General features: G+C 39.9%; 4 protein-coding genes across 9 annotated transcripts in view; 1 reads left to right on the top strand and 3 right to left on the bottom strand.

The window, feature by feature from the left end:
* Window positions 1–2,250: 2,250 nt before the first annotated feature.
* Window positions 2,251–28,220, bottom strand: LMNB1 (lamin B1). Of its 2 annotated transcripts, XM_067315542.1 has the most exons (11): window positions 27,851–28,220; window positions 16,415–16,571; window positions 15,452–15,577; window positions 14,173–14,343; window positions 12,494–12,619; window positions 9,373–9,593; window positions 8,192–8,417; window positions 5,890–5,994; window positions 5,314–5,433; window positions 4,371–4,487; window positions 2,251–3,004 (listed from the first exon to the last, which is right to left on the bottom strand). In XM_067315542.1, the coding sequence occupies exons 1-11, from the start codon at window positions 28,201–28,203 to the stop codon at window positions 2,963–2,965; spliced, it is 1,764 nt and encodes a 587-aa protein (XP_067171643.1). In that variant the 5' UTR covers window positions 28,204–28,220; the 3' UTR covers window positions 2,251–2,962. The 2 variants fall into 2 exon arrangements, with proteins under 2 accessions (XP_067171643.1, XP_067171644.1); XM_067315543.1 differs by lacking the exon at window positions 4,371–4,487.
* Window positions 28,221–46,054: 17,834 nt separating this feature from the next.
* Window positions 46,055–53,487, bottom strand: SPMIP10 (sperm microtubule inner protein 10). The gene is made up of 3 exons (XM_067316599.1): window positions 52,427–53,487; window positions 51,447–51,555; window positions 46,055–47,827 (listed from the first exon to the last, which is right to left on the bottom strand). Exons 1-3 carry the CDS (start codon window positions 52,459–52,461, stop codon window positions 47,621–47,623), a joined length of 351 nt encoding a protein of 116 aa, XP_067172700.1. The 5' UTR covers window positions 52,462–53,487; the 3' UTR covers window positions 46,055–47,620.
* A 1,126-nt stretch (window positions 53,488–54,613) lies between these two features.
* On the bottom strand, window positions 54,614–63,532 carry PHAX (phosphorylated adaptor for RNA export). 3 transcript variants are annotated; one of them, XM_067316596.1, is made up of 5 exons: window positions 63,370–63,530; window positions 60,423–61,042; window positions 58,709–58,829; window positions 56,677–56,760; window positions 54,614–54,944 (listed from the first exon to the last, which is right to left on the bottom strand). In XM_067316596.1, the coding sequence occupies exons 1-5, from the start codon at window positions 63,472–63,474 to the stop codon at window positions 54,675–54,677; spliced, it is 1,200 nt and encodes a 399-aa protein (XP_067172697.1). In that variant the 5' UTR covers window positions 63,475–63,530; the 3' UTR covers window positions 54,614–54,674. The 3 variants fall into 3 exon arrangements, with proteins under 3 accessions (XP_067172697.1, XP_067172698.1, XP_067172699.1); XM_067316598.1 differs by having other exon boundaries at window positions 54,831–54,963; window positions 63,370–63,532; XM_067316597.1 differs by lacking the exon at window positions 56,677–56,760 and having other exon boundaries at window positions 63,370–63,532.
* A 7,209-nt stretch (window positions 63,533–70,741) lies between these two features.
* ALDH7A1 (aldehyde dehydrogenase 7 family member A1) overlaps window positions 70,742–71,476 on the top strand; it is a 16,403-nt gene continuing 15,668 nt past the window's right edge. The window contains exons 1-2 of one of the 3 annotated variants that reach the window (XM_067315815.1): window positions 70,742–70,945; window positions 71,323–71,376. In XM_067315815.1, coding sequence (XP_067171916.1) covers window positions 70,766–70,945; window positions 71,323–71,376 — 234 coding nt within the window. In that variant the 5' untranslated portion in view covers window positions 70,742–70,765. The remainder of the gene's footprint in view (window positions 70,946–71,322; window positions 71,377–71,476) is intronic. The other 2 variants (XM_067315816.1, XM_067315818.1) reach the window with 2 other exon arrangements.

Consider the following 71,476-nt stretch of genomic DNA (forward strand, 5'->3'; position numbering starts at 1 on the left):
GAATCAATGTATTTTAGCAGACAAATATTTGGCAAAGGGTTTTACTTGCTGTATGCAGTAAGTCACTAAACAGTTTTCATCTGCCGGGATAATTTGTATCTGTTGAGAAGTGTCAACTCTGGAAAGGTCTGAATTTACCTAAAAATACTCTTCACATATTACAATAAGTAATAAGAAGCCCCACCAAAACTTTCATCACAAGTTGAACATGCTTACAGAGCTAATTAGGGTACTGTTTGCTTCTTCCCTGGCTCATTACCTGAATAATGATCTCCAGAAAACAGCAAAGAAACACATTTGACAAAACATTGAGTATAGCTAATTAGCTCATTTTTCAGTGGTCAGATCCCTTTACCAGATCCATCAGTCTGCATTCTCTCTCACCCAGACCGGTATATACATTAAGGCAGTAGCTGCAACACCCAAGGTGGTGTATTTTGAATGTAGTTCCAAACCAGCAGAAAGAAGAGTTCTTATAGATGTTCTCTGTGACCTGGGGGGGGGGGGGGGGGGGGGGGGATTAGTATTCCCACAAAATCAAGTTTGCATTTGCTGCATACAGTGGCAATGCATGTCCCTCAAAACTTTCACTTGGTGTCAAAATTCTGTTTTTCAATACAGCAATTAAAGGCCCAGACTACCTTGCAGTAATCAAAATGCACTTCTGGACTTCGGTATGGGGAAGGGAGGAGGAAGAGGAGAATAGAAATTCATTATTCCATTTGATGAAGCAGAAACTTTCAAAAGTTATTACAGAACTTGCGGGAAAATGTAGGACATTCTTTAAAGAAACACTTTAACAGCAAGACCTCCATCTTGTGGTAGGATGTTTCACTCTAAAGATCAGCAGCACACAAAACAGAAGGGTCAATTATATTTCCTAACACTTTATGCTAGTTTACAGAAATACTTAAAACAGCAGAATCATCCTTCTAAAATAAACATTTTTCCCATCAGCATCCATCACAAGAACGCTGATTTACCAGAATATTCACATGACTCATCTAAAAGCTCTCACGTAGCAGCTCCTAGCTACGTGTTCAGAGAGACAGTTACAGCACTTTTCATAATCCTCTGGTGACAAAACACAGCCTGTACAAAATCTAGACCTGAGAACATTGATTACATGGGGGTTTTCCTATTATGAATTAAGATGGTAACTAATGGCTACATGCAAAATAGTCCCTTCAATCAGTGATGAATAACAGTCTTAATGGGCTCAATCAAGCCTTTACTGGAATATGTTGCTAGTTTCTGCCAGTAATTTTAAAAACAACAAACAAGGAATGGAATTAACAGTTTCCTACAACAACTTAGAAGGAAAAGTGTTCCATTTTGATGGGTATGCTATAGATACCTGAGACCACAATGAACAGAAAGTTGTTATTTCTAGAGATCAAATTTAGAAGTATCCACAGCATAGCATACAGAAGTGATACTTAAAGATGTTTACACTACACAAATAATGTAAGAAATTGAATTAAGTTTTACACTCTGGTTCAATGCAGTTATTTAAGCCAGCATTACTGCCAGAAGAAGCAATCCCACTAATCCTCGCCCCATCCACATAACCCTAAGCCAACCTCCTCACCTTGTGCTGGCACAAGTCAATGCCACCATGTAGATAACCAAAATGGCAAATTGCCTAAGGTGAAAGACATGTACAAAAAAAGCCTAACATTGTTATGTAAGAAATACTTCCTAACTAAGAGGAAGATAACTATGTACAGTATTTCTAGAATTCCACTGGGCAGTGCTTAAACAGCCGAGCTGGGTACTTGTATTGGATAATGGGAGCCAGTCCAGTAAGAACTAACATACAAGCAAAAGCAAGGCAGAAACAGTTATGCAACAGAGAGAATTCAAAAAATGCTGTAAAGAACTCAGTTTCCAAATGTCAGGGTAAGTCACCCATAATCTTAAGAGAAATCTTTACGTGCCAAGTGTCACCAATTCATTTACACAGATGCCTCTCCAGCTTCAAAGCCTATCAGTTCTAAATAATCAGCACACTCATTCAATTTTCAGCTCAGTTCTATTGAAAAACAAATTCCAAAAACTTCATGTTTGAAATGTCTATATAGAGACTTACTTTTTTATTCAAAAGCTTTTTCAGAGATTAGATGAATGCAGAAAGGACAGAAATTTTCCACACTGCTGAAAATTATAATTATATTGCATACAAATTTAGACTAGGTTCCTAAAAGATGTATTTTTGAGCTCTTACAAATTGTAAACAAACAAGACAACCCATATTAAAACAGCCTTTTATTTGTTAATATCACATAAGAAAATTTAAGCTGGTTACACTATCTTAAAAACACAACTAACGCGTTTAACATGAGCCCCCTTCCTGAATAAGAAATCTAAGTAAAGAAGAAAGTACCAATAAAAACAAGTTTTGCTGTATCCTTCATCCTCTGAGTGCTTACATGATCAACTGGGCTACATTCTGTTCTTTTTTTGAACAAAGCTGTTCTTTTCTATAAAAAAATTTTGCAACCTTGATCGCATCGTAGAAAAAAAAAAAGTCTTCAGTACAAAAAAGTTCATAGTATCGAAAATGCCTTCCCCTGCCCCAACAGCACCTAAATATAAAGAGGTCAACAGCAGATGGCTAGTCTAAGTGGTGTAATCTAAAAAAACAAACCCCAAAACACAGTGGCACATTCCCCTTCTAACAAGGTTTAAAAAAAGACTGGCATAAAAATTTCATGTGTGGGGATGTCATTTTTCAAACAGTACATAGTTCAGTGTCAATAATTCACATCTTGCAAGAAAGTTACAGATATGGTTTCTTTTATAAAACTTCCTTTTCAGTGACAAAGGAAATTAAGGCCATCAGACTCGCAGCTTAAAAATTCACATAAAGGAAATACAAAAATATGTTGTGCTTCTGAGAAGGCTCTGTTCTGTAGGCAAGGATTACCATAATTTGAGGAAGTTGGCTGACTGGAGGAGTTTACATGATCGCACAGCTTCTGTTAGATGCCCTTGCGTCTCCCTGTTATGAATAGAAAGAGGGAGGGGGGGTTAGCAGCTCCAAATAACATACTGAACATTTTTAATATAGGCAGTCATATGCCTGGCATAGTCTTATCAAGAGCCAGCCTGCACCAAAGCTGTAATACAACCTGCAATCCCTAGTAAGTAAAGGAAAGTTAGATATCCTCTTCTGTGAGAGGTAATGGGAGATGGGTACCAGATAAACACAAGTTAAATAATTCTTATTGGAATCCCAAGCTAGAAATATCATTTAGTTCAGATAGTTGGTAAGTATTGTGAGGAACACATCCACAATGATTTTTTAAAATCAAAACAAACTCACTCTTGCTGTGACATTTTCTCAAGCAAAAATACTAAGACATGCCCATTAGTTGAACTACACAATCCCAGAAACCAGAAGAGTAGCTAGAAGCACTTCAGTACTTTTGCGTAACTGCAATAAAAATCTGACTATATTAAATTCCACAAAGTTACGACTCAGTTAAAGCCTCAAAAATTTGGCTAGCAAAACCAGTCATTTCCAAAGCAGCCCCAACTCCCTCCATTTTTTGCTTGTTTATATATGCACGCTTAATTAGTGGTCTATATTATTTTGCATAACTGACTTGTTAAGATATATACTAACTGAAATGTAGCAAAGTTTTAGCCAAAGTAAGAAACCTGAACTTTGCATTACAGGAGCTTCTTAATGTTTATTACTTTTAGTATCTTTTTAGAAATGCTAACTTCATAGTCAAAATCATAACGCAATGGGTAAAGCTCAAAATGCACACAACCAAATATGTTATGTTTCAGTATTTTCTCTTATGTTTCAAAACATTTTATGTTGTTATATCAAGTTCATATTTCCACTGTCTTTAGAGCTGCATTTCCTCAGCATGCCTGAGGCAATTTTTTCTGATAGTGTACTAACAGCATGAGATATGAGGTTTAAGTTCTCAAAGCAAGCGACTATAAATTTATGTGAATTGGCTTAAGCCAAATTTCACCACAAGCAATGGGCCCAGGGAAAACCTTACCTGAAAAACAGTATAAGAGAAAAATCTCACAACGTTTCAGCTTCAAACCCTTGTTTTAAGACAGTCCAATTCTCAGCCTCAAGGGAATATGTGAAGGAATATTTTTTTCTACTAATTTTAATAACAAAGCTTCATGCTTTCATTAAATTACTGGTTAAAAACAACCAAAATCCCAAAGAAATTAAAAAAACAAACAACAAAACACTAACAAGCAAACCGCAAAGGTGAACCCCATACACTGCCCAATTTGTTCAGTTTACAAGGACAGTACTTTCCCCAAATTCATTACTTATATATTTGGGTTTTCATCCTAGATAAAAATTAAAACAGCATTTAACACGACACCTGCTGGTGAAAAAGGTCTTCCTCCTCCACAGCTTCAACTGCTTCTTCTTCCTCGACTTCCTCCTCTTCACCTTCACGTAAAGTTGTTTTAAAGACAGTGCTTCTCTGAGCAACCTCCTACAACAGAGTTAAATTTAAGACCTGACTCCTCTAGTGATCTGGTATTCATCCCCTTACATTTTGAGAGAAGGGAGTTCTAACTGTTGGGAAAGCTACCCAAACAGATTTTGCCTATGTACAACCATACGTGAAAAGTAAAAGTATACAACTAGGATTCATAATGCTTTAGTTTTAAATCTCTTTTAATGATTAAAAGAAGTCCTTCTAACATGGACTTCTCAAACTTATCCAAAATAAATTTTGGATGTTATACATTTAAATATTTTGTATCAATTGCTAGATGTCATAGCAACTGATCTACCTGGCCAAAGTCAGAACTTCCACTTTACCAGAATTAATGCCTTTTTGTTAAAACCAAATTTCACTGTAACTTTCCCCATTCCCCACAAACACAAAGAGTTTAAGTGAAAACCAATTTCAGAGAGAGAAGAATCACCGAAAAGCATATAAACACCTTTAATCCTCAAAGCATACTTTAAGACACAGCCCAATTCATGGCATCGAGGGAATATCTGAACAAATCATCCTTCTACTACTTATAATCAATACAGCAGGAGAGGGAAAAATTCACAAGCTTCAAAATATTGCAGTTCTAAGTCACAGTTAAATTTTTGAAGACAGGATAGAGTATGCTGAGCTGGAAAGCAAAAAGAAAAAACCTTACTAAACAATGTAAGACTACTGTTCCTGGGAAGTCATCTTAACCATATTCAAAGCCCTGACAATGGTTCTGCCTTCACCTTCACTGGGGGAAGACACTGAGATGGCAACACAGTCAGCGAAAACAGATTTAAATGTATCTGAGATATCTGAGGTATTTTACCTCTCCCTGAGAATTTTTCAGTACAACTTTCACATCTTCACCAGTGCCCCAAGAATTCTGGTTCTTCCAGATGAGGTCAGTGGGAGGGCTAGCAGTTACTCCAGCATTTGCAGCCCAAATCTGGTAAGAGAAGTTACATGTAAATGTTACTTGCTAGTCTTATACAATGTATTTTCATGTTGTCTATTGAGTTAACACATTCCATTTAACTGAATGGTGAATTTTCTCCAGTTAGGAAAAAAACCGTAGTCTCTGCCTAGCCACTTCCAGTTAAAAAAACCCCACCACATTAAAACAGCCCCACATTTTTTAGTGCAAGCAGAAGAATTTTTGAATATCTATGGATCTATCTGCAGTCAAAACTATTGCTCCATACAGAAAGAAAGTTTCTGAAAAATGTTGCTCTGTCTACCAAGAAATTAGTCTTTCCAGCAACTGATAGAACTAACTTCAATACAAATATAAGAGCTTATTTTCAAAACACTTACATGAAAAGGACAAAACTAAAAACCACGTATCTTACTAACCTACATAAATTATTCTAAAGCCTGTTTCACACAAACAACTGAAACTTACTGTAACTGTCTGGCCTGCTTTTAGTACATATCTTGAGGTATATTTGTAAGTAGCAGAAGTGTCTCCTATTTTTCTGATCATCTCCCAACCTCCCATAGGTTGATCCTAATAAAAAGGAGGAAAAAAAGAATCAATTTCCACCAGCAGTCATCTTCTGTTACATTCATGAGGTATTTTTCATGTAAAACCATATGTGATATACAAAGCTTTCAGTAACAACATTTACTACCACTTCATCTTCAGCATGTAAATATCTATTGTTTTAGTTAAATTGGTCTTACCTTTCATTCCAAATTAAATTGGTTTTAACTAATGTTTATCATTTACATCAGAATTTTGTTATAGCTTGGTCCATCAGATATGCAGATATATATTGCAAATAGTCTTTATGTATATATATTTTCATACATAGCATTGCAAAGAGTCTTGATATATATTTTTACATATATATCTAGATAACTATATTTCTATATCTAGCTATCTTTTTTAGATACCCCTCCCCCCTCACGCCCCCCATTTTCCAAACATCAGATACGTTGCCTCTGGAATCTGAAAAAAGACAGTTAATATCTTAAATAAATTGTTATTTATCTTAATAAATGCTGACATTCCACTGGGCGTTGCAACAAAATATACCATACTTGCATTAAAAGATGAGTTTATGTATTTTATATCTGTATATATTGCTCTGTTAAACACTTTAAGTGTTCCTAGGCACAACCTACTACACTGCGCTACAGACAGTTGCTCAACTCTGGACACCTTCCCAAGCATTCTAACCAAGATCCACCAGGGCTGCTGACAGTAACAGAACTGCTGGTACGCTCACCATAGCTCGGAGACTGAAAGGGAATGAACCCCCTGTGGCACATGAAAGGGAAAACCACTGAAAAACTCAAAAGGGATAAACTGACAGGTCCTGACTCACTAGAAGTAGGCTTTAATTTGTGAGCCTTCAGCTACCTAAAAATTAGCTGTCTAGACCAGGACAGTTTGCCAAGGCTTCTTCCATTCAGTGAACAAAGACTCCTAGAGGACAAGTCTCACCCTGGATTAGGTGATTAAGACGCCTGTGATGATGTATCACCATCTGCAGGAGTTTGTCTCTCCTTTCATGAAAGGGAACATTTAGAACTAGACTAATTTTTGTCATTTAAAACATCAAGAGGAGCTCCCTTTTAGCAAAGCTGATGGATCTGTCTACATTAAACAAAGTTTATATGTCACTGAAAACAAAGAATGCAACTTATGTGTTTCTAAATACAGTTTTCTGCAGACAGCACAGGTCAAGACCAGAATTATTCAGACATTTTCTAGAACTGAGGCTGTAAGAATTTAGGTCTTACAATTCTGATGCCCTACTGAGAAAAATGCTCAGTTTCCTCTTCTCCCAGACAAAGATATTTAAGAAATTTTAGTGCTCAGTCTCCAGCCTCACCCTGTGATGATTTGTAGAACTGTCTGTATACAGCACAGAAATGTCGTGCAGAAACTACAAGTAACATCTTGAGGGGAAAAAATATTGAATGCAACAGCTAACATCCTTCTGAGGAAAAACAGGAAAAAGTTTTGACTACTACTCAAATGAAGTACCCTCTGACCAGCAAAAATACAGCCCACCCTTCCCCTGCTCAGTACAAACTCCAAGCTATCCAGGAGCAGTCTGTTCAAGGAGTTACCTAACAAAGGAACTAGATGTTACCTAGAAAGAAATAATCTAATTAGCCAGTAGAGAGGTGGCATGGGCTCTGAAGGCTCTTTCTTTTTTTTTTTTTTTAAAAAACAAAAAAACTATGGATGCAACTAAGGAAGAAGAAAAACTATGATTTAGAGAAGCTATATGCAAGTAGAAGGAACCTGGCAATTAAATTGTGACCTTTATTTTGCATCAAGTATGCATTCATTTCTGGCCTTTTTAAGGCAGAGACAAACTTCTGAAGAGGCTCCCACAGTAGTCTACATCTGCTTTCACTGTTTCCTATCACTGACAATGTTAACTGAAAAGTCAGATCACTTGCAAGGCACAACTCTGAAGAGTGGTTTAGTACTTTGTTGGGTGTGAAACCTAAACATTAAATTTTGCCATGAAAAGCACTGAAAGTCATCAGAAAGTAGTCAGCATCAACCCAAAAGGTTGTTTGAAAGTGCATTTTGGCACACACTAAGTCAAAACCTTAGTGCCACCACTTTTATAGAGCATGCTTTAGCAACAGGGTCAACATGAAGCCTCAAATGGTGCTGAGGATGCCTTCTACTTCCAATAAGCCCACTGTAGAGTCACATCATGTGTGCATTTTCAAACCTGTTCAGAGGTATTCTTCAAACGGATGAATTTCCCATCGACATCTATCTCTTCAATAGAGACATTTCCTGTGGCAGAAGCTGAGTGGGAGATGCTGACACTACTACTAGCTTCAGATTCTTCCACATCGATCCTCTTCCTCTTTCCTCTGGTTGTACGTACACTACGACTCGATGAAGCCCGTGAAACTGTCACTCGAGAAGCTGGACTTGGAGAAAGTTTCAGCCTAAATTGAAGAAAACAAAATGCATAGATTATACTTCTTCATTTTACAATTTTCTACCTTCATTTATCATCTATTTTGTTCTCTCTCTCCCTCTTCCCATAAGGGAAGCCTGGTATAACTGAGCTCTTTTAGCTAAAAGTACAGGAATATTGTAAATAAACATTGTATCAAAAAAATGAAGTTTTAGGCTTAAAAAAAGTTGAATTGCTGAGAAATGCTTTGGAAGCATGGAATAGTGATGGACTACTGTATTAAGATCATAAAAATATCCATATGCACTCATTAAAGATTGCATTCCTGGTCTAATGGAGCAAGTAAAGAACTGAACCGAAGGACTGAAGCCACTGTAGGAACCTTATGTAAAAAAAAATCAAATGGCACAGCAACTTTTGCAGTTTCACCTCACACTGAAGAGGAATCAGCAGACTAGTAGGACCTAGTTCAGAAACACTGAAACAGACTACTTAAAATGCTAGCTGTGACCTATAAAGCAAAAATCCTCAATATTGCTGAACCCTGGAGTCATATGTGAAAAATGCAGCTACCTCAGAAGCTGGGTAATCACAAAAGCGATTACTTTATTATTTTTATTCTATCCTTAAAGAAAATTAATTGACAACTAAATAACCCTGTAATTACTTCTGAAAAAGAGCATTAAAAGCAGTACCAAACAGATGCACAAATGACAATTCATTATGTCCCCAGGGCCAAATCTTATTGGAAAAAGTGATGTTTGTTCCCCCAGAGAGCTAGTGGTCTGACACTCAAGCAGGTTGCTTTCATGGAGACTTGGAAGCGTATGTCATATGAGGGGGAGAAAAGAACAGTGCCTCAGACACAGTAGCAAAGCACCTAATGAATGTGTTTTCCATTAAGAATTCCCTTTTAACAGAGAATTAGACAAGCGAGTGAAGCACACAACAATATCAACATCCATTGCTACATTCTTTCATACCTCTCTTCTTCACCCTCCAGCAACTTCCGGTATGCATTGATTTCCATATCCAGGGCCAGTTTAACATCCAGAAGTTGTTCATAGTCACTCAACTGCTGCTGCATCTGATCTCTTATCTCTGCCATTTCCCTCTCCTTATCAGACAGCATTTTGCGACAGTTTTCTCTTTCCTTAGCCAAGGTGTCCTCCAGCTCTTGCATTCTATCTTGCCATGCTCTAGACTAGAAAGCATTGAAAGACACATCAGTGCTGCAAAGACAAAAGTTCACTCACACCTCCAAGAATTCTGCTATGCAGACATCCTAGAATTCAAAAGTAAGATTAGGTTGAGCATCCCCCCACCACTTTCTGAATTCAACCCCACCCATCTTCAATTTCCTATTCTCCACCTCATCTTCTACAAACATAATGCCTTTTATCTCAATGAAACTTGCATCTGTCACATACTTGAGCAATTGTCCATACAATACTTTGACAGACAAGCTATCTGCTCCTTTTTCCCAGGTTCTGAAGAAACATTAGCACAACTGAAGTTACTCAGTCAAGAAAAATGGCTGTGTTTAAGACATGCTGGGTAGGATGTAGAAAGAAAACTCAGCTCAAAACTTCAGATCCTACAATAAATAATTTCTCTTTAGCTTTCAGATGTCTGTTGCTTGCTTCGGTCTGCTGCTGCAGATTCCAAATTCTCTTAGAAGATACTCTAAAGGAATAGGGGTGGCGTTATTCTCAGTGAATGACTGTCTGCCTATTATTAAAGTCTTCAAGCCTGGCTAAAAGTACAGTGGTAACTGGTCCACAATGAAAGCTAGTTTCTCACATACTTCAAAAATCACATCAGCCAGTATATATTGTACACAGAGAATGGAATGCTTATTAAAGATTACCCAAGTGATCTGACCTTTAAGGTTTACTTTCTCTGAGCATGTTTTCTTCTGCTTAGCAGTTTCTTGTGGTATTTTAATTAAAGGATAGACACAGGAACCAATGCCCCACCCAGAATCATCTTGCCTGGTTAAGTGACCAAGTTTGCTAGGCAGGTACCCCATTCAGGAAGTCACCACAGTCTAGACAGTGAAAATGGGCAGCTTTAAAAGACTGAGGTAGAGTACCAGCATAACCAGTTGTCAATCTTCAAGTCAGGTAAGGAGTTTAAGAAAAGAAATTCTAAGTGTCACATGGAAGATCCCACTGGAAGCTACTATAGAGTTTAGTGTTGGTAACTCAAACCAGACCAGCATCAGAGAGAAGAGAGTTGCCTTCTTCCAAGAGGACAAAGTTAGTTAAAGTTAGTGCTAGTAAACAGAAAATAGTCTCTAATTTCTTGGTATTTTGGTAAGCCAACATCACTCATGCTACAAAAGAGCATAGCAGCAAAGTGGACTTTTTTGGTAGACAACTGGTGTCCAACTGGTAGAGTTTGATTTTGATAGCCCTGAATTACATGACCAATACCTCTGCAGACTCAGAACCAAGTTCTCTGAACCTTGCTCTCACTCCCAAGGTGGCAACAGAACACAGATATCTAACTAACATAAGAGAAAATGTCAGAAATCCATGTCAACTGAAACACCAAATAAAGATGGTGATAATGTGAAGACAGAAGAGCTAAGCAGACAAGAGTCTCAGTCCAGTTCTTGTGCAACCTCATGCACATTCATTACATCATCTGATGTCCTCCAGAGATTAAACTGCCTATGTAACAAGAAAATTGGAAAGGCTCATTAGTGTTTGCAAAGATTTGGGGGGAATTAGTAAATAATGCCCCCTGCATGTACTCTTCACTTGAAATATACAGAACTTGGAAATCCTGCAGAAGTCTACCGTACAGTAGGAATTCAAAAAACATCACTAATTACAGAAATGATCAAAGCTAAGTATTATTAATAATTTACATTTTTCCAAGGGAGAAAAAAAAAAGTTTTGTTCCATTTTCACCTGATTAATAAGTTATAAAAAAACCCACTTCAGAACCAGACCTCAACACATCTCATTTTCATTTCAGATTTTCCAGTGCAGTGTGTGAGGCTACTCCCAGCAAATAAGCTAGTACTGAATGTGTAGCTTATCATGGGCTGTGTCACACTTTTATGTGTATGATCTATGTGCTCTGTGATCTGATTTCAAATATATCTAGCTTAAGACCCTGCTCTATAAACACTCAAGTATAATTATTTGATATATTTCTCAGTCTTGTATTTCACCCTAATCCTGGCAAGTTTACCACATTTTTTAAAGTTCTAGATGCAAACCAGATCTAGGGTGAAAGACAGTATGAAGGAAAGATACCAAATAGACAATGGGACAATGTATTCAGGCTCTCGCTTTGAATCTTGCTCTATGGAATTCCTATACTAGAGATTCAATTTACTATAGAACAGAACTAAACTGTTTAAAGTGTCGTGGACTCTTAATAGAGAACTTGCGCCTAATGTTGCCCCATCCATCTAGAAAATAAAGCAAAATTTTTGTTTGGTTTGTACAGAATCTAATGCACCGGGATCAGATCCTTATGTAGCTCTAAGATATGTTATTTTAATTTTTCCTGCAGTTTAAGATTTTCAAATGAAACAGCATTTCACCATTTCTTAATATGATTAAGACCTTACTAAGACGTCACACTGGCATGCACTTCCAACAAGTGAACTTGATGGGACAAAGCCTGAAGTCCAGGCTACTGTCTACAAAGCACTTGAGGCTGACTCAAGACTAATACATGAAAAAGATCAGCTATAACTCAGAGGAGGACAGATTCCCCTCATATATTTAGAGTAACACTGGAATGAAAAGAGGTAGCAAAAACAGTTTCATTCCAAACTTTGTCCAATAACTGATCTCTGCTACTTTTAAAGTAAATATAGTGGATTTTTTTAGGCAGAAGCTAATTAACAGTACTGCCTTTCAGATACTTACAGTAGCAGGATATTGCACAAAATAGTTCAACTTTATCAAAAAGAAATATTAAGGAATTTGGAAGTTTACAGAACAGTAAGACAGAAGACAAATGCAAGCCATGAAAATGAATAAACTTACAAGTTACGGGAAAGAAAGTCTTTTATATTAAAAACAAACAAAAATAATTTTAATTAGCAAGACTGAAGATTCACAAATAGTTCGTTACCTCTCTCTGAAGGCTTGCAAGCTGGGAAGACAGATTTTCAATCCGCATGCGACTTTCTGTCAGTTCTTCTCTTACTGAGTTGGCTGTAGAAGTGCTCATCTCAGAGGACAGTCTAGCATTCTCAAGCTGCAGTAAATCACATTAAGACATCAGTTTCAAAGCATCTTTATTAAAAGAAAAATGAGTCACCAAACAAAACCAAGAGCAGCAAGCCACAAAGTTCCTCTCTGCAGCTGTAACACAATGAAACATCTCTCTTCTTAGGGGTTAAATATGGTAGCTCAATTACCATGCTGAACTGAGCTATCTGAAATCACAATCCTCTTGAGAATTTATTCTAGGATTAAAAACTTGTTAAGGTTTCCCTTGTAGGCATTACTTTAGTTGGATTGCTAAATTCAGTTTTCACATTGGCCAGTATTTAACTTTATATTGTCAAATACTACAGCACCGTTTTTTGAATATGCTTGAATAGTAGAAGCTAAACTGAAATTACCAATTCTCTAAAAAAAACCCAAAATAAACTAATGTTAGTTTTCAGCCCAATGTAAGCACATTGGCAATATGACTTAAAATTACAGTAACAGTGCCCTGAGTCACCACTTCTTCGTTCTATCACTACTTCAGATTCAATTTTATCCGTTAATGCAAACAAAAAGCGGGCATTCAGTTTTTTTTAACTAGGCACAACACTCCTGTTGAATGACATTACATCTACCTAGGCAGTGCTACAGACTAATTATTGAATTTAGTGCTTCAGATGAAATGAAATCTAAAAATTTAGATATAGAAGTACCCCTAAGAAAGGGAATGAAAAAGGCTTAATTATGAAAGGTTTTTTTTATATTAGTAAATACAAAAAGGCTAAACCAAAACCATTTTTGGCTAGACCTTACTTTCAGTCATTTACTTTCCCCTAGTTTTTCCAAGTCAGATTGAAGCCCCAAAGATAGGCAACTGCACACCATTAATACTATAATTTTTCACTGAAAACTATGCTAACAAATCCAGTTTGTATTAACTTTTATCTGTTGTAACACCCCACCTTGTCTCTAAAGATACCAACTGTGAGAAGTATAGCCACAGAAACCAGGTTCAGTTGAGACATCAGGATTCCTCTTTACAGAAATGCTGAATCACAGTAGAGGAAGGAAATTACAAAGTGTAACTGATTTCAGTTCAAATGTGTTTTCACTCTAGGGGAGTGAAAAGCAGAAATCATTGGGTGTGGTAAAGCTTCTGCATAACAATGTTGCATATAGGGTCAGAGAACTCAGGATGCTGTCTTCTCAGAAAGTGCTTTCATGAAGCAAGTTTTATACAAAATATGGGATACCTTATTATCATCAAGATTGCTTTTATGCAATAGATTTGTAATAAACAAATTAATTCTCCTTGAATTCACAGTAAGCCTAGTACTAATCACTTTTTCCACAGTCAGCTCACTTTTCCACAGTCACCACCCTAATTCAGTAGCTATATTGTTGTGCTTCCTGAGGTTTAACCCTGCTCCTCAAATGAAACCTGGAAATACAAGTTCATAATCAAAAGCATGGTAATTTTAAACCAAGCTCCAGAGTGAAATCCTCCGAAAGACAAATAATTACACCAGGTTATCCTTCCCTTAAATAAAGCAAGGGTAAAGTATGTCAGACAGCTGTATGAAAAGATGTTCTCACTTTGGCATGGTAAGTCTGTTCCAGTTCTTCTTTGTACAGTTTCACTTGTGCATCATGCTGCTCCCTTATTTCATGAAGTGCTTGGGCCAGTTTGTGTTCATACTCAATTTGACGCCCAGAATCAACCTCAACTAAGCGAGTTTCATGTTTTCTTCTCGTCTCGTTGATTTCCTAAGAAAAACAGAAAAATAACCTTCAGTAAGTATTAGGCAAAACAAATTTTAGAACACTATCAACCAAGAGTAATTTGTTTTCTTCAGCAAGCAATACAGCTTTTAGCTAGCTTTGCAGATAAGCATTAGAGTAGCTTACATTTGTCAGTGTTTCTACTGAAACGAATTAACAGTAGTGAAAGACTGAAGTTTCTCAGGGCCATTTCCCTAGTCCGATCTGCACAGTACTTTATTTTATAACAGGGAGTCATTGCAATAACAGCTAGGACATCATCAGCATGTGAAGTCGCATTGCCTTCTGACAGTTGTCTGCATTTTCAAAAAAATATAACTCATCATTATTAGATCTTAGAAATACCCCCCTTTCCTTATGGGTATCTTATGTATCTGTCATGCTAGCACAAAATGGAAGTACTGTAAAATCAAATGGTCATCTTCACTAGCCAGTGTTCTTCCCCCACTTACTTGTATGCTTGCCCTTAGTCACTGGAAAAAGTGATTCCAACAACATGATCAAAGCTAGAACAAAACTGGAGGAAATGAACACATGGTACAAAAGAAAGTACTTTTAGATATATTTGTTATTGCTCTAAGGCTCCTCCTGTAGTGCTATTAAGCACTACAGGGGTAAGAGAGGGTGACAAGAGAAAGTCCTAAAAAAAGAATTCAACAACTTCTGGTTCTATCATTAGAAAGTTATGAAACTTAAAAAAAACAAAAAAACAAAAAAAAACCAACACAGGTTCACAGCACCTGTTTTAGTGACATTCTCCACTTTATTTCTCATGAAGACACTTCTGGAAAAAAATTTTTTTTTAATTTACTTTTTCATTACTATGAAAAGAAATGTACATGGCACCATAGGGAGAATTTAACACAAAAGAACATGGTACATAATGCTCTAAAAAAACTCTAAGTTCACATGTTATTTTTCTACAACAGAAAGATGGAAACTTTCCAGCTAGAATGGAAGTAAACTCTGCTTTGAGTGGGAGTTTGGACCAGATGACATCCTGAAGTTCTTTCCAACAGAAATTATTCTAGAATGAACCCCAGTTGTTTTCTTCTCTTTAAAACTGTGAATTCTTGACACTGAATCACTTTACCTCCTCATACATATTTTTACGAAATTCCAAGTCCTCAATGAGGCTCTGACAACGATTTTCGAGATCCACCTTCAGTAAGGTTTCATCTGCAAGCTGTTTCTTGGCAGCAGCGAAAGAAACCTCAAGCTTTAAAAAAGAAAAAAAATAAAAAAGGATTCAGCACAGCAAAGGTTATGGAGCAGAACTCATATGATACAAGGATCTCAGTTCCCAACAGATAGTGGCTAACGGTGTGTGAAGCCTTAACTTGACAATTAAATGCAAAACTTAAGACACTGGTTTTTGTTTTTTGTTGTTTTTTGGGTTTTTTTTTTTTTACAGTTACTTATACAAGTGAATTCTATATATTGCACACTGATAACTATCATCTTAATGTCCTTTATGAATTTTCCTTAAAAATCTTCCGTTTTTCTACTTGGCAAATACCATTTTCTGGGTTTCAGACCTCTCCTACACTGGTCCTATTGCCTAATGCTGCTGAAGACCACAAATCAAATATTTCAAAGGGTTAACAAAACTAGCACAAGACTTTTTTCCTCCATGTTCTATTAGAAGTCCAGAAGATAGAGAAGTACAGGCAGAAGCAAAGGAGGGTACAGACAATCGCAAACTTAAAGCTGGGAGGCACTTTGGAATTTTTAATTCTGCTATTTAAAGTGCCACCCCTTGAAATTTCATAGAGTCCGCAATTTTTATAAGTGCTCTATTTCACCACTCACATCATTAATAAGCTAACTGAACAATATTGAACACAGGCAGACACCTAATGAGTACTGCCTCCAGTTCTGACAGTGAACCATAACTTATTTCTAGTATTGACGAGATAACTGATTTGCTTCCATTTTTTGGCTATAAAGTTGCATTTTATCAGAATGAATTGTAGCTCTTTTACTACGGATATACCATATATCTATAAAACGTCATTTGATGGCAAAAGCTTGACAGTGGACCATTTCTTCTCACCTGTGCAATTTGATCTCTTAAATCCTCAAGTTCTCCCTCCAGGCTCTTCTTATCACCAAGAGCTGTGGCCAGTGCAGCTTCTTTAGAATTGAGGGCTGCTTCAAACTCTCGAAGTTTGACTTGGGCTCCATTAAGATCAGATTCCTTTTTTGCATAACTGGAATAAACCAGGGAAAGTGGTTAGGAAAGTCTAGAAATGCCCCCAAATAGGCTGATGACTAGGAAAACAAGGTATATTCTGAATCTTAAAACTTGAGTCACCTAACAAAAATATTTTGTCTTGGCTTAATTTACTCCAATTCTAATAAACTACCTAGTTCTGCTTTCTCATTCTATATAGCAGCAGCTTAATACTTGCCTGCGCCGTAGCAACCCTAATCTAAAGGAAACATTTACAGTGTCAAAGGATTTTAATAGTAAGGCATACACAGAAAAGGGAACAGTGTGTTTGCAACTAAAGACACCTTTTATTGTCTCTTTAGTCACTGTAAAAGGCCCCATCTTCACCAGAACCTTAATAGGAGGAAGGAAGTTCCCTCATCAGAAGGCCTTTTCCATAGGGTAGAAACAAGTAAGTTTTCCACACTTCCTTTTATTCACGCAGGAACTTGTGTGGGCCGTCAGGGCCTCAAGTCATCCCTTTCCAGTTAACAGACCAACTTCTTAATGAAAATTATGTTCAGTATTTTTAAGCCAGTTCTCCATTAATAGAAGATGTAACCTACTGAACTGCTTTGCAACACCCTTCTAATTGTATGTAATAGCAAAGTTTTACAGATCACAGCAAAGAGATCCAAATCTTGTCTACACAACAGTCTGTGCCATCAATGCAACTGCACTGGTGCAGAGGTACAGGTGTCATTGTCTTCAAGAAGGTAGACAGTCAAGTTTTTCAAATCACTGCTCAAATTAGTTTTCATGTCTATACAAGTGGTTAAACAGTTTCCAGTGGGGTTGTTCCCTAAAAATGCTTATGCAAAGAAAACAAAAGAAAAAAGTAAAATACCTCCTCACAATCTCATGCTCTTCAGCTTAAATTAAATCACTCACAAATAACACTACAACAGGTCACTACCAAAAATAAGGGCAACATCTCAGGAAAAGTATACTCAGAAATCAAAATGACTGTTAAATCTTTAGATGTCACATGCAGCTGTGTGTAAGTATGTGTAACAAAAAACTCTCTTGTTTTTTAGCTGGTTCTTTTCTCTCTGGGATATCCACACATCCATATCTGGCTAGGACAGTAGCATATAAAAGTCTTAATGTTTATTATCAAATTAGGAACATTTTATATGAAGGGACACTTTCAGGCTCAATAGAACAACAGCTATCGGGTTTCTGTTCAGCTTTCATATTTCTCTTTGCAGAAACAAATAAAATCAGAATTCACAACACTAAACTCAGGAGACTAAAAAGTGAAAGAAAGATTCTTAAAAAACGAGATTCAAAGTGTTTTAAAGCATTAAAACATCCACTACTTTTTAAATCAAGATACTGCACTAACAAGAAACAATAGCAAAGCTTCTCAGCAAAATAAGACTAATATCAAATCAACACACAATTTTAAAAGGAGACTTTCAAATTTAATAGATGCTTTTTCAATATCACATATAGCAATATGTGATTAACATCAAACTCGAGAGAGAAGTGTGCGCACAAAGGCTTCCAAAAACCATGTCCAAAGAAAGTAAATTTTTGGACGATTTTGCATTACAGCCAGAAGATGGCAGGCTTTATGTAAGAGACAGCACTCACTGGCTAATCTCCAAACTCTCTCGAGTAATCCCACATCCACCAAGGCGGCACACTGCAAGAGCATAAGATATACACAGGCTATTGTACACTCTACCAATTTTTTGAAACAGCTGATGATCATTTCTGCTGTTCAGGCATATCTAGGAGAAAATGTAGTCCATCAACAGCATTTTACTTGCATTTCTTAGACCCCACAGCTCAGAACAGTTGGGTCCATAGATCAGACAAGAGCACAGGATTTCAGTTTTGGCCACATGGACTCCTACTTCCAACTCTCTCCGTTACTCACTGCAGGCCTACTGCCCTGTCCCTGCCCTTTTGGGCAGGCCTGCAAAGAACTCCAGTATGCAAGGAGGCTGGACGGCAGAGGAGGAAAAAGGGGAAAAGTGTCTCGCTATGGAATGTCTGCAACAAAAACAAAATCTATCCGCTCACATACTGGGAAGGATGACAGCCCACATCAGGCCTTCCTTGCTTGACCAGTGTCGAAGAACGCTTATCCAAAACATGTACTACATGTAGTACAACAATAGTCTGATTAAAACCCAATATGCTACCCAAAGCTCTAAATGAGGTACTACCAGTTACATCAACTCAAAGCATTTCCCTTACTTATGTTTGTAAGAAGGCTGGCTGTGAAGTCATCCTATAATTTAATTTGAATGAAGTCAAAGAATGGGGGGGGGTGTATTAAAATCAAGTGTTATTAGTGTTATGAGTTGTCTAATTAAAACTCATCTGAACACACTCTCAGAAAGAAACAGAAACTACAGCTCAACACCTCACACATTGAAAGACAGATGAAATCTCAGCAACTCAGTGTGTCATCCCAGCCCTAAAGGAATATGGGAAAGTGCAACAAGATCAGAAAAACTCTTTAAATTATGAAAACAAGCACCCAATGTATACTACATCCTCACACCTAGTAATTTCTACCAGGAAGAACTTCAGACTCTCAACAATAGCTAGCTTTTTTTCTCCACAGAAAGCCAAAGCTGGATTTCAAAAGAATCCTTCTTGTTGCAGTGTTCGGAAATTAGCTAAAACTCCTTCAAATAGTTTGGCCCTTGAGAGAAAGGGAAATAAAAGCAAAGAAATAATACTTGACTTTCACCTTCTTCAAAGAAGAAACTTGTTTTTCCTCTCTTTTGACTTTAAATCTGTAGTAAATATATGTATCTTCTTATCCATGGAACTGTAATTTATTTTTAAATAATGCAGAACTAGCACCTGACCCAACAAAACAGCCAGTTCCCCTTAATTTTCTCCCCACCTCAAGAAGAAATTACACTTCAGAAATTTAACCCACATCATTAAACTCAAATAGATGCGACAGACATGTAAAGAATCAATACTCAGACTCTGCCTTAACTGGTATCATCAGCACTTCTTTCACTAACAGAGTTGCACCCATGTATATCATAGGAAAAGCTCTGCACAGATTACAATAAAATAATAAAATTGATCTTTCCCCAATATACTCCAGCCACCCAAGCAACTTGACATTTGGCACTGCCTCTCTCAGAGTACATCTAACCCCCATGATTGCAGTTCACACACCTGACCAGTTTACCTTTAAACAAACTAATTTCTCATACCAGATTCAGTCCAGCTGAGACACAAGGTTCCAGACAGATTAATTTGCTCTCCATTCCCAAGATATATGCTGTAAAGCAGAATAAGTCAGCCCACACACAACTATAAGCTACTGTGGCTAAGTTGTGTCTGGTTACCTGCATTACCTCACTTAAAGCTAATTCAAAGTTCTCAGAATTGCAGATAGCTTGGGACAATCACCGTTTGGTGAGACTACCTGATCCACTTGGCTTGTAGATCAGTGAAATGGCCAAGCCACCAAGTAACTCCCTGAAAGAGGAAGGTTCCCTTTTCATGTACTTGCAATCATCCCTCCTCTTGCATCAACTCAGTCTGTTCACTTGTTCTTCTAGACTGAATTTCTTGCTAAACTAGCAAAAAAGCCACCCAGGAAAAAAAGATAACAATAATTTTCTACCAGTTTAATAAAATGAATTGGCCCCCTGGAGCCAGATAAGCCCCACACCCAATGCGAGAAAAGCAGCAAGACTGCTCCTTTCAGTGGGTAGCCAGATCTCAAGCTGCGCTTGGGTGTGGTTTCATAGTCCCGTGAAGCTGACAAGAGCAGGATGCCACCCTAAGGGAGGTCCTTTCCTATTCTCCCACACCCATCCCTCATTTGTGCCAGCACTTAAGAGTAAACCAGATCACAGAGCTGAGTGTTACCAACACTAACTGAACCCTCCTCAAAAAAACAGTGGTTTTCGACCACTTCATGGCACAGCTACAGAAATGCTGGTGACAGCAGCAGAACTAATTATAATGCAGACCACATTTACATCCCTACATAATTACATGGTACTGCACCTTACTGAGCTGTTTTTCCACTCTAATTGTAGAGAAATACCAAAACCAAAAAATGGACTCTGGTCATTGATTTTGTGGGCTAAACAAAGTATTAGATTCCTGTTCCCCCCCCCTCCCTTAAGGCAGAGGCAACAATAAAGCTTCTTTTTTTTTTTTTAAACAAGGGAGCAGTTCATGATAAGTGACATTGTTTGAAAGCATTCATGTTTTCGTATACACCTATAAAAGTAATTAGACAAGACTGCCTTTCCTCAAATAAATAGCATTTCAGATTATAACTTGGTTCCAGCTTCTCTCATCTTATCTATTTTAGTCAAATGAAGACAGTAACTGAAGTGTTTGAAGTGAACATTTACTGCTCACTGTGACTCTTCTCCAAGAGTCCAAATAAAGTGCAATCACTTCTCCAAGACAAAAAACAAAGGAAAACAATCTCCACAGATTCAAAACAAGGAACTGACTAGCCGCAGAAAAAACAAAAAACAAGAAACACTGTGGTTGTACACATTCCTTTACCAGAAGATACATTTATACAATGTATTAATACCCCCATCAAGTGTACCTTAAAACATGTTCTGCAAAATAAACAAACAATTCAAAGTACTTTAAAATGCCAATTAGGTTACAGGTCCAAAATACATCCACACCTCGAATTTTCTACAACAAACCCACGCTAGAAACAGTCCCTTTATTAAATGTCAATAGGTAACCATGAAATTTCTGCAGAACATATTTAATGAAGATTAAGTTAAACAAAATTCTATGGAAGGCAAAAGCAGATACTGAAGCTTTTCACAAGAACAGAAGAATAAGCTGTGTATAGATTCCTAAATAAATCTGAATCAAGGTGTGAACATTCAGCAGGAATCTGATCGAGTAACACACTCATAATTTCACTATATTCAACAGCAGTAGGTCTCAAACTCCCAACTTAACTAATTGAAATTTATCCTACAGCTTTCTCCAAACCTATTGCTCCAAGTTATCATTACAGGTCCACATATCTGAAAACAAACCTTTAACTTCCACCATCCTACCCTCCAGTGCATTGTTCCTTGCATTGATGCATCCAACAGGAAAGTCCCTACTGCATGGAAGACACATTCTTAGACCGTTCCAGTAATATTCTTACATTTCACTTGATTAAATTATTGTGCAAGAATTTAATTAATCCTCTCCTTCCTTCTCTGGGATGCTATCTAAAGGGCACACATCAAAACAGCAACCAAGTTCAGATTAAAACTCAGCAGTTCCCCAGCCATGAATCTTGACTTCACTCCCCAGGAGTGAAATATGCTTCGAAGAGTACTAAATCAGCTTCCCCAAACAGTACCTCTAGCATATTACAGTATACCACATGTGCACCACAGGAAACCCTGGAACAGCTGTTACAACTTTGCTTGCATTAAGACAACATGGTTCTTCTGAGCAGTTGCTCAGTGTACCAGCTGCACTGCACCAAACACTTGCCCAGTAATTGAAGCCATAGGCTGACATCAAGCCCATATTGATGTTTATTTTACTGCTCAATTCTACCTTGGAAATTCACTTCAGAATAAAGACAGAGAAGGAAGACTGATTTAAGCTACAAAGCAAAAAAGCTAGAGAAATCACTTCTGAAAGATTAAAAAAAAAAAAAAAAAAAGCATCGAACTAGTTACAGTACCTTGCCACAATTAATTGAATCATAAATTTTGCATTGCAACACATTTGGTTATAGTCAATGACAGTTATATCCTTTACCAATATCTTCAATGAACTATATAATGTGATACAAGTAACTTTGAAGAAAATTATCTCCTCTAAGAGGGCAGCAGATGTGCTTCAGCCTTGGACAACTGCCACAGTGAAATCTCAGCCTGCCACAAAGACAAATGTAAACAAGGAGTTTCCTAAATGAACTAGCGTAACACCAGCTGACGCTTCCTAAAGAGCGCAATCACCTCACATGACATAGAAACCAGAATAGGCAGACAAGTCCAACTGGAGGTCTTAATCTGTTGTACACCTAAACATATCCCCATAATGGCATTCATCAGATGAAATTCATCCTGAAACCTGATCTATAAGCAGACAGAGTAACATAATAGTAACAGTAAGCCTGACTTACTGAACAGTCCTCAGTCATTTTAATATGGCATTACTAGGTGACACAGTTGTGTCAAACTGCACAATGTAAACTGTCATTAGGTTAATCACTCAAATTACACATCAGAATTTTTCTTTTGGCTCTACAACTCTCCTTGGTTAGCAGCTAATGCACACAAAGGAAGCATGACACACTCCCTCCCATAAGAGGGAACCTAATCCTGCCTGTAGGATGCTGGAGTGATGGAGCAACTCAAAATTCTGCTCTTGCATCTGCTACTTACATTATCTTTATGTGTTCCATAATGTCATCATTTCCTTCACTACTTTGTCAGTATTGCCTGCTTAACTCTTTCCTCTAAGAACTTGAAGCTTGCAGCATTTTCAAGTCCCATCTAAGGCTGCACTGCTCTGTCACAGGAGGGACATTCTATCTAAAATCAGCAGCTGGGAGTTTGGTGCTGAACTGAGCTCATCACATGCTTTGAGATTCTAGCTGATGATCCAGCTATTTCCAGGGTAATAGTAAACTATCTAATTTCACCTTCATTATTCATGGGCAAGTCAAACAGCTAGAAATCCATTGCACAGACATTTTCTCTAAGTGACATTGAAGCTTAGATGTCCAGAATGCCTTTAGTCCTGCACTCACAGTTAGGTTTGCACCCAGGCCCCAATTCCTCACTTTGCCATCATCAGTTTGAATCTAATATTGCTCTTATTTAAAAAAAGACTATCTCCCATAGTAGCCTAGCTACCAACCATGACTACCCCTCCATAAATATGAAGCTGTTCCTCCTCTTGGGGCTCCCTGCCATTCTTCTGCACCCTCCCTCAGGCCAACAGTGCCTGTATGACAGCCTGGCAAACAGGATCACAGCTCATTTTCCAGTCACATCAGTTTCCCAATCCTGTTCACTGCACAGCCACACAAATATTTGTTTCAGCATAGAAAAGGGGTGGTATGGAAGCAAGAACAAGGATCCTGGATCTCCCAAGACTGTGTTTTTAGTTAGCAGCACCAGCTTAGGTTGTTGAGAACCACAGCTCAAGTTTTCTACAGGCCTCGCACACAGCAACATGGTAATCACAACTGGACATACTGCTCAAAGCAAGGAAACGCAGGAATTCTTCTAATAGCTATCACTGATAGGAAAGTACATAGTAAAGCCTCACCTAATCAGGATAAAAGAAAAAATAAACTGGAAATACTGTTAAATTGGCAAGTTCTCCCAATTCTTTCACAAACGAGGAAAAGAAATGGGATTTCCCTCTTCTCCACCTCTCAAGAGCTGACCAAGAATTCTATATGCCTTAACTCAAGGATACTTGAATTCCCCTCCCCCCCCAAGTATAATCTTGAGATGAGAAATTCATTTTGGCTTATCTCTCTCTTCCCTGTCACAAGCCTCCTTTTTTTTCTTTCACAGTCATGCATATCATCTCCCCAGCCATTCCTCAGAATAGAATTAGGAAGGTTGTTTTTTTTCCTCCACTTCACTTTTTTTCTTGTTCTTAAAGACTTCAACTATCAACTATCAAGAGAAGCCTATTTATTTACTCAGCTACAGCAGCACCCACTGCATGACAGGCACCCCCTAAAAGCACAGTATGCAAGGAGTTCATTACATATAGCAACATCAAGTATAAAAACAAGCCACAGCTCTTTGTGAGATACTATAAATGTGAACAGAACAAGGCTCTGACTTCTGTTCAAAAAACAAAATCATACCATACACGAGACTGAAGTTGGATAACAGAAAATACAACAAACAGGTGACTAGGCCTTAAAACTTAATTTGAGTAGGAGAGTAAGAACAGTCCTATAGAATTTTGAAGGTGACAAGAAGCTTGAGTTTGATCCACTAATTAGGTGGGAAGTCAAAGAACTAAAAGATGGATTAGAATAAAACAAATAGATAAAGCACTCCAGAAGAATTTTGTAACAACTAGAAGATGCAGAGTTGCACATGCATCCAGAGAAACAAGAATAACCACCTGCAAAAATATTTAAACAGCACAGGAAGGGCAGCTAGACCAGGATTCATTCTGGCCAACTTCAGCCACCTAATCAAGTATGCTCCTTCCACAGTCAGAGGACATCTCCAGAGAGCAATTTATCCTACCATTTCCCTCCATTGCTTCTAAAAGGAAACCAAATACCTAAAAACAACTAGTCTAACTCTTAGGGTGCAGCTAACAAGACACCTAAGTCAAGTGAACAGCTTGCAGGTTGCCAAAAGACACAGTCCTACTCAGTCCACTTCTCTGCCCTGCTGTCAGCCACACCCTACATGCCAGTTCTTGTACTTCTCTGTTCTCTGCTAAACAGAGAGAAAACTAGATCAGCAGGAAAAAGTGAGCAACTTTCCGTCATCTTAATGATCCAAGTCAGTTTACTGAATAACCAAGACAAAAGCCAAAAAATCAAAGCTAGGCAGGTGGTGAGCACATGTGGTCCCATTTTCTTCAGTGGCAGCACACTGCTAGATGGGCTCAGCTATCTTGTCCAACTGCAACCTTATATAACTAAGGAGAGATGAGATGAACCTCACTCCAGTGTCCAGGATGGGTATCTTGCAGAGAAGTGCAAGATTAGGTTTACTCTAAAAGAATCAGTAAACAAGCCAGAATATTCCCAATGTCTTGTGGAAAATAAATTAGCCAAATCTCAACTACTACAGTTACTCTGCCCAGTTTTTAAACTGGACACAGTTGTGTACAACACACTTCAGTTTTCTGAAAGCGCACGGAAACTCCTGTCATGAGGATGCAAACTTTCACCTCACATTGCAAAATGAGATCTTTAGAACTGCCACTACACCCATGTACACTTGTGCAAAGTGATTTAGAGTCTTCTTGTTTGTTTTTAATATGACTTAACAGCTGTAAGAGACAGCCACCAGACAGCGTTCTCCAAATCAGTCTGAAAGCTTTATTTTTAAGATTTTGGAAACAGAATTACAGATCAGCTCAGATATCCACAAGTATCAGCTCAGATATCCACCTACATCTTAAAAAAAAAAACAAAACAAAAAAAAAACACAGGAATGACTTTCTTAAGAAACTACATATCAGAATAAGGTCTGCCACCAAACAACAACAAATAACCACAGACAGACTTAAGTAGAATCTAGCAGTCTCAAATAGTACTAAGGGTAAGTGTTAAGGAGTTCTAGTCCTGAACTAGAAACTCCTTGTTGCTTTGTAGTGTACAAAGCTGATCTCTCTGACACAGGTATTGATAGACTGAGAATATTGAGTAACAGGACTTCAGTCATTGTAAGAGGCCACAGTTGCAGCACCAAAGCAATTTTACACTCATCAAGTTTTTGCCAAGTGTCACAGTACAGGAAACTATAAATGAGTGTGAAGAACTTCCATGTCCACATTATTAAAGCCCCAGTTAGAGTTGCAGAAAGGGAAGAGGCAGCTATGGCTTCCACTACAGATTGTCTCTTCTTCCCAAGTCCACATATCCCACATATTCTTCAGTCAGCTTCTGAGAAGTTAAAACCTTTCCCCTGAAGTCATTAGCAAAGAGATGGAAACTCCCGGCTTGACTTTCAAGCCAAGCCATTTTGGTACCCATCTGCAGCTTGCCTTCTCTGTCACTATCAATGATCTCTGATTTAAGAGTTTCATATGGCACCAAAGAGCAACCACAAGAACAACTAGACTCACTAATTAGAAGCTCATGGTTTTCATTTATTCTTTTTTAAACAAAGTTAAGAGCCCAAAAGATATCAGAGCTGTCTGCAGATACAGGAAGACATCAATATACTAGTTTACATATGAAACATCTTTTTCATTATCAAAATCAAGACTGAGACTGTATTTAACTGAAGGTCAAAATAAACAAATTATGCATGAGTAAACTAACAATGTTGCTCATCGTCCTTTACCTTCAACATCAATCCACAGACAAACTTTGTCATATTAAGAATGAAATTAGACCAACTTTGCCGTTCTGACTGGGCTTTCTGAAAGCAAAAAAAAAAAAAAAAAGGTAGATTCTCCTTTGATAACAGAAAACTACAGCAGCTACAGAAGTAAGATTTAAATTAAATAAATAAGTCAAGCCAGTTGTGCAAGGCACAAAAGCTAGTAGCATAAATTAGTTCTTTGTCAAGAGTGCAAACCCTGGGGTTGTGCCTTTGCTTGCAATTTTGAAGCCATCTGATCATGAATCTGCCTTCAATAGTATTTGAGCATCCAGAAAAAATAGAAATATTTATTTTTGTCTGTTTTTAATGAGCTCTCCTTATATATTCAAGTATTTTTATAATATGAGATAGCATCTTTTGGAGAAAAAAAAAAAACACATTTAAAAAGCAGAAAACCTAGACTGCAACATGACCAAAACCCTAGTTCACTTGTGGTCTGTCCATCCCCCTCAAAGCCACTGTGCAAACCGTGGACATTTTGCATTTTTCATCCTGAAGCACCTTAAACCTTACAGCCAGAATAGCAAGAAAGAATTCCAGGCACTCGCTCATAACACCATTTATTATTTAGTATACATCGGACCAGCAGCGGAGAAGGGGGGAGGGAGGAGGGCGAAGTCTTCCTGACTCAAAACCGGGAACCCTCAAACATTAATTATTTCAAGACGTATTCAGAGGAAGTTTCCAGGCAGCTTCCCTCATGGCTGCAGCTGAAGGTTTCACACCGCGATGCGCACACGGGGGAGAGGCGCCGTGCCTGTAGGGCCCCGGGGGGTGCCGGGGCGCCGGGGGACACCTGCCCGCGGCGGCAGGACAGGGCAGAGCAGGGCACGCCAGGGCAGAGCAAGGCAGCGCGGGCCGGGCGCTGCCGGGCGGGGCGGGCCCGCCGCGGGGGCCGGGCCACCGCCTCCCGCCGGGGCCGGCCGAGGCGGAGCGGAGCGGAGCGGGGCCGGCGCGCCAGCCCGCCCGCTCGCTCATTCATTCAAACGCGAAGCCCGGCGGCGGCACATGGCGGGAGCGCGCCGGGGCCGCGGCGGCAGGGGAGGAAGCGGCGGGGAGCAGCAGTGCCGGGCGCCCAGCCAGCGAGCCCCGGCGCACCCCGCCGCCCCGGGGCGAGGGACAAGCAGGTAGCGGGAGGAGGCAGATTTAAAAGGCGGGCGGAGGCGCCGGCCCCGGCCTGTCAGCCCCCCCCCCCCCAAACACACACAGACACACGCGCAGTCCCTCGGGCCCCGCTGACCTGCCCAGCAGCTGCTCGTGCTCGGCACGGATCTTGCCCAGCTCGATCTGCAGCTTGGCCCGCTCCCGCGCCGTGTCGTCCAGCGCCCGGCGGGCGTCGGCCAGCTCGGCCTCGTAGAGCGCCTTGAGGCCGGTGACCTCGCGGCCGCGCACCTCCTCGCGCTCGGTGACCTGGAGCTGCAGGGCGCTGTTCTCCGTCTCCAGGCTCCGCACCTTGTCGATGTAGACGGCCAGGCGGTCGTTGAGCTGCCGGAGCTCCTCCTTCTCCTGCAGCCGCGAGATGCGCGTGGGGCTCAGCGGCGTGGCGGGCGCGCTGCCCCGGGCCCGCGGCCCCAGCGGCGTGGCGGCCGCCATGGCGGGCGGCAAGGGGGGGAGCGGCGGGGGGGGGGGGGGGGGGGAAAGCCTTAAAAACCGCTAAAAGCCCCGGTGCACCCGAAGGCTGCCGTCGCTGTCCGCGCCTCCCTCAATCCGGGGCCCTGCAGCCAGCGCAACAGCAAGAAAAGCCTAAAATGAAAAAAAAAAAATCCAAAAACAACAACAAAAAAAACCCCACGGAACGGATGAATAAAAGCCCCGGCGACCCGGGTCGGCGGGCCGAGAGCGGCGACGATCCCGGAGCCAGGAAAAAAGGAGGGAAACCAATTAGGAGGCGCTCCGGCCGCTGCCGCTCCCGATTGGCTCGGCGGGCGCGGAGCAGGGATAAAGGCGGCCGGGCAGAGCCGCGGCCCCGAAAAAGCAGCCGGGATGGCGGGGCCGGAGCCACCGCGGGGAGGCCGCAGGGGACGGGGCGGATGAGGAGGGAGCCGGCCCCGCGCCGCCGCCGCCCGCGCAGCCACCAGCGCGGCACCGGCGGGCTCCGCACCGCGATCCAATATGGCCGGCGCCCGCCCAGCGCCGCCGGCCCGCGCCCCCGAGCCACCGCCCACGTGGCGGGCGCGCAGCCAATGGCGCGCCGAGGCGGGCCGGGCCCCGCTCTTCTCTGCGGACGGGAGACTAAATTCAAAACCCGCCGCCGCCGCCTGCAACTGTCAGCGGGCGCGTGAGGCGGCGGCGCGGCCCTGCGGCCGCCCCGCCCCCGGCCCGGCGCGGCCCGGCGGCGCGGAGCGGAGCGGCGCCTCCTTTGTTGCCGCCTCCGCCCCGCGGGAGCCGTGGCACAAAGGGAAGCGGCCCCGCGGCGGGGGCCGGCCCGCGGGCCCGCGGCATGGCGGCGTCTCCGCCCGGCGCTTGAGCCGCCAAGCCGGGGGCGTCGGGGGGGGGGGGGCAAATGGCGTTACTGAGCTCCCGGCTCCGGCCGAGGTCAGGAGAGCGCTGGGGAGAGGAGCTGCTCGACCCCGGGCGGCAACGGCCCGTCGTGCCGTCTTGGCAGATGCTCCTCCACCTCCCTTCCAGGAGGGCGCTGGGGCCCCGGGCCCGGCCCGCAGCTCGCACCGCCGCGGCTGCCACGGGCCTCTCCCGGCTTAAGTACATAGGAGAGAAGGGATTTTACTGTCAGGCGTTTCCCTATTCCAAACCTATTTTCCCCTGGCCTGTAAGCTGCACACTGTAACTTGAAAACAGCTCTTGACTCCTGATCCTGCAAACGCCTAATTTAAGCTCCCCCAGAAGAGTACTCTCATTTTAATACTCAAAATGTAACTATTCTAATTGTGCAGCTCATGCCAGGTTTCAGTGCTAGTATGTGAATGTTTCTCATCTGATGGTAGTCTGGCTCCTCACGGTTTATTGCAAGTGGATTCCCATGTCCGTAGTCCAAAGGTTAGCATGAATTCCCCAGGGAAAGTACAAGCTCTCCAACGCTGCGAGTGCAACACGTGAAAAATCCCAGGACTGCCACATTCAGCAGTGTTGACTTGAACCTAAATCAGCAGTATCCCTTTACAGGAGATTAAATAGGCTGTATCTTCTGTAAAGCGGTTTACATTAGGACCACTTGGCATTGTTGTGACTCTAGCGTGTCCATAGCACCTGCAACACAATCCACTGCCTATGTTTTTATAACAACATCTCCAAGCAAATATTTGTATCACTTTTACATGGGTTGATTGAGGTTGTTGAAGTGCAGACGAGAGGAATGGTTACAACTCCTGTAAGCATGCACTAGGGTGACCAGCAGTCCTTCTCTCACTGCTGTTACATCCTCAGCGCAATGTGCTCTGTTTGCCCCCTAATGATTAAATCGGCCTCTACATTTTCCAGAAACTGTAAACAGAATGCACAAAACACAACCAATTTGCAGTTTCAACAGAAACTAAAGATATGTGTGATTCTTGTAACAAAAACATTAATGTAAAATTTTTATAGATACTCTAATCTTGCTGTTCAGCAAATTACACCCACCATAGCTGGATACCAGAAAGTCAAAACTGGAAAGAGGAGCACAGCAAGCAATTCAAAAGCTTGATTCTAAACCCAGTTGTCCTCTTCACAGAAATTCCCATGGGAAAGGCTTGTCAGCAGGAAAACACTAAGATTCTCTCCTACTGACGCTTCCTCAAAATCAGTTAATAAGGTTTTCCTCTAGAATAATCCATGACTACATCCTAGAAATCTGATGATTTTCCTCAGGACATGAGATTGCCTGTATGGAAGCTCAGTACCACTGTTAGTTCCAGGACATTTGATCCTTTCTCTATTGTCTTAGAGAATTTCAACTATTAAGCAACATCCCCTCAAAAACATCTTTTCAAAATGTTTTCCAATCACAAAGGCATCTATAACTAAAGGTAACTTAGCCGACTGGGGAGTCCCCCCTTTCTCCCCCGTACTGCCTCTGTTGATACAAAACATTGTCTGTCCCTTTCTCCTTCTCTGCCTGCCATTTCAATTCTATCTTATCCAACCCTTTGGAAAATAGCAAAGCTGGCTAAAAAGAGCAATAGCAGCTGGAAAAAAGGCATTTCATCTCTATAGCACCTGCTGCAATAAAAAATTGTCAACAAAGTAGGATTATAGCCTACCTATAAAATTTAGGATATTTTATTGTAGTACAAGCTGAGCCCTCTGCAGGTCTTTAATGCTAACTTTGATTCTGTCTGCTTCTGAGATTTAATTTAGCACCGAGTTTTAAATCACTGAACTTTAATTCATTATAAAAATATGTATTATTTCCACGCTCCCCCCCTCCCAATTATTTGTTTTGCATTTAGTACGCCTGAAGAAAAGCATACTGTTTTTGCCAAAAGTGTTATGGGTGGGATTCATTTCATTTCACCTCCCATTTTATTTATATCCCCATTATATTTAAAATCCAAACTATACCTCTTAAGGAGGCCTTTCTTTTCTCCTCAGGAGTCTCAAAAGCTTTAACTTTTTGTTGCTGAAGCTATTGCTTTTAGCTCACCAGCCTATCACCTGAAATGAAACTATATGGGGCTTTCTCAGCAGACCAGATTATCTAGTTCTGGACAAATTATATGGAAACATGTTGTAGTAGTAGTGGCTAGTCATCAGTTTCCTTATTATAATAACACAGTAAAAGAACAGAAGGTTTTACTTGCCAAGTCCATGCTTACTTTCCACCAGACTATATTTTCAGGTTGTTGGCTCAATCTAATTTAAAAAAAAAAAAGTGATGTAGAATTTCCTATATTCATTTTAAAAAGCTAATAGCAGAGTCTACTAAAATCTCATTCTTTTAAAATACAATTTTCTGTGTGGCTTAAACTACTAGATTAGCTTCCATATTGAAGCAAGTTAATAACCATCGATAATCATACCTTCTGATTTCCTTGCCATTCGTTTACATCTGAGATTTCTTGCTGATGTTAGCGTAACTGAACTCATCTTGTTCTATTATGCTGAAAAAAACTGGGGAAAAAAAAAATCAGCCTTTAAGCTGTGCCTGGGCTGGTGTCAGACACTTGTGAAACCGAGTGTCAACATTGTTCCTCTTTGCTCTTGGCAGCCTGGGCCTGATACACAGCACATATGCAGTATACTTCCTTTGTATAAAGCAGCCTCTAAGTGCCATTATTAAACCAGCCAGAGGGGTCCCTGCTCAGTGGCACAAGGCAGCCTAAAGGGCCGAGTGTTGATGCTCCTGTGCCTCTGGACTGCTGCCCAAGGCAATCACAAATGTTTTCTCCACCTGAAAGAAAAGCCAGGGAACGTGATGTTTTACCCTCCTGGCTTACTACTCCACTCAAACATTTTCAGCTTATTAGAAGTATGGCTTTGTTATGCTTTGCACCTCTTAGAACCAATATCTAAAATACATCACAAGTGCTTTAAAACAGTTTCTAAATACCACCACATCCACAGTCTAATACATTTACATTTAACATAAATTGTCTGTATCAGGCATGCATACATCTTACAGGCACAGCAGGCTATACTATATTCAGACTCCACTAAACTTATAAGACTTTTCACCAAGACAATATTGCATTCATTCTTTTAATTTTTAAAGAGAAGCCTAGGCACTCCAGCATGCACCATTTAACAGCAAAGGTTTGGTATGTATGCCGACTTAAACAGACTTCTAGAATCTGGACAAGTTTGTGGAAGATTAATGTAAATTCCATGATTCCTAGGAAACAAGCCATTTTTAGTGTCACCAACTTTTTATTATTAAAACAGGAGTTTTTATATATAATAATCTTTTTTATTCAAACTATATTTACCTTTAAAGTGGTCAGGAATCATGGTGAATACAATCTGCAAATGTGTCAGTACTCTGAAGGTAAAAGTTACTTAAGGGATTCAAATAGGACTCTTCTAAAGAAGAAATGGACAAATATTTTAAATTACATGTTACCTAATTTAATGTCAATATTTATCAGTGAAATATTGTCTGTTTGCTTCCACTCAGGGACATCTCCTAAAGAGGAGTTCAACAGAGTAAATGCTGCACTCTGTGCTTTAAAGAAGTAGGACAAAACACCAAAAAAAAACACTGCAATGGCAATAGTTCATAAAATATGTAGCAGGCCTGATGTTCCTCTCAGCTATATTCAACGTTAAGTAAGTGTAACATTACTGATCAAATGTTTTTATAACATCAGAACTCAAAATAAACTTGTACATACATGACACCACATCTGAGCAGGTTCCAAAGTCCAATCAAGTTTGCAGTCCAGTGCTGAGAAAGGTCCCTTTCAGGAGATCCTCTTTTTTTCTTTTTTCTAATCTTATCTGATAGTCCTACAGTATCTCATTCTGGCAAGTCAACCAACATGTTAATTTTCTTGCTTGTCTAGCAGTGAATAGAGAGCACTTTTGGGGGCACAGCAGCTGTGAAGCAGAACCTTCTGGGATATTGCAGAGGGGAGGGTGGGGGGACGGGGATGTCTGCAGCTGTTTACAAAGACAGCAAAATCTGGAGACTCCTCACATCAACAGATGGGATAATAGTAATACTCCTCCCTGTTTTTTGGCTTCAATAATGCAAAAATGATGCCAGTTAGATAACTGCAAGTGCTGCATGGTCCATGTGTTTCTAATTGCTGCTCCCTATTGTAATAACTCATGTATGACTATATTACTTTTAATAAGTTCCCTCATGCGTAACTTAAAGACTTGCCTGTGAAATACTCCTTAAAATATTAATTTTACTCTGTAGCTGACAAGGTTCAAACAAAGCTGTCAATATTTCCTCCATGTAAATGAAACGAAAATGGATTCTGCAATTTTTTAAATTACTGTTTAAGGTACAATGGAAAATCAATTTTTCATTTCTGCTGAGTCTCTCACATTAAAAGGTCTTCTTTAATGTTCTGTGGGATCTCCTCCTCCAAGAGGAGTCGAGATAGGATAAATAAAAGGAATGGGGATACACTCTTGCCGATGTCTCATATCTGTATGCCTATTATACTCTTGAAGGGCTAAGAGAGCATGGGGAGGGGAAGCAAATGTAGCCTGAAGTAGTAGTTTGGGAAAGAAAGGAGAAGGGGAAAAAAAATAAAGCAGTCTCACCACAGTCACCAGCACAAGAACTGCAGTGCTCCTCAACATTCATTATCAAAACTATCACCGTGCAGTTTGCCTACTCAAGCAAATCCTAGAGTTTTCAGTTGTTATGAGGCAGAGAAAACCATTTTGGGATGCACATTTAAAGGAATACATACATGGTGCTTGTTGATTTTGGCTGAGATAACGTCCAGGGAATAGTCTACCTGCCCTGCTGAGGTACACATAAATAGATGCAGTGATATTACTGTTACTGCAAGTTAAAAGTCACTTCCCACAATGATTGCAAAATCCCAAAGGGGAGAGAAAGAAACTACAGATGGTAAAGGAGAAACAGGAACTGATAATTATATGTGTAGCTCCACATGAAGATCAGATTAAGCACGCTTAAAAAAAAAAAAAACACTATGCAGAACTAGAAACATGTTACACTTCTGCAGAATAGGCAATCAGCTATAAAACAAATTACAGATAGAGAACTTCCTTGCTTATAATACATTAGTTAGCACAGATGCCTCATGCGTATAAGGAAGTAGGAGTTTTTGGAAAAAGAGCTTTTTGCAGACAAATTACAGAGGTATTAACCACACTACTGCATGAGATTGCTTTGCTGTAGCTGGTGGCAGAACAACTCCAATTCACTCTGTGCGGACGATAGTTAGACATCACATCAATTGTTGCCAATTCTTATGATTTTTAAGGAGTTTTACAAAACAGGGCATTTTTTTAAAGACTAATTACTTAAATTTCTTTGATTAATCACAACTCAAAGTTTTAGTTAGAGGGTTCTTGCCCTTTTAGCGGTAGAGAAAAATTATTGAAAGCGTGATTCAGTGCAAAATTAAACATCTTTAATTAAACAGTTAAACACTTGCTCTAACTCAAACCCAGTATCTGACAGGTAATACCAGGCATAGCGAGTTTCCAGACTTCTCTGCACTACAATGAGCTCTCATAGAGTTGATCTGCTCCACATCTCTGAGCAAGTTTAGCAGAGAGTTTCAGGAAGCTGGATTTTGATTGCCTGTTGGTCACTCATGTATGCTGCTCTCTCACCAGTGATTTCCACATGAGAATAAACACCTGGAAAAACCATGGGAGAAATATCCAACTATATTTAACACCGTGAATCATAGTGCTCACCAGACTGGCTTCTCCATACTGGCAGAGCATAAGAAAAACAGTGTTAGCTGGCAGAAAAAACACAACAAAACACAAACACCACAACCCACGCGCACTGATGGTGGGATGGAACAAAGAGTTACTCAGCTTGATGCAAAGTATTAGGATTTCTTTGCTTCCAGTGGAAACCTAGCTCCAGGAGGCTTAAAAATGTCAGTATAAAGCGTAACAGCAGAGTAATGCATCACACAGTACCAAATTGGAGCTCTCTTTAAAGAAACTTTAGCGTGCTTTTTGAGACCTACAATGAAAATATTGACACTCTGGAATATGGACAGGGTCAGTCTGCTCCTACTGCTGTTGCTGTAGACAACAAGGCAAATATAATAAACCTGTGGTGAAGTTCAGGTGTAGACATGCCTTTATATTTAGTTTTAAACCAATAACCTCTTTTATGCGGCTGGGAAGATAAGGAGTGTCAGCGTTTGCCCTAAGGGTGTTGCAGCTTCCATGCAGGGGTTGGAAATACCAGTTTTCACTTTATATACTCAAGGAATTGGAGGCATGTGAATATCTTATGAATTTTTAAAGTCTAGATTGTAGGGTTCTTTTATAGTGTTACTCATAAAGAAATTTTACAAAAGCTGCACTGTATTTCAGAGTTAGGAGCTATGATTACCTCAACACTTCACAGGATTTCTAATATAGGGTACTGGCATAAGGAATGATAGTCAAATATTAGTATTTACACACAAGATACTGTAAACTGCAACACAATTACAAAGCAGTTCAAGACTAGCCTTCTTCCTAAGCATTTTTCCATATGGCAAAAAAAAATCCTTGATCCTAACTGAAAATAAATCGGAGAGTAAGTTCCTTCTTTCCCAGGGCCTAACTCTGCTTCAACTGAAGCCACTATATTCAGTTGCAGAAGGATCCAGCCTACCAACAGAACAACAAAAAGGATGCATTGGTATATCACAGTCTTATCCCAGAAATATTTTAGTATTTGCTTTATTAGTCTTTGAGTGATTAATTTATTAATAAAAATCTCAATTTACTTGCTATTAGCAAAGATTAATAGGTGCCTTGCAATAGTAGTATAATTAAAATAGGAAAAAAAGATCTTTATCTGTGTTTATTTTCCCCATAAGGCCAGAAGAAGGTAGGTTTGATGAGTCAGTTTGGCAGACCATTAAAACTTTATATTAGACAAATGTATAATAAAAATATTGTAACTAATAGGACAGGAAGTCACAGTATTAAAACTGCCATCTTATGCTCACAAAATCAGTTATTTAAAGTACACTATAAAAGATTACTTTTGAAATTGCATCTTAAGTCCTATATTTTTTAGGAGATACGGAAGCACAGAAGTACCATGTATTTCTTATCTGATGTTGATGGATAAATATACTGCTTTGAGATTCATGCGTAAACAAATATCCAACAACAGCAGCAGGACCTTTCTGATAGTTTTGACTTCTTGCACTGGCATAATTGTAGCTGACAATTCAGAATAAACATCATTTCTTAGCTGTGTAATATTCGCTGATAGCATACTCTTTCTAATAGAAATTCAATGTTTTTGCTGCTGCTTTTTTTTTCCTGAAAATAGAATTCAAGAAACAGGCAGGTTTGCTTCAGACTTGTCAAATTAATAGTAATAACCTGTTCCAATATTAAGTGTTGCTTTAGCCTTATCTGTGGAATCAATTCCACTTGCTCCGCAGAGGAAAAAATTGCAGTCTTCAAAACTCTCATAGCAGTCTTTTCTCACAGCTCAGCTACTTGTAGCCCTGAACCATGAGCTAGAGGGATTATGAATGCCAAGAAAGCCATATGACCACACATGCAGCCATTTTTTCCTCAAATATTTTGAAAAGATTCACCAAAACTTCAGTAGGGAGCTGCAAGCACATTTTTTTGTTTGATAAGATTTCCGTTCTTGGACTCTACGAATACCACACTACCTACAAGTGAATGTAAAAGGTTTTCAGCTCCGCAAGTTAAATAAAAAAGATGCTTACAGCACATTGTTGAATAGCCCTTACCAGATCTTTTTGTTTTTATGCTGTAGCTGTATTTCATTTCGGTGTGCTGCTTTTTGCTTCCCCAAAGCAGTTCAGATGCAAATATTCCTAGATTTTACTATTTTACTATTTATTATTCTTTAAAAGTCAAATCTTGAATCTACTAAACAGGCTCTGCCAGTACTTGGAGTATTGTTTAATTTCACCCTGCTCATTGTCATAATTAATAGGCAGGGCTATATTTAATAAAAACCTCAAACCGCATGCAGATAAAGGGTAGTAGAGGAGCGATGCAGACAGCTGTATATCTTGCATCACTCAGCTAACCTGCCTGTGGAAATTTGAATGGTGAAAATAACAGGCACATGCAAGCAGAGGACTTGGAACACGGGAATTCTATCACTGAATGTCCAAAGCCAAACTCGGCAGCTCAGGACCACCTTTAAATCACCCAGAGTTGGGCGTTAGAAGTGCTGTAGCAGCACTGCACCTCGCTGGGGTACTGAGCTATTCAGACTGCATTTTATTCATTGTACTTAAACAGAGGTAAGAGGCAATCTTCCCTGCAGCTCTGGAGCAGAGCCCGCTCAGGTCCTGCCGTTCTGAAATCGTATCTGTGAGCCAATGGAGCCTTGACAGAAATTTCAGCAGTCATCGACCGCCTCTGTACATTTATCACTACATGCAGACAAAGATTCATACTGTAGAAAATGTTTTGCAATAAATAATCACTATTATATATGAAGGTATATCAATTTTTTTTGGCTGACAAAATCAATATTGAGAAGTACACAGATGATGCATCTTTCTGCTCAAGAATACAGTATGCATTAAGAATTATTTCATACACTGAGAAGACATAAAAGTAGAATTTGAATTAGGTACAGAAATTATGAGTAGGTTCTCACCTTTTAAATTACCAGTAGCATTGTTATAAGAATAATTCTTCTGTGTAACAGCATAAAGTAGGAGGCTATAAGTAGTCTCTTACCAGCCCTGGCTTCCTGCTGAACCTTCCTGGAACAACATGCACTTTTTTCTTGGTGTCAATATGTACAGGGCAAAGTGTTCAGCAACAAGGACTTATACTATGCTAGGATACAGAATTTTAATGCGCAGATCATCTGCACTTCAGTAAAAGGGACCTGACCCTCTCATGCCTTTCATGGAACAGCTGAACATAATGGTGTTCAGAAAACAAGATAAAATTTAAAAACCCTGCTTGCTGTTTTCCCTTCCTTGACACATACGCTACATGATGCAAGAACATGAAAAGTTACCTACCGAAAATGAAGGATTGTTTACTCCCATTTGGCTTCAGTGACCGAAACCATGTTTTGTTCTTGCTGCCAGTATCCAGTAAGCAAGTTCTCTCGAAAGTCAGCTCAGGTAATGACCCCAGCATGAAGGAGCAATTAAGACCACATAAACCAAAAATCAACAACACAAATCCGATCTCTCTGTGCCCATGTGCATCCCTCTCAGGGGTTATATCCTGCAGTGCTTTGTGCTTACCCATTCAAAATTATATTTAGAATTATATGACATTTAGAAATTTCCCTAAGCGGGATGGGCAAGCAATCGGTGTTTTTAGTCACATCTTCCTGAGTCTCAGGCACTCGGTTAATTTTCTCTTGGGCAATAGTTTTACTTGGATCCTTGCAAAATTATTTTACGTTCATCATTGGTTGCCTGGCACATGAAGAATTTTTGGAATCCTAAAGCTTCGCTCCTCACAGTTTAAGAGATTTGAATATTAATTCCAAATGGCATTTCACAAAGGGCCAAACTCTGTCCAGGGATAAATGACTGCTCATCCATACTGACTTTAATATGATCTGCTTCGCTCAGCAGAAGGCAGGATTTGATTAAAAGGCTCTTATTTGATTTTGCATTGATTGGCAAAAGCAAATACAGTATACTCCTCTTGAAGCATTATTCAAACAGCAAACAATGTTAAACACTGCAAAGAGGACAAGAGTACCAAATAAGGACTTGGGTTAACACTCTGTTACTGATAAAGCACATTTTAGAATTAGTCCACAGAAACCTTATCTCATGAATAAAAGCTACTACGCTTTGTTATAGCCTGCAAATAGGAAAGAAACAGTTTCTGATAACAATGGATCCTTTTAAATAACCTACTTCTACCAAGTTGTTATAAAGAAAGCAGTGTAATACAAATAAGGTAATTGCTAGGATAATGATATGCTGGCTGCAAAAGACAACTCCTATGCCTATCCAGAACTCCATTTGCAAACTCTAAGAATCTGTTCATCTTCCAACTTCCTTGAAGGCTCAAATAGTTGCTCAACTGGTTCAAAAAATTCAAAAACATCTGAATAACTCTTTTGGGCTTTGCGCCAAAAATTGCTTCAACGTCTTACAGAGATGACTTAATTCTGAAAACACGCGTACAGCTAGACAATAGTTAACCTGAAAGATATCCTTTCCAAAGTTTTTCCGGGCTAATGATCTAATGGAACAAAATCTTCCATACCTTTCTCTTCAGCGTGTAGCTTTTTTTTTTTTCTTCTTTTTTTCCTTGTCCATGATTCTCACTAAATATGCTATGGCAAAACACCCTTTCCTCTTCTGTATTCTAATAACTAACAACATCACAGGAGAGAAGTACATTGTATAGGAACAACTAATAGTGACTAAGGAAGTCATTTTTTTTTTTTTCCAGGGTACCAGTATAAAATACAGGCTTCACTTTGCATTAACTGCCTAGCCTCAGAATGGGAAAAACCCGCTATACAAAAAACCTCTAAATCATAAATCTAATAAAGTATTAGCTTTTGTTTGTTTTGTATTCTCTCTCTCTCTTTTTTTTTTTTTTTTTGAACCTTTAAACTTGAAAGCATCATCTGCATTCATTAGGACAGAAAACTCAGTATCTGCCCACCTCCCATGGCAATTCTCACAATTACTAAGGTTTAAAAAAATCCGCTAAATATCACAAATTTAGAAGAAAAAAAATGTCAGTGCCACCCACGTAAGGGAAGTGCTCAAAAGAATGGGACATAGGCTGAGTCCTTTACAAAAGGAAAAAAAGAAAACATCCTGAGTATTAGTTTGGTAGGAAAGGGACACTTAATCAAAATGTACTTGGGAAGACTTTCAAAAAATAAGCACAAACTACTATGTCTGTATCCAACTAAAAAAGGGGAGCTCAGAATGGAAGCTAGATACATTATAATTTGCTATTTTTCCTCCGTTGTTATACCCAGCTCTTCTGAGTATAAAGAGACAGATGTTTAGAACCTCAGGCTCTCCAGTAGTTTTGGATATAGGGAGAGACCAAAACAACCACCAAAGCGTACCAATCTACATTGTTCCAATTACAGAATATTTTTGCTTGGGCCCACGCTGTCCAAATAACTGCAAGTTGTATTCACCTATATCTTTGCACACCTATAATCCTCACTGAAAGTCACAGTGGGTAATTTTTGCGTATAAAAGTGTACTCTCAAACTTTTGAATGTGCAGTGCAAGAAAACTGAGATCTCTGACTGGAGAGAATTTTGTCATAAACTGAAGTATATCGAATTCAGTCATATTACCTATTATTATGGGTTAACGTACATTTAGGGTACTAAAATACAGTAATTTTAAAACAAGTTTGATGTGTGTCTGTAAAGAAACTAGCTTAAAAAAAATCCTTCCCATAGTGATGCACATCATCCACTTTGATTTTATGATTCACATCAGTAAAACATGAACCAGATTTACAGTCTTTATTAATAAATGTTATCACTTATTTTTTCACATTCTATAATCTGTGACACCATTAAGCCCTTTAACTAAAAGTGTCACAGTTTACAAAATACCTTTAATCCTTCTGTTTTATAAATCAGTTTTCTTCTTATAGGCTTCTGTGCAGCACAAGCTATTTTAAGAAAAAAGCAGAATTGATGAAATATGTTGAATTAAGTCACACTGAGTTTAGCAGAAATGACAAATATCCTTTACTCAGGATAGATGTTGAAATTAATTCAACTCCTTTACCGAATAAATAGCTGAAACCATTGATTGCTGGACGTAAAATGAAGCTGGCATAGGAGTAGTTAGTTATGTGATTCAACAGCATTTCACTGTATTCAGACGAATTCAAGGACTGGAGGGAGGAAGGCGTGCATGTGTGAAAAGGAAGCAGCAAAAGTACAGGAATAGGTAGAGAAAAGCAGGAAGCCAAGACAGCAGGAAAACACCAGGGAATTGAGTCTGGGATAAAGTCTAGCAAGAGCACTTTCTGAATGAAGTGCTAGATCTGGGACCCCCCTGCCCCAAATCATTTGAAAGCGTGAGTAAAGAAACTGTTTTATGATTTGATTCTTTCTGCCTGCAGGGAAATATATTTGTAAAGTTGGAGGTTGTTTGGATGTGGGGTCATTGGGCTTTTTTGCTTGTTGTTTTGGGGGGTATATTTGTAGTATTTCACCAAAGAAATAGTTCCTCCATGAGCCAGTTTATCCCTTAATTAGAAAGGACCGTATTTTGGGATTCCACAGGTTAACTGTGAAAGTTAAAGAAGCATAATGAACCTTAAAAGCATACAGCTGCTATTCTGCAGTTTCCAGCAACTCCTGTGGTTGGATAGATTTGCCATATATTTCTTCCCCAAGCTGGCTCTGGGACAGACCTACCAGTCCATTTTCCCAGAGACACAGACTAGCAGTTTTAATAGCCAGACTAGGAATTCAGACTTGCACTACATTTAAAGTGAACTGTCTTTAAGATCCTCAGCCTTAAAGAGTTTTGAGCAAACCATTTTTGGCACTGCAAAAAGCCATTTCACATTTTAGTCAGAAGAATTCCTGTCAGCTTCGCGACGTTTTGCGCTATACCTCTGTCTTCAAATCTCCCTGACCTTTCAAGCCACTGTAATTTACCCTGTGATTTAAGAAGCAGTGCCTGCAGTCTAAGTATCATAACATCGTTATCCACCGCTGCAAATGGGGGGAGAGGAGGAGGGTAAATGTTAGGTCATGGTAACTGAAGAGCGTGCCTTCCTTTTCTACATTAGGTGCTTTTAGTTTTGCAGCAACTGAGTGCTGAAACTAAGGGTAACTTCCAGCATAGGCTGAATACTAGTAAATCACAGACTAATTCAGGAGAACAAAGAGTATTCCCAGTATTTCCAGAAGTGTTCGAGTACCTACTTATAGTTACAGTACTGAGGCTATTCAAGGATGTGGAAAGAGTGGTTTGTAAAGAGACAGAGAAGGTGGTCTAGCAGAGAAGCACCCTTCCCGTCCATGATGTGCGCTGTGATGTCCCAACTAGTCCCAGAACATCTCCCATCACTTCTTCCTCTGTTAAATCCTGATAGAGTTGATCCTGTATCTTCTCTATTGTCATATGATAAAGTATGCCGTTTCTTAGCTTGATTAACAGTAATAACCATAAAAATCCTCATTGTGAAAGCTAACAGGGCAGTAGGTAAAATGAGACAGTAAAAAAACCAAGACTTTAACAAGTATTACTATTTTGTACTAAAAAAAATTAAAAAAGCAAGTAACAAAACACTTCTGTGAATAGCAACAACAGCCAAATGCCACATAAAAAAATCTTTTTTTTGAAGACTTCCACACCACCCATTTTTTCAAAATATAGCTATAAAGCTTCTTCCAAAAAACTGGCTTGGAATCACAAAATTACACTAACATATGTCACTTTTTCTTTTTTTTTTTTTTTTTAAATGGGATCACTGTCAGTCTCCGATAAGCACATACAGCCTACATGAACTTAATCCCACGGCTACCTCCTTTTGAAAAAAGCTGTTTCCATGCCTTTACTTTGTTAAGAAATGCTTCAGGCAAGAGCGACACTTAGAGGTGGGAAGAGATGAAACACTTGCTGTTAAGCATTTCCTTAATAGGCTTGGCTAATTTTTCCATTTTCCTGTTGATGATGAGCCAAGGGTATGGTGGATGCCCCCATTTGGATGACCCCCTCTCCCAGTGACACTTTAAAACAGGGCTTACCGAGTCTGGCACCAGGTCCTGCTGCTGACACCTCCTTCTTGCACAGGAAATCAGACTTTTTGACAACAGCTGTTTTCCCGATTACTCTTCCTCAGGGGAAATCTAGCCTCCCACCACAGGCCAGATCCAGATTTCTCAGCAGGCTTCCTAGCTGCCTCACACTCTTGATCCAGAGATGTTATCCTGCATTTCTTTCCAGGATGAAACTGCTCACTTTGGCCTCTTTCTCAGCTCTTCAACCTGGAAGCTCTGGAGAGTCACTGAACCTAAATCTTTCCTAGATACCCTCTCACTCTAAAAAAAATACAATTTCTCTCAGGTCTCACGAATGACCTTGGACAGCCTTCAAACACCACAGCCCAGCTCCTAGCCTGTGACCCTTAATGTTTATCCTTTTGCCCAGTAATGCGGGCTAAGCCTACCCCCAGGTGAGGCCCAGCTGCAGCTCCTTGAAGCTTAAACTCTCCCTTCAAAACACTCTACAACAAACAGGACAGAAGTTATTGCTTTGACTGAATAGAAAGAAAATGTCCCAGAGGTCTGTGGTCTCCAGCTGAAGCCTGATCACCTTTAGAGACAGCTGGGTTAAGCATTTAGCTGCTCCTGTGTTGGAAGTGAGGATAACAGACGGCTGCAAAGCCATGTGAATAGCAAGATTCTGGAGACAGACATAAATATGGAGGAATACAGAAGCAGCCACACAAATGCAACAGGAACATATGGGTGACATTTTCTCACACATTGCTCTTTAAAAAAGAAAACAAAACACACACACACACCTCAAAATAGTGGTGAAATGTCAAGGAAAATCACTTTTCCCAACACAGCTTTATAGATAAGAAAGGTTGATTACTGTATATAATGAAAAAAACTGCTTTTCCTCTGAAAGTAGTTTTCTTGAACAGCCTCACTACAACTGCACAAATGTATGTTAGAACAATGTTTTTAATGCTAGAAGCCTTCTGAATAAGAAGAGAAAACATAGCGAGCAAACCATTGGCCACCACCTTATGTCACTGCTCTTGCTATTACTATTATTACTGAGCAAGCCAACAGGAAATACTTGGAGAAAAGCATTATGATCCCTCCTCTTTCTACATTAACCCACTGCTTTAAGTCTTTAAAGCTCACTGTTTTGAATGCATATTCTAATTTTCCTTCACTGGAAATATTTATGTCCCTCTTCTGCCCGGTGCAAGGTCAAAGGCTGATAAGTACATGAAGGCAGTAGTGCAGCCCGTCTCCTGCGATATGGGACATACACAGCAACGGACATTTTCCCTTAGGCTCCCTGTAACTATTCCCATGCAAACTGTGGTTTGCACCACTGTAGATACTCTACAGGTTTTTGAAAGAGGGTTGCCAAATCACACTGTACAGTGTTTTTAATTAAAAGGCTAATAACATTGTGTGGTGAACTGTCGATGTCTAGCTAGGTTCTCTTGATCCAAAAGGTTGAGACATATTGATCAACTTCTAGTTATTTGTAAGTGTTTCTGAAGCAGCTGTTATCAATTCCTGAGAACTTGGCAGTTTTGAAATTGCATGTAATTAGGTCTTTAAGGAGAAATCTTCCACTATTGCCCTTACAAACTCATTTTCTCATAAAAATAAAGTATTTAAGATCTTTTTATTCCTGCATCTCAAATAATTTCACAGAGAGGGTTAAGCAGTATTATTAATTTCAGTTCACAGCTGGGAGGCTTAGATTCCCAAAACTAAATTGACAGCTCTGGAAAGGCCAAAGTACTTCCCCCCCCGCTTCTTTTTAAGAGGCTTGCTGGAACAGCCTATTAATTTCACACTCAAAAATTTGTCAGGCAGAGGCTATGATATCTTAAATAACAGCAGAGGGCTATACAAAGTACATGAAGGAACTCCTTCATATCTGCTGCGATCTCACCTGTGTAACGCCTCACATGATTGCTAAGGTGAACTCACACTTGGCGTCACTTCAAAGCTTGTCTCATACATGCATTCCTCTGTTCTCTAGGGGGTCACTCGGCAGAGGAAACCACAGTGGGCCGGTGGCTCCCTACTACCTGTGAAATCATTTCTCTGCAGAGGATTCACAGGCCTGTGAGCTGGTGGAAAAAGTAAACAAAGCTGGAACAGGGAGGGAGGAAGGAAGGGCGGGAGGGAAATGGTCTGCAGAGAGCAGGCAAACTGGCACACTGCCTACCTAATATGGGCTTTTATATCTATCTGCAGGAAACTCACTGGGGTGTTAACACCGCCAGAGAGAGCTGTTGAGCACAGAAAATACTTGAGAGTTGAGGCAGGCTGCCAGGGTGTAAAGAGCAATGCATGAAAAATCACTCTGCTCAGTTACCTGGCTATGAAGAGTAGGGAATCCTAAAGCCCCATCTTTTCTTGCTTGCCTGGCATCTGCTTGTTTTCATTCATTCCTTTGAGCGCGAAGACAACTACAGCTTTACAGCTGTAGCGCCCAGGTATTCATCTGCTCTATACTCTTTTGGCTAAATTGAGAGAATACAAGCCTGCAATTGCATCATAAACCTCGGGAAGCCAGGACCATGTTCAATTTGTAACCCACAGAGAAAAGATTGAGATGTTAAATTAAGCAGAGTATTGCACACTGTTGAACACAGGCCTGTCATGGGAAATTTCATAAAAATACTCAGTAAAGCTCTCTTTCTCTCAGGAATAAGTGTTTTGCCAATAACAGTAGTTATAATTAAACCTTAAAAACAAAAAAAAGGTGGGACTGCTTACTCCTCTTCCATCTGTACATATTCCGATTTCTCTACAAGTAAGCATATGAACTGAAACTGCAACAATAGAGCGCCATACAATCAATAACGCATTGCAAAACGACAACTTGATCACACAAAAGGTTCAATTTTACCTCTGAAGGTTTTGTTAAAAATAATGAATGGCTTTACTGAAGCATCAGAGAGCTTGTGAGAGGTACTGCAGATGTTCTCACACAGAAACTAATCTTGAATGCCTTTCATTGGAGAAAATCTGGATAATGTAAGAAATTAAGCAGTTAGCAGAAAATAAGCTCAGAGGAATAGCATGACAGTCCAAATCAAATAAAAACAGGACAAGATATATAACTGACATGTTTGCAGAGCGGGGAAAACAAATCACCTAGCAGTAACAGCAGTGATACATTAGCTCATTTTTATTGCCTTTGTATAAAGAAAAAATTGTATCAACCATAGATTTTTATCCACCATGACAGGAGTTCTGCAGGGAAAAACTACAAGATGCAAAATATATACTACACATTTTTCTAAAGAAATATAAATGCAACTATTTTAGATTTTGAGACCATTTAAGGAAAAAATGCTGCTTGAGGTGTTAGTATTTCTAGGCACACAACACTAAACAAATAGCAATTATGAAGAGAATGTCTTCAGAGCCCTTCTGCTCATTTGTTTCCATGGCAATTTTGTATTTCTATTAATAAGTACTTACAGCTTTGAAGCCAGCTTCTGTCTGTTTAATTTAACAGAGAAAATCTGCTACAAACCAGAATACAAAGATAGAATAACTTGGAATAAAATAACTTTTGAGGAGAATACTAAACTAAAGCTTTTAGTATATTATATTTTAAAACATTATGATAATAAAGTATCTAGATAAACATACTACAATAGACAAACTTAATTGTCTCGCAGAAGGTAGGTGTGAAAGAAATAAAACCTGGTATCCAGAAAGTGTTTTTTGATTTTTTTTTCAAATATCCCAGAATACTTATAAAAAACTCAATACCTTACAAACATTAAAGATTTTTTCCTTTCTTTAGACGTGCAACTTTCCACCCTCCAGTTTGGAACTGAGGCATTTCCACAAGTGAGGAATTGTGGAGAGAATTGCAATGCAAAATTGATTTACATCCCTTAAATTTACCAGTTTTGGACTGAATAGTTCTACAGTGAAGGTATTTGCATGGCACCTGCAACTAGCTGCTGTTATTTGTGGAGTTTATATTATTTTACGCCCAGATTACTTCAGCTGATTCTTCATTTCTTCATATTTTTCCTGGTAGCCCTTGAGAATCTTCCCACATTTGTCTCCTTTCCTTTTACAGGATGTCGGTGACTGCAGACCAGAAATTCTTCCTTCCGCCAACAGTGAAAATCTTACTTCGCTACAGTACACTTGGGAACAATTTAGTCCCACTACAGAGGTGTTAGAGACAAACACAACAGCTAAAGCAGTATGGGTTGGACAGTTTCCAGAAACTGGTGCTGCAGAATTGTACATTTGCTACCTATCTTTCAAAAATGTGTTATTTATGTTTGAGTTAGAGAAATGGAAGTACTGCTTAAACAAGAAAATGAGGTAAGGTAGCTCAGAAAAACATCTCCAGAAGGACAAGGAGGGGGAAAAAAAAAAGAGGACTTTAAAAGGAGACAGGAGACAATAAGGGATTGCGCTGCCACCAATTTCTTGGAAACTGGTAGAGAGCTGAGAAGGATCCCAAACTTTACACCTACTTCACAAACATACCTATCTACATGTACTTTCTGCTTTCCAACCACAACCTTGAGTTCAAAATATTTTAGGTTCTCATATCCTTTATCAATAGCAGCTGGTCAAATTTTAAGGCAAATTTTTGACTACTCTCTAAAAAGAAAAAAACAAGAGAGTCCACAGAGCGGTTTGATTCAGTCTTGTATGCAATTTAAACCTTACAGTGTCTACAGTTCAAACCTGACTATAAGCGTAAGAGGAAAAAGCAGGTCAGAGTTTTCTCCTGCATGCAAGAGCAATCACAGATGACTGGTATCTGGATAAATGAGAATGTATGGGGATATCAGCAACTAACATCTCCTGAGGCATTTTTTCTTGGAGGCTTTTTCTTTCTTCTCCATGGCAAAGTCTTTCCCGGTGCTCCAAAAACAGACTGTCTTCTGGAGCTCCAGCATATATTCCAGCAAGTTCTGCATTCTGAATAAAGAGATTCCAGTGGTTAAAGGCTGTCAATGGAAAACTCATCTAGTGGTAATGAAACAATAAGGATAAAATAATAACTGTAAAAACTTGTGCTATTGCTTGAAAAAAATCATAGAACAAATGCAAATTTAAGAGGCAAATTACAAAAAAAGACCAACTTCTGGAAAGAAAACTTTGACAATACCTTTCAAAGGATCCTCCATTAACACATATGCAAGCAAAGGTATATTCAGCACTTAATGTAAAGAGTATACACCCTGCAATTGCACACACAATCTGTTAGTTCCTTTAGAGAAATGGGAATTCAGCATCAGCTGACCTGTACACCTTTTGAAGTATGCAAACCTAACATGTTCATAAATATGTATGTAGTCAGACAATCTGAGTCTATTTAAATTAAACAAACAAATTTTACTTCTGTGCTTTGCATATCTAGGTTAATTGTAGTAGTTATTATGTCTCCATGTACTACACAATGCTGGGACCGCTTTACTGGTGGGAGTAGCAACTGAAATCACATACTTATAAAAATACTGACAGAATTTTGGCCTCGGGTAAAGAAAATGAATCAAAATATGGATTTGCATAGTGTATATTTCTTTGCAAAGAATCCTCTACTGAATGAGAACAAACATAAGTATGTTTTAAACAAGAACGCTGATATATCCAAATACAAATAAGCATTCTAAAGTTTTCAAGGTAAGAAACATTTTTTTCCTTTTTATTTAATGATAGAAAACTGTTGTTGCTTTGCCTTAATTTTGCACCTTAAAAAAAAAATCTCTAGGCTGAAATCAAAAATGACCAACTCTGACGTCAAAAGAAGTGTCTTGAATAACTACTTGTTTAGTGTCCCCTTATATGACTTCAGATATGTTTTTCTCATTTTCATTGGTCATCAGTATTTAGGTCTAGATGTTTCTTTTTCTGGAAGTATTTTTGGCTAGGACATACTAAACCAATCATAGCTGAGTCTTCCTTCCTCCTTCCACATCTTTGAAAAAGTGTCATCTGCCAGCACTGCAGATAAGGAGGTGAGAAAGCTTTAAATATGTCCTTTCTGCAAACTGGGAAACATTGTTCTGCAAGTATTTCCCAAGGCTGGCAGGGCATGGATGAGACAGAACGCAGTAAATCCAAATTATCAAGAGGCCATAGTTCCTACAATGGTTCCCACTGTGTGCAACATGCTCGCCAGCTGCCTACTGAATCAAAGAGGTAGCCCTAGAAAATTGCAAGCACTGCCTCTCTCCGCCAGCTTGCTGAATTCCTTAACTGAACTATGATGTAAAAGTTCCAAGACTGGATATTTTCAGAATCACTGAAGGACCAGAGTAGTTCAGATACAGATCTGTATCTTTGAACTGTTGCTGACAAATAAGAATTAGGAGTAAGAGAAGGGTACCTAATAAGCCCTTATTTGCTGGAGCCACGAATACAATTCTCCTTGCATCAAGAGATCTTGAGCTTTAAAGGAGTGCCTCTGGCAAACTTTTCCAGACATGGAAAGAGTGAAAGAAAAAGCAAATTTTTTTCCATGTCAGAGCAAGAGCTGCATGAAGGACATCAGAAGTTAAGGGGATAAGTAATGAGGGCTGTCACAGCCAAGTATTATGATAGATTGAAACAAACTATCTTCTGAAGAAGGTGTTATTTTCTCAGTTGCCCAGTCGACCCCTCCATGCCTCTTTTTTTAATGACAAAGTACAAGGAATTCAATTCCTCCATAACAGCAAGTGGCATAATTAACAGTCTTCTTTTCCTTTACCTTCTCCATCATCTTTATATCTTACCATTGCTGTTTTTCCCTTCCTCTCCCTCTTTAGATCTTCCTGACGCTATCCAGTCCTCAACAAATCTATCTGTATATGAGCATCTCTGCATATGTGACCAACTATCTGTCTCTCTTTTGGGAAGTTGGACATTTCTGTATCTAGCTGTTTCTCATAACAAATGAGTCACAGTCCAATAAGGCCTAGAGGAATTTACTGAAACGGGGCATGAAGTTAACAATTTCAGCTTTCACTCCTCTGCCAGAGATTACTGCTTTCACAACTGTTCAGTAAATTCTGCTAGGAGTGTTTTTGTACAACAAAAGTAATCTCAGAGTGTGCGTGTGTACACATATATTATATATATGTAAACATAATCCTCTAAAAACTTGAATTATTACTGTTTTATTTTCAATTAAATTGGGGGGGAAGGAGCTGGCAATTTTTGCAGATGTCCTTCTGTCCTGAAAAACCTGCAATCTGAATCAGGGAAAAGAAAGCATGAAAGATTATTATCACTTTTTCCTCAGAGGTTTCAAGGGTCCTCCAGCTCCATAAATAATAATTCATTGATTGTTAATTTGCTAAACATTACCACTATACATACTATTCAAAATGTCTGAAATAGTTTTTTTTTTTTGCTGTTTTTTTCATGCCTCAGCGACTCTGATTTCTCAAATGAGTATTTTCCTGTTGTTATTTTTTTGGCCAATGTCACAGAAACCTTTTAATTTAACAAAACTCAAAGTAGTTCTGCTAATTTTGGCTTCTATCCTGTCCACTTTCCTTGATCTAAGTATCAGACTTGATATTGTATTGATTCCCACATTCCTGGAGTGCCTTGATAGATATTCCCAAATCTTTTTTCTCTATTATTTTTCTACCTCTAATTGTGGGCTACAAAGAATCTTCTAACAGCTTAATTTTGGCCCTCTTTTACCACTCAGGCTACTTCCTTGTCATTAAGAAACCAGAAGTATTAATAAGTGCACTCTCTCTAGCCTATCACAGAAGTTAGTTTACCCTAATCTTGCAGCTGCTTGGCTTTCTTGGTAAGAAATCAAGCAGAACATTTTGAACAGATATACACTAAAAAACATCTTCGTCTCCTCCACCTATTTTCCCATGTCAGATTTCACATTTACCTTGATGCTCTATAACTCTGGCACTACCATTTAAGACTCCTTTATCCATAACTGAGATAATTCACATCTTCACAATATTGTTTGAACACCTAATGCTTCTGCTCGGTTTTTATTTACCTCCTTTCACCTTTACTGCAAGATATTCCCTAAAACTTTCTGAATACTCAGCATTTCTAAAACATTGGACTATTTTTCTCAAAAGCAGAAAAAAAAGTTGCATCGTTTCCAACTGTTCCACTATCTCCCTTCTTTCCAGAACCCAGTTCAAATTGTACCCTACCCACTTGTTCTCTAAGCAACTAATTTGTTAACACTTTCCTGAATGGGTCAACAAAGAAACCCACAGAAAGATAGGATTAAGTAAACACTAATGTTTTGCAAAGTGACATAACAGAGAGAGGAAAGTAATTTAAGAGATGCTGGCAAGTGTTTTAGTTTGGATTTTTTTTTAATTATGCAGTCAAAATTAAGAGAAACAAAATATAAGATTTAGATGTGTTTTAGATGGTATAAACTTCAGGACAGAGTGTCCTGTCAATAGCATCAAGATGGTACAGAGAGAATAGCAGAACACTGCTGTCTGGCATAATTTCTGGAACTGAACTCCATATGAGTTGCTGCAGATACTCAACCCCTTGAAGGCTGAGATATCTATGAAGCAGCATACGGCAGGAAAACACTTTCTGGTCTCACTACCTTTAAAATGAACTTCCTGTTCTTCATATCTTGTTTCCAAGGCATCACATAAAGCTCTGGGATCATTTTGTGCTTGCTTGAGAATTTTGGCAAATGGCAGTTAACAAGCCTGGAGGACACAGAAACATTTTAATGAGATCATCTGATAAAGTTTGAGAGGAAAACTAGTTACAGTATGAGATTCAAATGTACGTGGAAGGGGAAGGAGAATCTTTAATATTTTAATTATATTTAAAGCAACAATCCTTTCATGATCCATTGCAAAACTGAATCATATAAATAAAATACCATTCAATTTCCCCATGATACCAAAAAGCATTGTTTCCTTATTTGAATTTAGGACATAAGGAAGAAAAACAAGATTGCACACAAACAAGCCTTGTGTTTCCAAATTAAAGCACACTTCTGTCATTTTCACTATCTGCTTCAGGCACAGTACAGCTGGCTTTGCGCACTCTTATAGCTTAAGAGATGGAAAGCAATATTTGTCATGGCAGTATAGAGTCTGCATTTGTAATAATTTTGATGCTTCAGTCATGTCTGCTCACCAGAGAAAATTCTTAGGAATAAAAGAATATTTTGTTTACATTTGGTCTGTAAAACATCAACTACTAAAATCCAACAGCCAGGAGTACTGGTTCCCAGCCAGAGCACAGCCCACACAATCCCGTTTGGTCAAAAGCCAGAGATGACTATCACTACAGGGTTGCTATCTCTGCCAGTACCAGCTTGGGAGAGACTTAGCAGGTCAAACCTACATGGGAGTTGAAAGAGTAAAATCTCTATCCTTACTTCCTGCTTCTTATTCCTGGCTAGTTTGGGGAAGAAAACAAAGAAGGAAGAAAGGAAAGTTGTTGGATGAAGATGATGATCGCCAGTGTGTCCCTACCAACACCTTCCAGCACGTTTGGGCAGGTGCAGACAACAGAATCAGATCTATAGCAATACAGGAACACGGGAAGCCAAGTTTTCTTTCTTACCTTTGCGTATCTGCATCCGTCCCTTTGGAAGCCATGGGGGCTGCAGCACTAGGCTCCAGGGCTCCAGGCTCCAGCTTCAGGACTGCCCTGCACGCAGCTTTGTGATGCAGGCGCCGCTGGGCTGACACATTCCAGTGCGGCAATGCACGGCCCAAAGACCAGGGCCAAAGCCTGTGCCAGGCTGCGCAGAAGGGAGCCTCAGCCCTGCAACTCCACCAGTAAACGCAAAGCTTGGCTGTAGCACTGCACAAAAATGGTTGCTGCTTAATGTAGTCTTTGATAATGAGAGAGAAAAAAAAAAAACTTGTGGAAGGGGAATGAATTCTGCTCGTTCAATTTTGAAAATGCTTCCTTTTGAAAGGACTATGTTGAAAGCCAAAAAAAAAAAAGGAGAGAAAATACTTAAGATGGTCACTCAGTATCATCCTCCTTTAGTTAGAGAAGGACTTTATACACTGTTCTAGCAACCTTATCTGGGAAATCAACACTAAAATACCCAATAATTACAAAAACATAGTCCTCATTAGCAGCAAATTACATGACAATAAAAAAGGTAATTAAAACACCATGAAAATTTGCTGACAATGTCTAGAAAAATTCTAAGGGATTCCCAAGGAGTTCCCCAAACCAGTATCAAATGCTGCAGTCCCAAACTAACTGAAGGGTGCAAAAACTGTCTCCTTTTTACAGGAGAACCAGTTCAGTATGCTGATCGTCATAGCTTTGCAAAAAAAGATAATCAAATCAAAACCTTTTGCTACATCAGTGGCAGGAAACGCTACCAGCAAATGTAATGCTTCACAGCTGATGAACAACTTCTTAATAGAATAATTCAGACACATCAACAGAAAGATCAAAAGGTCAGATCAACAGAAAGGTCAAAATTCTCAAGTAAACTGAATTTAGTAAAGCACATAATGGAATATGCTCTAAGTTTAAGAACTTTCTCCAAATTTTTTAGTAAATACCAGCTGTTGAGTACAGTTCAATACTGTAACTATATTAAAAGTTTCTAGTGACACGCTTCTCTTCTGAAACTGAAGGACTCCCAGGTGCAAAATTTATGTGCAGAAGTTTGTTGTCAGGTTTGAAAGTGAATTCATTCATTAATATTTCAGAAATATTTTATATTGGAAAATAAAGCACATATAATTCACAGAAAACTTATTAGGGACAAAGTATTTTAGACATCATACATATTATCAATGTCTCACATATTCTTCTGTTATGGTCTCAAAACAATGTGCAACATAAAACAGTTAATCTTCAAAACTTACAAACTACACAACAGTCTTCCGCATCAAGTAAAAATTATTTCCCTCTTGCATACTGTTGTTTTCATAAGATTCAGCAAAGTTAAAAACTTTAGAATTTCTGTGAGTTTATACTACTTACTTCTACCGCATACATGAGAAAGAAGCATGGAAACAGGAATTGCAAGGTAAAGGATTTATACCTGCATATAGGGTCTTGAGCAAATGTACGCTTGAGGGGAATGCAAATTAGTATGGTCTAACGTCTCAGAAAGAGTTCCATTATGATTGATTCAGAACAAAGATCTGTTCAAGTTGTGTGTGTTAATTATGGAAAAAGCTTAGACACAGCAGGTAGGAAGCTCAAACAACTTATAATATGAAGGAGTAAAACCTGCAGTAGTGGTTTACAACATATATTGCTCAATAGAGCTTACTTGCAGGGTTGTTATTCAAAGGTCATTCACTATTAAAATTTAGTTTGTTTCAGAAACCAATCTGCTTTTGCAGGTCTTAATATTACAAACACTGCTATTCTTGTCAACACACTGCCACACCAAGAACACAGGAGCTTTTATGTCAAGACTTAATATAGTTAAGTTTCTGCTCAACTGTAATTAGAAGCAATCCCCACTTGATTATTACTTTTTATGACTTTGTTAGCTTCAACAGATTAAATATGATGTATTTGGTTAGAATACAGACTTAATTCCTTAATTCCTAAATGTAACGTGGCTAAAAAGTTCCTAAGGAATAAACATGGTGAAGTAGAGCTGTTATCTAGAAAACCTTAACAACTTTTGAGGACACAGCAAACAAAATAGGACAAATAACATCCTTCACACTGTTAAACTTACTGAAGAATTATGTCATTTTCTTTAGCATCAAGTATTTCCCATATTTCTGCAACTTATGAAAACAAGAAGTCATGGAATTATAATAAAAGGTTGATTTAATATATTTTAGAGAGACTTTATCATCAAGTACACTGAGAGCTAAAAGATCTCCAAATCGTGAGCATTATCAATCTCAATAACATCTTCTGGTTCCATCTTTGCTTCATGATGTCCTTCCTGTAAATCATCCAAAGAAGCCAGAGCCTCGTTTGTGTCACTAGCAAAAGTCTCTCGAGATGCATCATCATATTCTTGCAGGTTAAGCCCTTTAATGGCTTTTTTCATCTTCTTTCCTAGAACTTGTATTCTCCTCTTCTTAGCAGCCTTTTTGTTTTCATACTCCCTTTGGTTTTCCAGATAGAAGATTTCCTTGAAGAAAGAAAAAAACCTGGCATATTCAGTTTAGTAGTGTTTGCTAAATAAAATGTAAATAAATGAAAAAAATCTCTAGATATTTAGCCACTTTTTTATTACAAGTACTGCCAATATTTAATATTATTTAATGTTTAACAATACTTAACTAAGATATATATTATTTAAAGCAGAAGTATGATTATGGACTGCATTTAAGAAAAATGTCCCATGAATTGTTCTACAGCTACATAATTTCTCAGTGATTGCAAACTATCATGTAATTAAGTTTTCATTTTCAAGAAATATATTTTTATTCCGAGTTGCAAAAGAATTTTCTTAGAGATAGGGTGTACAGAAAACAGGGCCAAAAGGTTCTATGACACCTTGTACAAACTTTCCTCCAGAACTGAAATTTGAGTCCAAGTCTCATAATCTTTACTCTCAAACATGTGAACCTCATTTTCTCTACTGTAAAATACAACTGTTACAAGTTTCCTCTACATTTTAAGGGACAGAAGATCATGCAGCAGAGTTAAGTGTTGCTACTTGATTTTTTTCTGGCTTAGTTTATTAAAAAACTGCATATGGAAAATATTAATGCCTTTTTTCCCCCCACCAAAAGCTGCAAAGTCAAACATTAAGGACATATAAATCTGGGAGAGAGTTGTGCACATGACAACCTCTATAATGACAGGAGTGTATGTACTTCTTCCATAGGACTCCTGTTTCATTCTGTACACCAAATGATGTAAACAGTGAAAACTGTTGCCTCATTAAAAACACTTTCCCAAATCAGCAAGAGAAGAATGAGGCACTCAAATACAAGGGCAAGAGGGAAAAGTGGAAGAGTAGTTTTGTTTTTGTTTTTGTTTTTTAAGATGGGGCAAAGACTGATCAAACTCAGAACTTTGTGCAACCTCTGTAAGCCAAGAAAGTTCTTTTAAATATACTACAGGCACTCATCATTTATGTCGATTCCTCTCTCAAATGCAAAATGAGATGCTGGGATGATCTACAGAGTGAGAAATACCCAAATACAAGTGAAGTAAATGAGAGTCATTCTTTGAAGAATGATCTATGAAGTGGCAAATACCATGAAAAAACAAAAGTTATCTCAATAGAATGAAGAAAATATCATCTCAGATTACTTCATACTCTAAAAAGAAAGGCTGTAATATTTATAAGCTCACCAGACTGAAGTGGTGAACATCACAGATTTGGCCAGTGAGCAAATAAGTATCGGTTCAGACCAGAATCTGGCTTAAGAGGAAGTACAGCCTAATGCTATAGCTGCTACAATGAATATAGGACAAAAATCTTGTTTTGGAAGGACACCATCCAGTCCATGTACAATGAGGCAAAGCTCCAGAGGAGAAAATACAATAGCAGATAGTTACTATAAGGCATATACAAATCAAGGAGAATATAAGATCTCCTTCAGACTCTACAGTTTCAGCATCCCTGGACAGTTGTGGTTTTTTGTTGTTTTTTTTTTTTGGGGGGGGGGGAGCAGTCAGAGCAGCTGGCAATACATAAAAGCAATTCTCTTTGTGTAGTAGGAATGGCAATTTGCCAACTATATTTTTTGCTAATATTTTTTAATATGAAAAGTTGGTTTATTTGAAATATACTTACTTTGAAATAGAGTTAAACTTGCTAAAAGTTATAGAAAGGATTCAATCAGAACATTTCTAGTTAAACAAAAAAGACAATTTACTTTGGACAATCATTTATCTGACAATTTTACCTTGATTTGTTCTTCTTTGATGCTAGGTGTGTTCTTCAGCAAATTTAAATAAACTCCCCCTGGTGTTCTTCTTCTCGTACCATTCTTCATAAGGGAAAGTGTAAATTATTAATTAAAGCAAACTTAAAATGTAAATGTTGATATAGAAATATCATCTAAAACAATGCTTCGTATTGAGACAGAATCCAGAAATCTAAGCTCTGTTTTGTTAGATATTACATAGCAAGAAGCCTGGTCAGTTTGTGTTTCTGACTAATCTAGTCATAAAAAGGCCAAGAGTCAAGTCTTCTACATTTGGACAGGGAACATATGAGGTTTCAAAAAATTTGTTTTAGAACACTAAACCAGACTGCTGACCTAGTAGGTAATCACACCATAGGGCTTTTTTTTTTTTTTTTTTTTTTTGTAAAAGGGTGGGGTGAGTGGGATTGGTTGGTTGTTTTTTAAAAACTGTTCAACTACATACTAAATCTGATTTGGTAGCGAAGGAGCTAAAGGCTAACAGAATTCTAACTACTCTCACAGCTATCTGCAGTAATGTAAATTTTAAGGTAGATATTCAGACCATTCCTAACACAGAAGCCCAGTAAAATGCAAAAAACAGTTTCACAAATTTATGTAAAATTTAATTTTGTGATATTACATCTAACAATTCTACAGCTTATCTGTATGTGTACAGGATTTTGCATTTCTGCTTGAGAGGTATTAAATACAGTATGTACTTTAAAGCCTTTCCCCATAGCATAGTAGTTCCACGCTTCAACAGTATTCAATGTAACATGAGTAGTATGATGCATCATAGTCAAGCATGAATGGACTCAACTTGAAAAGCTCTGTAAATTATGGGTGTTTATCATGCTATTATTCGATTACCCTTTGTGATACATAAATAGTATATAAAATTGAACTGTTACTTCAATGCCCTGATACTGTATTAAAGGAGATACTTTTGTGCTACACAACAAAATAAAATACATCTCAAAAGTTCTAAGAACAGGGAAGTTCAATTTTAAAGCACATTCTTGCAATACTAGACACCATATTCTTTTATCATCCTAGTAAATACCCAGCCAAGAGAAACAGCATACTTTATTCATCTTTCAAATAATGTACTCTGATTTCCACACACCCCCCCCATTACTGTACTCTGTACTGGCCAAATATTCTGTGCCACTAGGAGATGTATTCTTTCAGCTCTTTGGTACATACTTGCTGATAAATACTTTAATCCTTCAAGACTATTTTTGCTTTTAAGAGAAGTCATTAGCTGAAATTTTTTTTTGTGATGATAGAACTTAAAAAATGTACATACAAGTGCCTGAAAGTATTTACTGATTCTTGCGCTGAGGCTCATTATTTAATAAAAACAAAAACATATGCAGAATTTGATAACCTAACCAGTAAGTATAGCATTTTTACTATGACTTGTAACAGAAATCAGTACTCACTTTTGCTCTACAAATACACAAGACAAATTTTATAGCCAATAGTCCAATATTAAACCTTACGGGTTCCCTCTTGAATGTTACTTTTCAAATGTGACATTACAAGTACATAGTATTTGGACTTCTGATGGCATGCTGATTAACCTAGTAAATAGGTCAGTGGTGTCAATCACCCACCTGGCTTATTGAAGTAATGTGGCCAGATGCTACATCTGGATCCTAAAATTATAAGCCTTTATTCAAGCTTGAGACCTGTATTCTTAGTTTGTGAAAGAAAATCCCAAGGCAAGATAAAGTAATCAATGTAATGTTAGCATTGGAATTAACTATTGATTTTAGCCCAAAAACTTGGGCAATTTCCACATTCATTCATCTCACTGTTTACTCAAACCCTCCTGGAAGATTATATTAGCATTTACTGTTAAATGATTTTCATTGCTCAGACAAAAGAGTCCTGGAGGGGTGACAGTAAATTAATGCATGAAATCTGGGAAAACCTGTCAAATTTAAAAGTTATGCAACGTTATCACATAAGTATTCCGCAAATAGGGAAATCTCCTAAACCCACAATATCATATTTTTCTTACCACTATGAACAGTCCACCATTTTGTTCCACTTCAGCTGTTTCCATAAGCAGTTCAATAGCCTTCCTCTTTCCAATTATTTTCACTACTCTGGCAATTAAATCTTTCTTTGGTTCACAAAGCCTTTTGGGAGGGGGGAGAAAAAGTATATTTACAGTCAGTAGAATTTCTCAAGTAAAATTGACCATGGAACATTAATAATGAATAATTTATTCTTTGGGATAGAATGCATTTCAATATGCTTCAACTGGCTTCTTAAATCTATTTTCAAAATCCTGAGCTTCTGAGAGACAATAATATATATATAGAATGCATTTTTATAATTTGTTTCAATAAAAATTGAGTGATTGTTTTCCCTCTATTGAAGTGTGAAAAATTAAACCAAATGAGAAACAGCAAAGACCTGTACAAACCTCTGAAAATACAGTATTACAGTCTGCTGTGCAAGATGAACTAACTACACAAAGGAGTTGTTGTGAGCATAAAGTGAGCAAGGAAGTTAGGTTACAGTAAATGCAAAATTGAGGCTATCTGCATTTAATTAAAAGGACAGCACCCTTTACAGTTAAATCAACAATTAATTGGAAGCATTAGTGAGTGTAACAGTTCTTCCGTATCTTGTGCAATTCAGACAAGCCTACATAATAATAAAAAAGAAACAAGTCCCTTGAGTAATCTATGATAACCTATCATATACAAACAGTTCCCCCGCTCCCTCCCCTCCCCCCCAAAAAAAGACCCACAGCATTACTGAGTTAAATTGCATTATTTTGTTAGCAATGATGTCCTGGGACAGAAACTTTCATCAGCCTGCATGAAGGGAGAGGCTTTTATGGCCTCAATTCACTGTGCACAAATCTGTACTTCCACTGGACAAAAAAGTGTAAGCCCACAAATCAAAACCACTTTTCCGGAGCAAGAGTTAATACTCTAAATTCTCATATTTTATTGACACAGCTTCTAGTGATGCATAGACTTAAGCATTATAGCTCAGTGGTTTCAAACTCTGGGGACTAACAGACCCCCCCCACCAACTACCAAAATTTGTTGAAAACCATGGAACCTAAGAGCTTCAAGTAACATTACCATGCTACAAAGTTGTGTCTAACCTTGGCACAGGCCACAGTTACAATAGCAGCAAATGGTCTCTTCAGACACCTATGTTTCATGTACGTAAAGAATCTTTGAATTTCAGGATTTGTGCTCTCCAAATCTCTACACAGCCCAAGTCATCTATAACCTCAAAGATCTGTGACATCCACTTTTTCATGGAGACCACAACAGAGGTCCATGGTTGTCCACCTTCAAATCCACATTCTTCATCATGGGGTAATACAGCTTTACCTAGAAAAGCCACTACTAAATCTATGTCATGAAAAACAGTATTTTCCTTGCCAGTGCTCTCAGGTAAGCAAACCATTCTGGCAGATCTTTTCCAAGAAAATTCAGTGTGTTTTAACTCTCCGCATGTAAAACAATTAGACTTCGTCAAACTCATTGTTTCAGAGCTAACCTAAAAGGTTTTCAGAGATGATAAACAGTATTACTGGAGGTTTCTACAGATACCAGCTGTGATGCTACATTTGTAACCCAGGATTCTGGAAATATGCGCAAGGCATTCATGCCTTTCATAGTTTGGTATGACATATAACATTTAGTTGTAAGAAAGTTTTTTCCAATATCTAAGGAAGTGAAGAAATACTGTATTAAACTCACCGATAAGCAATTTCATCTGCCACTTTTTCCTCAGAATCTTCTTCTGTTATCTCATACCTTCCTTTATAATTCATTTCTTGTCTTTCACCTAATCTATCTTTTACAGGCCGCTTTCGTTTGAGAAAACCATGTCCATTTTCTTCCTCTATTGGCAATGTTTTCTTGTCATCATGCATGTATTCATCCAACTCTTTATCTAAAGTCTCTACCTCCTTTTGCTGAGCTTCTTTCATTAGCTTTTTAGCCAATAAATAATTGTAAGTCTCAGACTGCCTGCTTCTGTCAATACTACCATCCATTCCTAGAATCCCAAGTTCAGTAGCCACTGCATCTTGACTCTGCTCCTGAAGCACCACACCCCAGATATTGTTGACCTTCTTACCACCTGGAACAGTTTGCTTTTGCTGGCTCTGGGTGAACTGAAAAGGCTCAGATTTAGCAGGAGGAAGGTTGAAACATTTCTGCCGTTTTCGTTTCCACAGACAGCTGTCGTCATCAGATTCAGAAAAGCTCTCATCACTTGAGTCCACACTTTTGGTTGTCCGATAAGGGACACTTGGCGCACAGGATGAAATGATACTCTGGAAAGGTCTGACTGAATTATTGCCATCATGTGAGTTCTGAAAAAGTAAATGCCTATTAATCCAATTACTCCTGTAAAAAAGACCTATCAAGTCATGTTAAAAATTTGATTATTTAAACAGGAAAATTATTGATTCTGACTAATGTGACTAGGCAGTCCTCTATGAGCATCTTAAGGGCTGCAGATGACAAAAGCATCTTACGAAACTTCTGTATTTTGTATGCTCACACATGAAAGACTGTAGCATGGCTGCTACAGAAAACATACATATCATGAGTAACTAATCTGACTTAACCAAAGTTACATTAAGAAAATAAAGTTAAGATTATTAAGAAATTGGAAAAGCTACTAAAATTCCCAAATAAAACAAGTGACAGACACAAACAGTAGTTTTAAGACTCAAAGAATAAAGCATCACAGCAACCTAGCAGAAAATTTTGTAACGTTTGAGAAGTGAATGTTCTCTCTGGAGTCTCACCTTTCAGAAAGGGGGTCTGGACTAATGATTTGTAACCACAATAGTGTTTACACTATTGCAGTGTATCAAGAAAAAACAAAACAAACAAAAAGACACCTCGGATGCTGTGCAGACATTGGGAAGCTAACAGCATATAGTGATTCTGATTCAATCAGGACAATGCATAGTCAGCTAGAGAAAATAATACCTCATAGGTGAAATATGTTGTTTGTGTGATTTTTCTGATTTTTTTAACCAACAAGTAGCTATAAGCTCACCATGGCCTGTTCTCAAGTAGGACACAAGAAAAAGGTTTTAAAATACTTTACAAACAAGTCTCATTGTTATAGAAGTATTCAGAAAAGGCTAATTCCCCATTTTTCTGACTGGCAGTCTAAAATACCAAAACAAAACCTGCTCAAAGCTGCATCATCTGTCAAAGCACCATGGTTAACATAACCCAGAATTCTTATTCTCAATGCACAAAACTTTGGGTCATGCTTCTGTACCATTCTACAGTAAGCATTTTTCTTGCTAATAATTCTAGTGTTCCCCCTAATGACTTCCTGTCATGAAGTTATATAATATTTCATGATCTTTAAAAATAGTCTTCTCTTCTTTCAATCTTGGGTTAAATAAAAACCTTTATTTAACCTTACTGTTCTTTCACCAACATTATGACACCATTTCCTTTTTTCCTACTAGAAGGCAACAGAGAACACAAGAAGTCTTTGGCCTATTTTAATCACATTATGAAATACAAATCTCTAAGTTAAAATGTATTCAATAACACAAAATAGTAGCACACTGTTCACAACTCCACAAATTAAAAAATATATATCTGTAATCTCTTTTTGTGCTACACATCTCAGAACTACATTACAAATAAATAGAAGTAACTAAAGAAAATAAAAATCCTTACATATACAGTGTAATACACTCATTTATCATATTTTGAAGTCTTTTCCTGTCCTTGTACTACCATAAATACCTCATATAACTTCATAACACAACTTAACAGGAAAACTGCAAGAAACACTGGAAAATAAACAGCATCTCTTCAGCAACTGATGCATACAGGAGTTTTAAATGCAAGGGAAAGCAGTATGGTATTGATAGTTTTCATATGTTTTTAAAGCTTTTTTAAGGCGTTTTTATTGCCTTTTCCTGAAATGACCAACCACAACACAGAACACACTCCTTTGCTCATCAAATCCAAAGCCTAATAAATCCAAAAGCTCCCCTCCCCCCAACACACAGTTTTCCCAAATGAACAGGCATCAGAAGGACAGGCTAGTTCCCAGATCCAAGGCACGAAGAAAGCGATTATTCTTTAGGAAAGATGTTTCTAACCCAGTTGTTTAGGCTCCAGCAGGGCCCCACCTCCCGCAGGACACGGGCATCTCCCCAGCTCCGCTGTCCCGGCAGAGAAAGCCTGCAAGCAGCTCATTCTCGAGCGAGCACCACCCAGCGTCTCCCAGCCCCTCGAAGGAAGGCATCACGGGCACATGGGAGGGCCGTGAGCCCGGCCTGCGGCCCACCTCGTGCGCTTGTGTGTACCGGTGGCGGGGCGGAAAAACGGGGAGGGAGGGAGGCTCCCCGTGCAGCGCCGAGCGGCGGCGCCGGGGGCGGCAGAGGCGGGCGGGGAAGGCCGGGCCGGCAGCGCAGCAAGCGGGGAAAAAGGGACGAAGCGTGCGAGGAGAAGGAAGATAGAGGCAGGGAAGGGGCTGGGCTCTCCCGGTTGCGCCTTCTGCGCCCAGCTACTAGGGGCTGCGCAGCCGCCGCTCCCGGCCGCCCGCCGGTCATGGCGCTGCGGCGGCGAGGGGGACCAGGACCGCGGGAGCCGTCAGAGCCGCGGGAGCCACGGACCCGCTTCATGCCCGCCTCCGCAGCCTCGCCTCCCTCACCTGCTGCGGGTTCCCGGGAGAGCCGGCCCCAGCCATATCAGAGTCCGAGCCGGAGAGCTCCCCGTCCTCCACGTCGCCCTCCATCCGCCGCGCCTCCAGCGCCATCTTTCCGCCGCGACGCCAGAGCTCGGCGACTCCCGGGAGGCGGGGGCGAGCCAGGAGGGCGTGGCCGCGACGCGGGCGCCCCGCGCACGCGGATCCCTCTCCACCAATAGCGAGAGCCGCCGGCAGCGGCAACCCCTCCCGGCAGCTATGGCGGAGAGCGCGTTGCATGTCGGGAGCGTCGACGGGAGTGGGAAAGAGGGGAGGTGCGCGCTGCGCCGCCATCTTGCTGTTCTGAGGGTGCTCCGTCCTCATGTCGCGGTGGTGTCGCGACGCTGCGCCAGCGTTTCGTGCCGCTGTTGTAGCATGTTGTCTGAGCGCCGCCGTTACGGAAATGTCTGGGGTGGCACAAAAAGGCGGCTACAAAACAAAAATCCCTTGTTAATTTACACAAAAATTCTGCTAGGTCGCTTTACCACAGGCCTGCGTGGATCTGGCAGGGCTTTGCTCGGTGGTCAGGGGCTGCGCAGGGCCCTGCTGCTCTAGGCACCACAGCATGGAACGCCTTTTATCAACGCAAGAAGCAGCATCTTAAAAGCTATTGCATTAGCAAGGCAGTAAGATGGCCCATTCTGATCTCTACAGCAGATTCTTGAGGTATTGCTCTTTCTTTGACATATATTGTATATTTAGGTGGTGGGGTTTTTGTCCTGTGTCACTCAAAGTAGAAAACTCTAGAAAGAGAAGTGTTTTTTGCATCCCTCCATAAAGCCCTACCCCAGAGCTCTTACTAAATGTTCATTGTCTCTGTTTTTCACCCAGAAATGGGATCATATTGGGCTGTTTCACATATCTTGTGAGTGACCTGATCTGAAACAACAGTTATGCTCGCTCCCTGCTACCCTGATAATTTGGCATTGTAGAAATGCTGGTCCTGTTAAAGGATTGACCTTTCAGGAAACTGTTAAATCATCTGTTTGTTCCATTTGCCTATGCAGTAGGAGCCAGAAAACCTGCAAGGGAAATCATGTTTATCAGGGTTTGGGTTTGCTTTAACCACTGCATGAGTAACATTCAAATCCTTTTAGCAAAATCACCATGGTAGGTTAGCCCTGCAGTCTCAGATCTTGTATCAGAAAGGAAAACTGAGGGCAAAAGTTTATTCTCATAGAAGCTGTTAAAGTTAGTTGCTTCAGAATGTCAAATTGTTAGTCACTTTTATTGCAATAAGGATCTAAAAATGGGTTGACTTGTGGTTGCAATGCTACTATATAAATTTATGAGTTATTGTAGGCTCTGTCCTGAACTAATCGCACCTGTATACCACAATACTTACGTGCAGAACTAGAGACAATTGTAAGCAGCAGATTCAACAATGACAAGTCCTCTGTAAAAGCATGCTGAAAACTGAAGGCACCCAAGAAAAGCATTTATACTAACAAGCTACTTAGTTAAACCCCAGCCAAATGCAGAGGTTTTTGTTTTTGGCAGAGTTCTGCCTGGGTGCCAGGTTCCATTTTCATTAATGTTCTACTTTGTTGAATATTGAAGGGACCAGTGTTCCAGGATGGGATGTACTACAGTAAGAAAGTGGTATGCAGACACATTTCTGAAAGGAAACTTTGGTGTACGAGAGAACATTCTCTTACTGACTTTCGTGAGCATCACTAGAATGGATCTTTTCCTGTCTGTTTGAAAGCTTTGGTAGAAGTGATAATTTGAGCAACACTTGTACCCGTTTGGCAGAGGAATGATCAGAGACCAGTTTTAAATTTCACAGGTTCTGAGCTGTGCTTTCATTAGTGGGCATAACAAGTCCAAATCAAGGATGATGCAAATTGTCAGACTAGCATGAATGTGCTGCCAAATGAGCTTAGCTAATTTCGACCACATATCTGCACATTAGAATCCTTCTCACTGAAATTCACTTTAATAAATACAGACCTAAAATAACAGGCTTAGTATGAACATGCAGACCAGACAGAAAAAATTCATACTGTAGTCAGATATGGAGCTTTATTTAATCTTCTGTGCCCCAAGTGGACACATTAAGGCTTAGGTACTTACATAGCTTCTCGAAGCACAGTGTTTCTGTATCCAAGCTCTCCTGCTATTGTTCCTGCTTTACAGGTATGTAACAGAAGCACAGGATGTATCTATACTGTATTTCAGGCATTGGCCTGAGTTCACACTTCTGTTTCATGCGTAGTTTTTGTAGGCATCCCGACATTTAGACATGGGCTTGGGCACACCAGGAAGAGAAAGTGCAGGCACAGGTTAAGCTTTTATGCAGGTCTAACCACATTTTTATCTACATCTGTATTACAGTGGATGATTCAAAAATGTATGACTTGCATGGCTAGTACTGCATAGCTGATTAGAGCCCAATGTGATGCAGACAAGTTGGCCTAGAGTCCTTCCTAGAAAAAATTTGGCACCATTTGTTACAGTGGCAGTCTGAACTGTTTGGATGCCCTGTAGCAAAATGGATGAACAGAGCCAAGTCAGGCGCAGTGCCAGGGTTTTGACTCTCTTTCTGGCATGACCAATAAGGTAGTCATGGCTGGGGAAACTAATTACTTATGGTGATGGAGGAAATCTGTGAAGGAGCTAGGAATTGAAACCATGTTGTTCAATGCCTCAGCTAGTGTGCTAAGCATTTGTCAGTCCTACTTATTTGCTAGAATTCAATTTATAGGTTGAAGACATCTTGCAAATTTGTCATTGTGAGATACTCCTTTGAGCATACATATACATAATCTAGAAAAGATAAGAGTCTGCACAAGATTATGAAATGCATTAGAAATGCAGCCTTTCAAAGTCCATCAGGCCAAATCAGCTATATTCTGTCTAGGTACCAAATTCAGAGCCTCAGTATTTAGCACTGAGAGAAAACCTGTCTTTCTAGTGACAAAACTATATGCAGTAGTATACCTCTCTAGTGTCTTTTTATTGTCCCTTTGAGAGGTGTCAGAACCAGACCTTCTGAGGGTGATCTCTCTGAAGTTTCAGTAGGGTCGCCTGAGTTCATCATCTCTGCAAGGCATCTTGCCACTTTCAAATGCAAAGACGTGGGCTTCTGTTCTTTCTGGGGTTTATTGTGCCAGTGAATGATAGGCAATGACAGTTATGGCCACAAAAACCTCTTAAGTGAATCAGGTGCTCTTTTAAAAGCATGTTCCTCTCTGAGGCACCTAGGGATGGAGCTGCTGAAGTTCCCACTTCACCGGTTGCTGCATACGGTACGGCCAACTGGAGCCTGTTTGATCTTAGATACTAAATTAACCTTTTAAGAGTAAGGTTTGTATTAGGAGTAAGAGTTAACAGGAGATAAAACAACTCGTGAGCTGCCTTATATCTCTGGGTCACTAGATCAAAACAAGTTCACTGTGGGTCAGGTGTGATTGAAACTTGTTATCTGACACGTTTTTGGTGGCCTGTGTGAAAGAAATGGATGGTGTCATTCCAGTTTCAGCTGGAACCCTCTTGTTAGTCTCTGCAGACCGGACAATGAAAAAATACTTAAGAAGACTGATCTACTGTATCATCCTAAGGACAGTTTCCTGAGGTCAAGGTTTTAAAGGCACAATGTTAAAGGAGAGGAAGGAAGCTTGTGCTGCTATTCCCTTGACTATGCTTGTTCTGTGGATAGATGTAAGGTTTCATCATCTTGCTGAAGAAAATGTATTACTTTTCAGACATACTAATTTCTCATTCAAGTTGCTTTTGCTCAAAATTCTTTTTATATTCCCCTTGTAGTTAAATGAATTGCTGCCTTTTTTGATACACGTTTTATAGTATCCAAACCCAGTTTGCGTGTACAAGTGAGAATTTAATCTTGCATGTGATGACACTAATGACATGTTCAGCTGTTGAACTGAGTACACAGTAATTTTCTTTTCCTGCTTTTATAGACCAGAATGTATATTTTCATATGACAATAGTAATAATGCTTCATTCTGATGCAGCAGTTTCCTTGAAGTGGTTTACAAAGCAGGTCAGTATCTGCAGAGTATGTAGAGCTACGGTATAGTGAGCTTAAATCATTTTCCCAAGGCTGTGAAACACGTTGGTGTGAGATCCAAAAACAGAATCTAGGTTTCCTGAGTACCCGTATAATGATCTCCCCACAGAAAATGAATTTCTCCCATGACTAGTCTGTCAGGCAAAGTCTTAATGTAGTACCGTAGCAACAGACTTTCAGATTAAAATCCTCTCCCTGCAAACCTTGCCAGACTGCTTTATAGCTCTAATTTGATTATATCATCCAAAGATGCTTTTCATTTGACAAAATTACTTGAACAACCTTTTCTTAAAGGGCGAATCAATTATAGTTAATACTATTACCAGTAAGCAAAACTGTGTAGTTGTGGAAATCAAAAGATAAATTATGGCAGTTAGTTGTGCCCAGGGCCCTCGTCGCCGCCCGTACCAGGGGAGGGCAGCACAGCCCCGCCAAGGTCATGGCGGGAGCCCCTGACATTGCCATCTCCTGAGTCGTCAGGCACAGCCTCGCCTACCACCCCCGTGGGGACAAAGCCGTTCACGGCTCAACTATTAAAAATGTTTGAGCAGCTGTCAGTAAAACTGGAAAAGCTGGAACTGAGGGACGGGAAAGCTGTTCGCGCACTTTGCAACACCGTACTAGAGACTTTAACGGCAATGAGCCGGTCTGTCAGGGAGGCACTGCAAAGGGCGCGGGAGAACTCCGAGGGGGGGGCATCGTCAGCGCCGTCACCCGCTGCGTCCCAGAAAGCGGAGGTTTCCTCAGAGCAGGCTGGTCCGAGCTCTGAGGCAAACGCGGAAGTGCACCCGGAGGAGGCTCAGAGAGGGGCGGCGGCCGCGCCCCTTGCTGACCTCAGAGACTTGGATGGAAAGGAGTGCCGACCACCTCCTAGTGCTCCCCCCCCGCCGCTGCCTAGCAACAGTCCCCTGCATCCACCGTTGCCGCTGTCTACGCCACCTCAGCGGCCGCCGCCTCTACCCTCCTTCAACGAGACCACCCGCTCACGCCAGACTCCATCAGAGTACCCCCCGCTGCTTTCGTCCAGCAAGTCTTCGGGGGACAACACGCCTGACACCAGAAATAAAGTACCGCCGTCACCAGAAGAAACCGTAAGAGTGCTACAGGAGCTATCAGAACGCCTGAAAAAAGTGGAGCTGCAGGCGCAAGAGAAAGAGGGAGGAGTACCTCCCCGCTTAATAAATCCCCTCGCCGGACTTCCAAGGGAGTCCCGCTGGAGTGGTTTTATCAAGGACGCTATAATAGAAGGACAATGGAAGCCTGTTGCGGGGTCCGAGGGCCCCACAGCACTGGCGTTCCCCGTGCTACAACAGAATGGTCAGGGGAAATGGGAACCACATGATTGGAAAATTTTACAACAAGCCGCCAAGGGTTGGGAGCCCTTGGAGCTGAGGCAAAAGGGGGGCACCCAATTTGGAACAATGGTACCAAAAAAAAAAAAAAAAAGAAGGGAAAAAAAGGCCTTGCCGCCAGACGTCTTTTTGATATGTGGTGAGAGGGCCTGGCAGGGAATTCCAAAAAACGTAATGGGTGGTCCATGTTATCTTGGCAAATTGACACTGCTGGCACCCAACAAAAATTGGTGGAGAAATATAACGGGGCATAGGACCGCCACCCGTAGTAAACAGGCAGCCACAGGGCTCTCACCAAATTGTAATGATAAGGTTACCCTACGCAGTCCTACTGAAAGAGTGTTTTTGTCCTTCTTGACATGCTATTCTGCAAAATAGGGCTGCAATTGATTTTTGTTATTAGCTTAAGATCATGGTTGTGAGGATTTTGAAGGTATGTGCTGCATGAATTTGTCTGATCATGGTGAATCCATTCACAAACAATTACAATGGTTGAAGGAGCACGCAAGTAAAATCTGTCAGAACCATGGGCCGTTAGACGAATGGCTAACTAACCTGTTTGGAAATCTACCGTAGTGGCTAATAGGGTTGCTTACTGAAGGCTTACGCATTCTACTAATCCTTGTAGTTGTATGTTTATGTTTATGTGTAGTATTAAGCTGTATTAAGAAAGCTCTGCTGAAAGTAGTGAACCAAGCCTGGATTGCTCATAAACAAGAAGGGGGAATTGTGGGAGAATGGTTAAGCGAGAGAGGGCATGCTTTCTTAGAAGTGAGCAATCCTGCCTTCATGATGAAGGGAGGATCCCACGGCTATGTGAACTGTCCTTGAGCATTCCTAGACCATTACAGAAGGGAAAGGCAAGTAGTGGTAAACAAGTAAAGGAGGGGGCCGACAAGCCCCTCCACGTGAACAGCAGCTTTGCACCAATCATGTATTCGCTTTAGGCGCGTGAACAGACTGTAAACCAATCATACAGCTATTGCTAGTGCATGCTTATTGCTTGTCTATATATACTCTGTGTAAGCTCTAATAAAGGGAGAATGACCATACTCATATTGAGACTCATCGTTACTCCGGGTCCATCCCCCCACTCCGACAGTTAGTCATCTTTTTGAGATCAATGGGATAATTTTTCCCCCTTAAGTATGCGCTAAGTATGTGCTTTAACCTTAGTCTCAGGGTTTATTCCTAATTGGTTTGGTCATTCAGAAAACATTGCATTCCTGAAAAGAAATGATATTTAGTGACCATGATAAATCATATAAATTCCTATAGCCAGTTAAGGGGATTTACAATTTGAAAACATGGGGTAAAAATTACTTGCAAATTTGCAAGATGAGTGCATATCAAGTGAGGTAATTATGTTAGTCCTGTGTACAGGAAGAGAGAAATAAAAAAAGAAAATCTGTAAAATCACAAACATTTGGTATGTGAATAAGTGGCAGGCCTAGAACCTGAAGTTACTTTTATTCACCAAGATTCCCTGAAACAGCACTGAATCAAAGGATGAAAATGATAATACACACTGCTGAATATTATTCCTCCTTACAATAGCCACATTTTTTCCTGTTCTGAGGCCTTCATGTTCTTATTTCCCCCCCTGCTATTAGAAATACTCAATCCTGACTTTTCTGGAGGGCTTTCATAGGCTTGTGGAGGACCTCGGGGGTAAAAGCTGAGTTACAAGTTCTCAGATGCCAGCTGCGGTCAGAGAAATATATAGGCTGATCCTCTGCTCTTGCCTTTTGTTGTGCATTCACTTCAATTCAAGTAAGGCCAGTGCTTAACAGGTATTGAAAGGCAGAGAGACATTTTGCAGAGTCTACCCAGCGTGTAAGGCAGTGTGGAATTGGGGTCGAGGGGGCGGGGCCGGGGCGGGCGAGGGGGGCCGCCGCGCCCTGACCAATCGGCGCGGGGGGCGGGGCGCGGCGGCCATTGCCGCGTGTCGCCCCCCCGCCTCCCGCTCCCGCTGGCGATGCTGGGGCTGCGCCGCGCTGCCGCCGCGCTGCTACCGCCGACCGCGGCCTGTGTCCGCGCCTCCGGCTCCATGGCCGCCCTGCTGGTCAGCCAGCCGCGGTACGCCTGGCTCCGCGAGTTGGGCCTCGAGGAGGAGAACCCGGGCGTCTACAACGGGCGCTGGGGCGGCAGCGGCGAGGTGGGTGGCGGCCCGCGGCGCCGGGGGCAGCGCGGCAGCGGCGCTCGGCAGGGGTGGGTGGGCCGTGCGGGAGGCCCCGGGCCTCGGCCGGACCCCAGGCCCAGGCCTGCCCTCCTCGCCCAGCGGCCCCTCGCCGGCAGTAATTTATTCTCTGTGAGCTAACATTAAAGTTAGACTGTTCTGAAGGTGTATTTTTTCCAGGTTCAAGTGTTTTTTTGCCATCTGACTGCTGTATGTAGTTGTGTTACAGAAATGAAGGCTTCTCTTGCATAATATCCAGTAGTTATGCCCTCTTTATTCCATTAATGCCTGAGCATTTCCCATTACCTATGTATTCTTGATGCTCAGCGCCTCTGTTCTTGCATGTCTGCTTCCAGGTGGTGACGACGTACTGCCCTGCCAACAATGAGCCCATAGCCAGAGTCCGCCAGGTAAGCCTCTAGCACCAGAGGAAAGTCTCAAAAAGGGGGATTTGGAGAATAAAGCCTGACAGCTCAGTGAGAAGGGAGAGTTCTCCAACCCCAGTGCCTA

The sequence above is a fragment of the Apteryx mantelli genome, chromosome Z (genome assembly GCF_036417845.1).
Source record: "Apteryx mantelli isolate bAptMan1 chromosome Z, bAptMan1.hap1, whole genome shotgun sequence".
Taxonomy (NCBI): Eukaryota; Metazoa; Chordata; class Aves; order Apterygiformes; family Apterygidae; genus Apteryx; species Apteryx mantelli.

Coding starts and splice junctions, on each gene's coding strand:
- LMNB1 (XM_067315542.1), bottom strand. CDS start 28,203: ATGGCGGCCGCCACGCCGCTGGGGCCGCGGGCCCGGGGCAGCGCGCCC. Junction 16,572..27,850: donor CACGAGCAGCTGCTGGGCAG/GTCAGCGGGGCC, acceptor GGTTTATTCCAG/TTATGCAAAAAAGGAATCTG. Junction 3,005..4,370: donor AAGACCTTTTTCACCAGCAG/GTGTCGTGTTAA, acceptor TATTCATAACAG/GGAGACGCAAGGGCATCTAA.
- SPMIP10 (XM_067316599.1), bottom strand. CDS start 52,461: ATGGCTTCCAAAGGGACGGATGCAGATACGCAAAG. Junction 51,556..52,426: donor ACGGATGCAGATACGCAAAG/GTAAGAAAGAAA, acceptor TGTGTCCTCCAG/GCTTGTTAACTGCCATTTGC. Junction 47,828..51,446: donor ACAGGAAGTTCATTTTAAAG/GTAGTGAGACCA, acceptor CTCTTTATTCAG/AATGCAGAACTTGCTGGAAT.
- PHAX (XM_067316596.1), bottom strand. CDS start 63,474: ATGGCGCTGGAGGCGCGGCGGATGGAGGGCGACGTGGAGGACGGGGAG. Junction 56,761..58,708: donor ATGGTGGACTGTTCATAGTG/GTAAGAAAAATA, acceptor TCCCTTATGAAG/AATGGTACGAGAAGAAGAAC. Junction 54,945..56,676: donor TCAAAGAAGAACAAATCAAG/GTAAAATTGTCA, acceptor TCTTTCTTCAAG/GAAATCTTCTATCTGGAAAA.